The 72,089-nt window shown below is 39.2% G+C and overlaps 2 protein-coding genes across 6 annotated transcripts in view; both read right to left on the bottom strand.

Moving 5' to 3' along the window:
• Positions 1-699: 699 nt before the first annotated feature.
• On the bottom strand, positions 700-46,527 carry Exoc1 (exocyst complex component 1). Of its 5 annotated transcripts, XM_051198618.1 has the most exons (20): positions 46,423-46,527; positions 40,266-40,399; positions 37,374-37,504; positions 34,666-34,825; positions 30,498-30,685; positions 29,259-29,486; positions 28,936-29,068; positions 27,688-27,797; positions 26,908-26,961; positions 23,687-23,836; positions 16,755-16,860; positions 12,991-13,035; positions 11,359-11,522; positions 10,700-10,807; positions 8,901-8,977; positions 7,553-7,781; positions 6,517-6,700; positions 4,207-4,406; positions 2,886-3,080; positions 700-1,362 (listed from the first exon to the last, which is right to left on the bottom strand). In XM_051198618.1, the coding sequence occupies exons 2-20, from the start codon at positions 40,387-40,389 to the stop codon at positions 1,210-1,212; spliced, it is 2,739 nt and encodes a 912-aa protein (XP_051054575.1). In that variant the 5' UTR covers positions 40,390-40,399; positions 46,423-46,527; the 3' UTR covers positions 700-1,209. The 5 variants fall into 5 exon arrangements, with proteins under 5 accessions (XP_051054575.1, XP_051054577.1, XP_051054576.1 ...); XM_051198620.1 differs by lacking the exon at positions 26,908-26,961; XM_051198619.1 differs by lacking the exon at positions 12,991-13,035.
• A 9,281-nt stretch (positions 46,528-55,808) lies between these two features.
• Positions 55,809-72,089, bottom strand: part of Exoc1l (exocyst complex component 1 like) — a 20,598-nt gene continuing 4,317 nt past the window's right edge. The window contains exons 2-3 of the mRNA XM_051198224.1: positions 63,811-63,941; positions 55,809-56,217 (exon numbers count right to left, since the gene is read on the bottom strand). Coding sequence (XP_051054181.1) covers positions 55,951-56,217; positions 63,811-63,941 — 398 coding nt within the window. The 3' untranslated portion in view covers positions 55,809-55,950. The remainder of the gene's footprint in view (positions 56,218-63,810; positions 63,942-72,089) is intronic.

Genomic DNA, 72,089 nt, shown 5'->3' on the forward strand with positions numbered 1-72,089 from the left:
TGGGTACCCTCCACTCAGTTTAAGTAAAGTAACCTTACCATGAGGATCCCCCACCCCCGGTTATTTGAGAGTGTTATCTAGTTCTGGCTGGCCTGGTACTTGCTATGTAGCTCAGGCTGGCCCTGAACTTTCAGCAATCCTCCTGCCTCAACTTCTTAAGTGCTAGGGTGACAGGCAAGTGCTGTCACATGACTTTTTAACCCTCTATGCCCCTGCCAGATTCATGCTATTATAGTAGAATTTTGTAGCCATCCCTGCTTTTCCATTTGAAACCCTAAGTCACAATGGCTTAATTTGTTCTTCAATTTTTATAGTAACAGAGTCCCAGCACATACCAACAGATGTTCCTGGAGATGCCTTTTGACAACCTGATAGTATTTTCCTGGCATTTATCTACATTTTTATTCAGATCCCACTGTTTCATGTAACGAATATAGTTATATTCATCTGTTCTACTGCCAATGGACTTTTAGGTTGTTCAGTCCATAGTACATGTTTCAATAGTTAGTCCTTACTATTAAGTGTCTCTGAAGCTATTATAATGGATTTTTTTATTCTATTAACTTTTTTATTGTTAAAATTCTAAGTGTTCTTTGGTAAAAGGCCTCACAATTAATTTTGATACAAAGATTCTGAAAGCATTTGCTTTTATATGCACGATATATAAAACCTAGGAATGTTACCAAATATCAACTTTAAAAAAATGTTCTTTATTTCATATACAGAGCAACATAATCCTCAAAGCCCAGGCTGGCAACTGACCACCTCCTCGGCTCCCTCCCCATATGCATACTGGTGAGACAAGGGACCAACAATATTGTATAATGCTTTCAGAGTTCCATGATTTGTTAGCAACCAGTGAGCAGTGAGTGCTGACAACTTCTTACTGTTCCACTCAGGACAACCACGTGAAAACACAAGCAGCCAACAATTAAGGAAAATGTCCTGCCCGTTGCTGAGAAGTGCTGAAGGCATTTCATGATGAGCTAGATGCTTAAGGAAGTACAACACCTGGAGGCCAAATAACACTCATCCACAGGCTGTTTTTCTGTCCTTCAGTATCTGGAGTAGAATACTACACATTATCTGACATTCAGTAACACATAGTTGTTTAAGTCTGCTTCTTGAAGCACTTGCTTCATTTTTTTTATGTAGTGTTGGTGTACTGAAAATGTGTGTTCATTTCTTTTTTCTACTTTCAAGGCTTATTTAGTGGGACTGTGCAATGCTGGAGCAATAATCCAGAATGTCCTGAATAGTGAATTCCATTGTAACTCCAGACCCAGGATAGCAGCGAGCTATCAAACCCTCGAAGTGCTTGTACTGGCGTATAAATTCATCTTGCATGGAATGCCATACCACCTATTGCAAAACAGAAAGTGAAAGCCAGAGAACAGTGAGGGGAAATGATTACACACAGAAGGAGAACAGATTACAGGAGAGAATCTAAGAATTTGTTATAGCATGGTAGTTAAGCAATGCATTCTGAAGCCAGCACCCTCAGTCCTACTTAAAGATCTGTGACCTCAAGTATATGCCACAGGTCCTGCGGGTATCAAGCTCTTATCTTTAACAACGTGTGGACAATAACCCACTATAATTTCCCTGTTATTTCATAGACTCTAATATCCACAACAGATGAAGATCAGCATCCAGGAAGTGCGGTACTTAACACTGAAGTTCCATTTCAGACATCTAAAATTGGTATAAACATTGCTTGATACTGGGCCAGGATGATCCAGGCTCACCTCCTGAAACTACGTGATTAACGACCTTGCCATGGGGGTGAACATGCAGGTAACCATGACAGAATTCCAATTCCATACACATAATGATGCAAGGGCTTAAAATCAGTGAGGTTTATGCTCTATCAGCACTGTGCAATTTAAGTCTCCTGAGGACCAGATGAGGGTAGGAACTATGACAATATCCCAGCATGTAACACAGGGAATGTTCCTTGTGAACCTCCTAAATCCTCCATTCTTGCCAATTTAAGACCAGTCACTATCTCCCACAGTGCTTATTATACCTTTTGCTTTTCATAATAATTTAGCTCATGATACTCCTTCTACTGAGCAACACACTTGCCACTCATCAGCATGCAGTTCCACTCTGGGAAGTGAACACAAATGCAGCATCAATGGGTGAGCACTCCTATGATGCAGAAACTAGTTATTCTCCTCCATCTCTGGGTCTTTCGGCATAGTTTATAAAGAATATAGTTTCATTTTGGTCCAAATCTGGCCCCACTGCACACACATCAGGCTTGCTGCCATGTTCCTCCATCTCTTTAAGCACTCATTTCTGTTATCTATGAGTCAGCAGTGCCCATGAGAGAGGCATCAGTTCTGAAATAAGGAAATCTGAAGCTCAGAAGTCAAGTAATTTGCCCCAAATCGCAGTATCACCTGTATCCAGATTATAGATCCATTTCTAGCTCCAACTCCCACTCAGAGCCCCTGCATCACACTAAGCAATACTGCATTTATAGTCACCTGAAATCCCAAAACAGTGAAACAAAAAACCAGTCAAACAGAGAAGCAAAGTCTCACCTTAGAGAAACAAACACTAAAGCAGGAATAATTACATAAGCACTCCTTCCTCCCTTGCAATTATCACTCTGGTGAGTGCTTCACAGAATTTTCATTTGCCTTTCACTTTTGCTTTGCTTTTTTTGTGGGTATAGCTCAGGTTGTCCTTACATTCACTATGTAGCCTAGGATGTCCTTCACCTCTTGATCCTTGTGCCTCAACCTCCCAAGTGCTGGAACTTGCAGGCATGCACCACCACACTTGGCTATGGAATTCTTCTAGGCACTAAGAATAGAGCACCTGTAGCATCCATCTCAAGAAGCCTGAGCCTACAACGCAGGGGACATGCATACCTGCAGTAAGTTCTCCTCTTCACATAAATGCTTATCGACCTTCTTGTAGAGGTTATCCAGACCCTTCTTCACTTCCTTGCCAGGATACTCTTTAATAACTTTGCGAAGCTCTTGCTTGTTGAACGCAAGCTGGTAGCTCACTTCCTCCTCCCGTATGCCCTGGGCTACTCGGGCTTCAACGCCTTCAAAGAAATGCTTCAAGGAAATGAAAACAAGTAATGGCTAAGAACTCCTTATATTATCACCTGAACTTTTTAAAAATCAGGTTTAAAAGTATGTAAGTTCATGGAAGCTAAAATAACAATCATCTATTACTATAGTTAACACTTTGGATTTCCTTCTTTAATGTGAGCACATAAAACTATAATCTCATATGCTATATTTTCTATTTAATATGTTTATAGACTCAAGGTTTTCCTCTGTCTGTCTCTTTCAGTTTCCTGCAAGTTGGGATGGGTTTACAAACACAAACCATTATTCCTCACAAAACAATCATTTCTTAATTTTATCATTTACCATTTGCTCAGGGAAATGACTCAAGTCAGGAAAGAAAAGAACATACAAAATAACTGTTTTTGTTTGTTTGTTTGTTTGTTTTTTAATCTTGTGTGTGATATATGTGGGTGGGTGTGGAGGCCAGAGGTTGACATCAGGATGTCTTCCTCGATTGCTTCTCTACCTTATTTTTTTAAAGCAAGATCCTCTCACTGAGCCTGGAAGTCAACTGTTTAGGCTAAATTTGTTGGTCAGTGAGGACTTGGGATTTGCCTGTCTTCATGTCCCCAAGCTGTGGTTATAACATACTTTTATGAGGATGTGAGAAGCTCAGCAAGCACTTTACCTCCAAACCTTTTTCCCAGTCCTTTCCTCTCTTCCTTCCTTGAGATCTGTCTGCCTCTGCCTCCCAAGTGCTGGGATTAAAGGCGTTTGCCACCACGTCTGGATTAGTCATTCAAGTCTATTTTGTCTTTGTATTTGTAAAATGGGATACCAGTATCATATCATGTTCAATTTACATGTTTATTTACTGAGATGATTTCTGAGTTGCCCATGCAGGCACTGAGCATAAATAATTATCACCCTCTTGTTTCCCCTTTCCCCTTCAAGGCAGTGAGGGTTGTAGGAGTGAGTGTCTTCCACACCTGGGTGTGTCACTGTTTATATGGATTAAAAGAAACTACATATGTAGAACATCTGCTAATGTCTGGCACACTGGCAGCACCAACAACCAAGTCCTTCATGCTCAGTTGCCTGTGTCAGCGCATAGAACATCTGTATGCTATCAGATTCAAAAAGAGAGAACAAATGAAAATCCATTTACGTTTAGTTTTTCAAGAGGCTGTCCTAAAGAGGAAATGACATAAGACTGCAGGTGATCAGTGTATTTCTGCTTGGCTTCTTTTTTCTCAGCTTCTAGACATGAGATTTTCAAACGAGAGAGAGTTGCAAAAATGTGGTGAAAGTTTTCCATCATAACAACATCCCTGGGGGTCTTCTGGCTTTCATTTGCTACTTTCTCCACTAAAATCAAAGCAGAAAAAGAAAGAAAACTTGTCTGATGTGAGTCAAACAGTTTGGGACTAAATACAATATTCTGCATTGTCAGGTCCTCACAGCCTCCAGAAACAATCAGTTTCAAACAATACCATGCACACGTGGAAATTCAGGATGGAATAAGAGTGACTCTTCCAATCAGTGGAGGAATTATGAATTACAGCTGGTATGTTGGGGTAGCCAGGTGATTAGCATGTCTAGATTCGAAATGCTCAAATTACTTACATATAAAAAGCAGTAGCAGAATCATAAGCATCAAGAAAAATATATCTAGTTAAAAATCAAATTTTGTGATAGCATGGCTTTCTAAAGAATGACTCAAACACAAGAGATGAAAAAAAAAAAAGTGACACAAGAATTTGAAAGCTCCTACAAGGACACCATGAGTAAAATCACAAATTGAAATGAAATGTGTGAGATCATTTAGAACCTACTGGTATGGCAAGCGATAAAGACTGACAATAAGAGTAATATCTAGCACTTGTAGAGTATACAGAACACTAGAAACTTTCACCAAATGCACAGAGCTCTCTGCACCATAATTTAGCAAAACCTTGATGTATATATCAACTTCACCAATTTTATTTCTAGCTGGAAACAAACTAAAACATACTAAGGGCATATTCAGTAAGTAAAGAGTGTTATTTGGAAGATCACGTGGTCATTAAAACAATTATAGTTACTATAATGGTTAGTGTAGTCAGCTTAACAGAATGTAGAATGATGAGAGAGATGGGCCTTGGACATGGCTGTGGGTGATTATCCTGATTACATTAACTGGGGAGGTAAGACCTGCCCAATGTAAGTGGTACCATTCCCTAGGCAGGGGATCTTGGACTGTATATGCATAGAGAAATCAAGCACTAACACACATGCATTCATTGCTACCTTCATCTGACTGTGGATGCATGTGACCAGCTGTTTCCAGCTTTGCTGACCTAACTTCTCTGCCACAATGTATTGTACCTTGAACTGTGATGTGAATTAAATCTTCCTAAGTTGCTTTTTGGTTGGGATATTATTTTATCAAAGCAACAGGGAAAAAAAGACATAGAAATCTATATTAATGAATAAGGAAAAACAACAGGTTATGGAATTAAGCAGCTTTTAGTGTATGGAAAAGTACACTAAAAATGTCAATTACAAAACCCTATGCATAAAATATACCATATATGAGAAAGGGAGAGGGGCATGGAAAAGCTTGTAAGTAGAAACATTAATTGTTACAAATAATCCATCCCTTAATTTAAAAAAGTCTATTCTCTAGTTTTTGTGAGTGCATATGAGTGTATTTTAGAATCAGATAAAACACAATTATGTATGTGTGCGTCTGTTGTGTAGTTTTCTATAGGTAAGCGTAGTGCCTGTGTGGGCCTGAAGGGGTACAGGCAGTTGTTACGACACTGATGTGGGTTCTGGGAACTGAACTGCAAGGCACCATGCTCTGAAACACCAAGTCATTATGCCTGCTCCCAATTAAACTTTAACATTTAAACACCAAGTGCTCAATCATGAGATTCATCTATTCTTCCTCTAGGCTTCCTTTTACAAAAAAATGTTACATGCAATATGACATGATTCAATTTTTGCTTTTGAAATCGTTGAGTGTAAGCAATCAGATAATTTCAAATTAAATTACACGTTCAAAAATGTTCCCAACTTACTGGGCTTTCACATAGGCAAGCACACAGCTAATTTCCCTGTGTAACAGATAAAAAAAAAACTGAAGCCTAAGTGAACTGACTTGCAAACACTCACTACATAGACATCCTTGCCTAGCACCCAGCACCCAGAAGACCCTTATTAAAATGCAAATGAAACAAGGTCATTTCGTACATTTAAAAACCCACCTTCGATTTTGTGTAATAATAAGGCCCAGGAGCCTGGAACATGAGTGGCTCTTGATGGGAATTAGCTTACATGCTGCTTAGTTTTCACATTTAATAGATGCTCAATTTCAGAAAGCCTAAAGGACTCCAGACTACTAAACAGTGAGCACGCCCAACCCAGCTTCAGAGTTACACAGAAACAAAGAAAAGAGCCATAACGTTCTTTAAAACAAACCATAAAAATTCACCATTAACAAACACTCCTCTGATTAGTTTGGTGTACGCTTTGTCCAGATCGCCACGGCGTTCAGCATTTTTGAAGATTGATTCTGCAAGTCCAGCAAATTCTTCAAATTCAGCAACAAATGGAAGAATTCCTACTTTACTTTTCTTCGAGATCTTTACTTCTTCCATTTGCCTTATTTGGTTACTCTAAAGTTAGGCAGAAAGCAAGGAAAGAAAAAAAAAAAAAAAAAAAAAAAGGCAGGCAACTTAGAAACCACAGATGACCAAATGCACACACGGTGCCCAGAGCATTACCGATACTTCCTTAACAAGGGAAACGAAGAAAACCAATTTTCTAGATAGAAACAGTCTACACTGCATTGTATTCAGAAAATAAAAGCAAGGAGATGAATTAAACTTATTTAAAAGATGAGTCAATCAGGACTTTGAGCTTCAAGTCTGTGTTCCAATTTCAACTGTAATCAGGGTATCATTCTATTATTCATGAAGGACAGGGACAAGGCAGGTATCCACTTGGGGCAGAGCAGAGCCAAGGCTACTTTTTATGAGGGGGTTTCTGATGCTCGCTAGAATTTATTAGCAACTGGTTTCTTTGTGTAGCCCTGGCTGTCTTGGAATTCACAGTGTAGAGAAGGCTGGCCTCAAACTCAGAGATCCACCTGCCTCTGCCTCTGAGTGCCACCAAGTCCAGCTGCAACTGATCTTAAAAAAAGAAAGCAACATGTTTATTGGACTTTGTATATTATGAATTAAAACAAATTATAATAATTTAAACTATCAATTAAAATAAGTTAATTTTACTAGAATATATGGAAATAACAATACATTCAAATACCTTGCAATTGTTTCACCAGGAACCCAGGGAGTCACTCAGAAAGAAGCTGTCCCTACGCCAAACCCTCCAACGTATTCTGTTCAAATGGACTGGTGTCAACTCCCTACTTCACAGCTTTGGGGATCATGGACACTATACCCTGAACTAAATAAATTAGGCAATCTGCATAACGACTTATTCTTGAATTAATTCTTAAAACTTACAATGCATTTGTCAAAGTTCCTCTTCACGGTCACCAAAACGTTTCCCAGCGTAGTACTTAGGAAAGAGGCAGGGTCCACATTCTGTGCAGTCCACACATGATGACTCATTTTCACTAACATGTAAAGGGAGTTAAAGCTATCAATTTTGTCTCCTAATGCAATTAAGTTGTTCAGTTCGGGTTCAATGCAACGAAATATTCTGATCATCATTTGGCGAATCATATCTTTCCTATTTAGAAGGCAAGAAAAAAATAATATAATTAGCATAAGCTTCAGGTGAATCCACCTTTACTGTAACTGTAGTTTATTGTATAAAAATACAACTAAAAATTGGTACTGCAACTAAAAATACCAAACTATAATGAACTGTTTTATAGCAGTTTTGAATATAATAACAGCAAAGCTGGGCACTGAACTGTGCTTTCCTTCCTTCCTTTTTTTTTTTTTGAGGGAGAAGGCATCACAACTCTCCTTTTTTTCGTTAGATGTGCTTTTTTTTTTTTTTTTTTAAATTGTTTTATTTATTATGTAGGCAATGTTCTGCCACCATGTATGCCTGCAGAGCAGAAGAGGACACCAGATCTCCTTACAGATGGTTGTGAGCCACCATGTGGTTGCTGGGAATTGAACTCAGGTCCTCTGGAAGAGCAGCCAGCACTCTTAAACACTGAGCCATCTCTCCAGCCCAAGAAACTCTGCTTTTCTATCTCTAAGAAATGAACTACTTTCCACCAGCAAACACTAATGCTGACTATCCAGCTGTGATTACCAGACAGAAGAGCTCATGAGGCCTACAACAGGACCAATAACAAGACAGTGAGCACATGTGATGATTAGTGTTGACTGTCATCCAGGGATAAGCCTCCATGTGTGTCTGTGAAAGATTATCCATGCTAGGTTGTTTCTGGACATGTGCATGGGGATGCCCTTGATTAGGTTAGCTGAGGGGAAGATCTGCTTACTGTGGGTGACACCATGCCCTGGGCTGGCTTCTGGATTGTATAAAAGGAGAAAGTCAGCTTAACACAGGCACTTACTGTTCTCCTCTTCCTGACAAATGATGGACCATGACCACACCCTTCATCTTCCTGACAACTGATGGAGCATGACCACATGCTTCAAGTTCTTGGAGCCTTGACGTCCCCATGTGGGGCAAGATAAACCCTTGCTTTAATCAGGCCTTTTCATCATCACAGCAACAGACACACAACCAGGATAACACATGGGTCTGTGTGGGTACCAGAAAGTTACTGGGAATCATGCAAATGTTTCCAGGAGAAACACTTCATTTTGCCTCAATTCAAGTTTACTTTTTCAGAACAAACAATAGATGGTAATAAATACATACTCAGATGAAACAGGCAGCAGTGAGCTGGAACTATGCTGTCGTGTTAACGAGCCACCATCCACGTCTTCTGCTTCAGTCTGCAAAAATAATCACATACTTTGTATAATGAAAAACCAGCATAATGACAAATTTATATACCCAAAGCCTGCCATGTTTTAAAACACAAGAAAATATGGAAAAATGTAATGTTTTTAGTACTACTAAAGTAACATATAATATTATGCACTCTTTAAGAAAGTTTCATGAAATGCATTCTTAGATCTTAAAAATTAATTTGGTGTGCATGTGCAGTGTGATGGGTGTGTGTGTCGTGTGTGTCGTGTGTGTGTGTGTGTGTGTGTGTGTGTGTGTATGTGCCACGCAGGGCCATGACACATGCATGGAAGCAGAGGACAATGTGGTGGAGCCTGCACTTTCAGTTGACTCTTACGTGGGCCAAGGAATTGAACTCACGTCATGAGATTTGCTCAGCAAGCACCTTTACCTACTGACCCATTTCACCAGCCTGTTTTTAGAACCCCCCCCTGGGCCCCAAGAATTAATATGGGGTAAAAGTTAGTTATCTTTGTCTATATGTACATGTGGTATGGCTAAGAAGAGAAGAGAGAGTGTATGAGGCCAGGAGGGTACTCAGATGTAAAGGGAGTTTGGCACCAAATTAAAAAAAAAAAAAAAAAAAAAAAAAAAAAAAAAAAAGGAAATGGAAAACATCTAACAACAATCTTAAAATGAAAAGTTCAGCACTGAAAAAGATGCTGTGGAGCTTGAAGACAGCTCAACAGTTAAGAGCACTGGCTACTCTTCCAAAGGACCCAGACTGGATTGCCAGTACCCACATGACAGCTCACAACCCCCAGGAACTTCAGTTCCAGGGCATCCTACACCCTCTTCTGGCTTCCTTGAGCAATGCACATGTGTGGGACATAGACATACATGCAGAAAAAATATGCATACAAAAAACATGAATATATAAACGCAGAAATTCTTTCTGAAGCCGAGCAAGCAAATTTCCCAACATTCCTACTACAAGGAACAACAGACTTCCAACAGTAATGAATTTCTCACTCATCTTATGGTGGCTTTGTATATATCAGCTGCCTGAGGCATAACTTTTTGAGATGACTCTTATTTGAACTCTGGTTGAGTTCTTCAAAGTATTCTAGAAATTCCCTCATTTTGTCCTCTTGTACTTATGCCCTGAAGGCATGGTGAGGAGGAACTGCCACATTCACATTACAGAATGTGCTAGGGATTAGAGCACCAGCTACAGTGTCAAGCTGTTTATCTGCAAGGCCACATGACAAAATCAGGACTCAAAGCTGATGCCCCCATGTCCTCTCTGCATAGCATTATCTCTTAGGTTGTATTTTTGTTTGAGAACACTAAAATATTAACATTAGTAGGCTTTCTGGTTTTTTAGATCTTATAATCTCTGTCCCAGGCTAGCCTGGAACTCATGCGATTCTCCCACCTAAGCTTCCCAAGTGCTTATAGACATGAGCTACCACATCCTGCTTAAAATCCTTTTTTGAGTGATGTTCTCTTCAGAACAAATGCAGACATTTCCTCCCTTGTTAATTTAGAGGCTGTTGGCTTAAGACATTCTGGAATACTAGCAACCCAAACTCCAACTACTTTCCTGTTTGCAGTATTCTGTGAATAACAAGAATACTTGAAAATTGATTTATAGCAAATATTTCCTTTTCTGTCTGGATACTAAAATTGTGAACATACAATAATAGTAACAAGGTGATTATGTTACAGACTATAGATACTGTCCAAATAAATGGAAGTCATACCATTGATGCAGACATGTTTTGATGTTGCTGTAGTTTGAAAAATTTACTTATGAAGTCCTGCTCTGCCAGACACAGCGGCTCCAGTTCACTCAGTACCTGTTGAAAGATCTGAAGGACAGGCACCATGAAGGACAGACACGGAATGAGAGAGGGCTACAGAACCGCCTGCAGGCTCGCTCCAACAAACTCCAGTTTAGTTCACTCATCACCAAGGACACGGATGGAGGGATGGATAGTTTCCTAAGTCTAGAATCCCCCAATATGCCAAAGACAAACTCTACCAAGACTGATAAGATAATTAGTGTAATACTAAGGTGAAACAGATTGAAGAGAAAACTCAGTTACTTCAAATATGGTAGGAGGAAGACAAACTTTGAAACTTACTCGAGGCATCGCAGCTGACAGTGAAGCTGTTACTCCTTCTTGATTCTGTCATTCCTCAAACAACTTAGGTGTGATTTGTATGTCATATTTGTAACAAGCAAATGTTAATTAAGTTCTTATGCTACTTAACTGATCATATTTTAGTTGCCCTTTTGATTGATCCCCCATTCAAATCAGAATTGGAAGGACGTGGTAACGACTTCAAAGAGCCTGCATTTTTTAAAACACTTAATGGCAATCACAATGCTAGTGAGAAGAATCGACTGCTATTTTACCTTATCAAATTTGGTTCTGTCAGCGACATCCAGGTCAGAGGCAGACATGTTCCCCATGTCCAGCAGGGAGGATGACTGGGACCTGCGATTGCCAGAGCTCTGAACGCTCAGTTTATTCAGACTAGATGTCGATCCAGTGAGTTTCCCAGAGCTTCCATGGAGACCTAAGAAATAACAGAGCTTTGAAAGCTGTGTCTCAGTAATAAAAGACCTATGATCTGCCTCGGAGATACCTTTTAGAGTCTCATCTTCTAGGACTCAGAGTCTATCTATTATATGGTTTGTAGAACCCTTGACATTCATTAATGCTAGGTCCCACTGCAGAGAATGTTGTGAATGGAAGAACTACATCTATCTATGGACTAGGATGGAAAGGGCCTTACTGATCACATAGTCTATCTATGCCCCGCCCCACCCCATCCCAAAGGTAAAGCTGTCTAGTGCTATCTCTAAGCTAAAGTAGATGAGGCAGGAACGAAGATGGGGATCACTGAGTACTCTGCTAATGCTACAGCTGACAGAATGCTGCAATAACTCTAAAGAAAACCTATAGCCGAGCATTAACCATCTTAACTCTTAACACAAATCTGACACTCTTAACACATGCTGAACCATGTGAAATTATCAACTCCTGATAATTTTTCCCATAAGGGCCAGTCATTTATGATTAAACTTAGAATGTTCCTGACTCTAGAAATCTTGCTTTTCTGAGTAGGTGACTTGGCTAATGGCAGATTCATGAACAAAAACACCCTAAGAATCTGTTATCTTTAAAATATAACTGAAATGTGATTATCACTAGCCATATAAATAAGAGACATTTGCGCTTAGGTAGAATTTAGGAATTCATCCTGGTTCATTATTGGTTCATTCTTAGAAGAACATTTAAGTTTAGAATCAGAATATAAACAATAAAACACTTAAACCACTCTTCTTGAATAAGGCTCTGTTAACTTGTACTACTTACTAATGGGCAGGAAGAGAAAATAAAGTTCTAATAGGGTCAATTCAAGCTTTTGCTTCATTATACAAACTATTACCAGACCTCTAAGACTTTTTTCAAGGATTTATATTTATTCTTATCTTAAATTGTGTGTGTGTGTGCGCAGGTGTGCATGCATACATGTGCATGTATGTGCACTCGTGCATGTGTGCACATGTGTGCATACTCATACATGTGGGTTAAGTGCACGTTGAGTGCAGGTGACAGCAAGGCCAGAGAGGTATGGGATCCCACTGGAGCTGGAGTGGCTGTGAGTCACCTGTGGTGGGTACTTGGAACTGCACTCAGGCACTCTCAAGGGCATTATGTGCTCTAACTGCTGAGCCATCCCTCCAGGGCCCCTTTTAGTAGTTATAGCTTTTCTAAACACAGCCTGTAACAGAAGTGCAATGTTAAGGTTTTCCATAAATTTCTGACAACAAAGATTTCACCCCTGGCGTGTAACTGTAACCACGTCACTTATTTCTTGGATGTACACACAACCACCATGCTGAGTTTCTTTTTCCAATACCTGGCGATTTGTTGCAATCAACATATCTTCTATTAATGTTTTTCAAGACAGGTAACTAACATCTAGACATTAACAAACATGCACTGAGGGTGCCTACTAGCACAGTAAGCATACTCACTCTCTGTTTCCTGTTTGACAGCACTTTCTTTTCGAGGCAGTGTAGCTGTGATGGATTAGGTTGCAAGCATCAAAGACAAAGACAAGTTAATAAACGGCAATTTGCACAAACCATGCACAAGAGGCAGTTAAAGCTCTAGTTTAAAAGACACATGCAAAGAACTGTGAGCACTGACCAATGAGAGGTGCAAACACATGTATAGTTGCTCAGTGACTGTTGAGGAAGTATGAGAGCAGTTTTACTAATCCTTTCATGTAGGTTTTCTACTTATGTATTCAGGAAAAATATCAGTGTTTAAACCCTCTCCCCCAACCCTTTAAATGTATGGGATTGCTGCTGTTTGAGCATAGGAAGTTGGCACACTTACACTCAAAAGAATGAATTCACAAGGCTTTGTTTCCTGAGAAGATGAAGCCCAAGTGATTTCATAGAGTGAGGAATGAAGGGGTCACTTTGACAGTCAATCTTTTATCTCCCGCAAGCTCCTGAAGAATCTCCACCACACTAATCTTATACTTTATCTGTTAAAGATTATGTAAGGGGAGCTTTTAAGATAGCTTTAAACTTAAAATCAAATATTACACAGAATGGAAGGTTGAGAGCACCAGTGTGGAAGAGTAATGTGGAGGTAACAGACTGACTAGGAAGTCTGAACTCTGTCACGGTCACCTGGCGTTTCTTTTATTCTCAAACTCATTCCACACATTATAGATCAATGTTAGAGCCTGCACTGTAAAACATTCTGAACTCAAACTCACAGTTGAGGTGAAAGGCAAAAACCAAATCATATGGGACTAAAGAATAAACTATAACCTAAAAGCAGCTTAGAAACCTGCATGGTACCAGGCCATACAAAGCAATGGCAAAGAGGCTGACCTGGCCATTCCTATGCTACCACTGAGATGCTAGCATTGGCCACCTAAGCTCAAGGGGATGTGAAATAAGAAGTGTAGGTAGCTATTAAAGTGGCAAACACCGCAGTACAGCAAACAGTTCACTAACATGAGCGCTACTGCCCAGGGTCCTAGAGTGTCACTCTGCAGGCTCACCTTCCCAGAGCAAAGTCTATTTCATAGGTCTTTTTCAGCAGACAATCATGACCAATATTGGCTATTAAGTTATTAATTATAATTTGGAGCTTAAAACATTCTAGATTCTTTCTCAGCAGCAGATTCTCACATAAAGTCATAAGAATCTTTAAGTAACCTCCAGTAGATGATAAACACACTAAGAGCAATGAGTAAGGGCCTCTATTCACCGCTTTCTTTCCAGTGTGGAACTGTGTTTACTTCTATAACAGACATCTGTAAACATTTACAGAATTACTCTTCCACTAAGTGTTCAACTATCTTTGGAATAAAAAATACTACTTAGTTTAACTGAGAAATAATGATAATAAGATGATCTCAGACACCATTGCACAGATTTTATAATATTAGACTCGCACTATAATCATGTACATATATATATATATATATATATATATATATATATGAACTAAAGTGTCATGTACATTTTACAAATTTTATATATCTTATATGCCACACCCAACAGCTAAAGCCCAAGTGTAAGCACTACCTTGTCCCCCAGTGACACATCTGTCTTTAAAGTATGCATCTTAAGTGAGGCAGGAAAAGCCAGTAAAAATGGCAACCAAAGAATAATCACTGTTTCCTTTGCCTCTACCTCATTAAGTACATTTGGAGAAGAGGAGTGGAAGCATCCATCAAAGTATCAATCCCAGGAGGAAAATCCTATGCCCCTGAGGATATTGAGGTAAATTATTCATCAAAAGAGGGAATGATTTATACAGAGATCTTATCTTGGCATCTTTAGCCTATTTTGAATTTCTTGAAATAAGGGATGTTAAAGATAAAGTTAAATTTTCAAGAAGGAAGAGGCACCCTCATTCTGATGATGTCCATTAGCTCATGTTCTTCCCTTATTTGTAAGGTAAACTCTTAGCCACGTCTGTGGCAAAGGATTGACAGAGTACATACAAAACAGAAGCTTATATTTAAAATGATCAACTTGGTGTCACTAAAAAGCTAACTTTCCAAATCTGAGGGTTTCTATTTTAATTATAATTACTACTAAATTTATTTAAACATTATCTGGATCATTGAAAAAAAATCCCTTGGGAAAAATTTCCATTCTGCTCGATTCAGAATTTCCTTGAGTTTTGTGTTTAGCTTGAATTTTACTTTTACAATGTTAAGTCAAATGTTGAGAGAGCAACAAACTGCTGTTTAGTTTTTTTCCTCTTGTATTTGCTAACAAAATAAGAGATACTGAAATTTTATGTGATGAATTATTACAAATCACTCTCCTCTCATCAATATTTACTAAGTAAATATAGATTTATTCTTTTGTTATGACATTGTTTTAAAATTCTAAAACGGCATTTTAAACCTATATTATGCAAATTAAAATATTTTAACAAGATAATTTAAGAATTTGGGGTAGGAAAAGAAAAGGCTTAAGCTTTAGGATAATGTGATGATAATGTAAAGGATACCATTGTATTATATTTAAGTTGTATTTTTATATAATTTATCTTAATGTATATTCAACTTGTTTTCATATACCAAAGAGATTTCTCAGCATAAAATGACACACTAACAAGTAATGACAAATATACTTAATGAAAACATTAAACATGTAACTGCATTAATAATATGCTCTTTGCCCAAAAAAAGGCATAACATAGCCACAGTGAAACATCAACAAGGATATAAACACACTGCTGTTTAAGAACAAGTAGCCTTTAGGATGAGTTAGCATTTCTGTTTTCAAAAGCCTACTGTCCCAAGAGAGTGTTTTACAAAGTGTAGCATATTAACAGACAAATCCAAAGCACTTCAAATTCGGAACCACAGTAAACAGAGCAAAATTAGTGACATCTAAGAGCGGTCTTCTCTGTCCCAAAGAACAGATGGCAGCAGGATCCAGCAATATTCAATGCTGCTGTCTGCTTCCTGCCTTGCTTAGGGCACAGGCTCATTTCAACAGTCAATGCTAAACTCAGTGTTCTAAAGGGACTCCACAGACACCGATGTAGCCCTTTAAGGCCAGGTTTGGACTTGAATAGGCACAGAACTCCATCCAAAGAGAACTCCAGAGAGATGGGTACATGCAAGAGCAGAACGTGGCCTCAGCACATCCTTTCTTAGCTTGATACTTTCACTGGCTATTCTTTCAAATAGTGTTTGTCCCTTTAAACAGTAGGGAACAGAAGAGCAATATAAAGCTCCAAATACATTGCATTAGAAAAATAAGGTACAACCACAAGGGAGATGCTGGTGACATAAACACCTTTTCTAAATTCAAAGCAGCCAGTGAGAAGTAAGAAGCCAGGAATGACTTAGTTCTTTCTCTGTGGAGGGCAATGACTTGCCCCTGCCTGCAAATGTGTTTGGGGATCAGCAGCAGTCTCCTGTCTGTCCCTTCTCTACCAGGACACACCTCACTTTCTCACCTGTGCTTTGCTAGCAACAGTGACCTCTTATCACAGCACCAAGGTCAGCCACTGCTGGACTGATACACTATGTAATTTTATATAAATATAAAAAATACACTGACAGATACTTTATTTCTTTTCAAATACACTTTCTTTGAAACACCTGTAAATCAAATATATCTGCTAGTGCTGCACTTTCTTTAATTCTAGCGTGTTTCTCCCACCTTGTTTAAATGCCTTGGAGTTACTATTCTGTAAGTGAGATTCCTTCAAAAGGAGACACTGGGCCCAGGGCTAGGCTTACCAAACTTCTTGCTTTCTTTAGTGGTGCCGGTCATCTTGATCTTTGCAACTTCAAAGAAATCTTTGATTTCTCTTTCATATAGTCGGGATAAATAATCCATGTAATTCTTAAAATAAATGGAATATGCAATTATTAGTAAACTAACAATTTTCTTCTTAATCTTACCCTTAAGTCCTTCATGCTTATAAAACTTTAATGTATTTCAGAGAATGTCAAAAGTTAGTCTATTTTCTCTCTTGAAAGTGAAACAAAACAGAACAAATAGGTAGCATATCATTACAATTTACGGAAATGACAAGTCAAACAATCACATGTAGATTTCCACTTTTACGAGTTACCTTGGTACATTTTCACTGTGATTGTAACCACTCTGGCCTGGACACGTGAGCCAGAGCAGCTGAGCTTCTGCTGCACTGTAATGGTGGCTCAGTGTTCTAGTGTGGGCACACCACAATCCAGCAATCGAGGTGCCTAACAAAGGACACTGAAGCCATTTCAGTGTTGTTATGACAGTATTCCAGTGAGATTTTTGGCTCCTTGGAAATTTCCTAGAGGAGGATTACAGAGTTGAAGAGTACAGGAATCCTTACACCTCTCCCCTCCACACGGGCATGTAGCCTGGCAGTGCCAATAGCAATGGAGGAGATATGTTTTCACTGACCCTTCACAGCTTGGGTATAATCCCTAAGGTCAGAATTTGTTTAGTATACATGCAACACAATCTTCAAAATAATTTTTCTGAAAACAGATTTGACTAATTGAGCCATAAAGAAAACATCTATTGTTTAGCACAAAGACTAATTTTTTAATCACATCTGTCTATCCTTACATGAAATACTCTTAAGTCCCTGTAAGTTCTCTTTAGTAGTAGACATCATGTATTTCTCCAGGTCCCAAGTTAAATGGCATTAGAAAGTTTAGCTAAATATAATCCACAGTAGAATAATTATTCCCAGTATTCATCTAAACTTAGGACATAATTTTAGCTTCAAGATTCTTTATCTCAAACTAATCTATCATTTTATATAGAGCAGGCTCTATAACAAAGTTGGATCAAACATACTTTAGAGTCTGCCCCTTTTCAATGGATAGACTATATTTGTAAAAAGAGTCACTCAATTGAGCAGTTATTTCCTATGATCTTGTATTAACTCAAAAGCACATACAAATTAAAATACACTACAAAATTAATTCCTTTTAACATCTGACTGGAAATTTATCTTGTGTTTAAATACTGTTTTCCCAGGCAGTCTTTTTAGTTTTGCTTTGTGCTAAATATAAGTTGTCTTCCAGAGACCTCTTATGTTTGTTTTTAACACAACCAGGCACATGCCTCAAATGTGAAACTAAGATTGATAATACTCTGATCACCACAGTGTGGGCTCTGCCTATCCAAGAGTATGGGAGGATTTTCCGTCATAAAAATATGGAATGCTTCATAAATATGCACCTATGCATGCACTGGGTCTTGCCAATCTGTGTTGTTCAGATTGTAGTATATGTCTGAGAAATCTACAAGACTGTCAGTGTCAGCTTGGTACTGCAGAGGAAAGCTCAGATGTTCCCAATCACGAGGGAAGCACCTCATATTTGCACAACCCAGAAACACAGACAGATGCTGCATCCCTGGGAGAGATGGAGTCCAAGCAGATGATGACAGGACCAAATCCCCTGTCTTCCATAGGCTCTAACTATGTAAACAAAAAATAAGGTCTAGAGTCAGCCTGAGTACGGCCAGGCCAGATGCCGAAGGATGACTTCTCATCGTGCAAGGATCTGGAATAGGCGTTTCCTATTCGCTCTACCAAGTGTGCACTGTGCACACCCAACCAAGTGCTAAAACAAAGGGGCTTGCTTTATCTGGGTTCTTTCTGCTGTTGTTTTGATGTCATGTTTTTCCTTTTTTACAATATTTCAGCAACTAAATTGACCATATAAAGTAGGTGTGTGTGTGTGTGTGTGTGTGTGTGTATGTGTGTGTATGTACGTATGTATATACATGTTTGCTAAAAGCTCAAATCTAAGGACCAAGTAACATTCCTGGGAAACAAGTCAATTTCATTTAAAAACTTCATTAGCAATGTCATTCAAAGTCTTGTAGGGAAAAAAAAAAAAAAAAAAAAAAAAAAAAACCTCTGAGCAGAGAATGAGCCAAAGTCACCACTAGGTTGGCACTCATATTATTTCTTCACTTTAAATTACATTCATGAATACTGCATAATATGTAAAGACAAGATAATAATACTCTGAGAACACAATTAGGCAAAAAGCTTATCGATTACTTATTTCAATAGTCACTAGGGAACAAAGTATTTGTTGGCATGGAACTCTTAAGAAGATGTATTCAATTATTTAAAATATTAATCTCCTAAAACTTCAAAAGGATAAGAATTTGAGTACTATAAATATTTTCACTTAACACACCTCCAAATCAGAATTCTGTTAGATGAAATAAAACAGAATAACATAGAACTGCAAAACATTAAAAAAGTCATTCTGAGGAGCAAAAACAATCCTATCTACACTCGCAAGCCAGATCAGATGCACGTAAGATACTTCAGGGCTAAAAATTTGCTTTGAAAGTATTTTCAAAATTTTTGTGCACTCACAATGTGTGCATGTTTATATGGTTGAAAGTGGGAGAGCTGGTGGAAATCAGAAGACAACTTGTGAGAGCTGGTTTTCTCCTTCCACCATGTGAGTCCTGAGAATTGAACTCAGGCTATTGGGATCAGGCAGTAGGCAACCCTTACTAGCTGAACTGTCTCACCAGCCCTTGAAAAGCATTTTTAATTATGGTTTGAAAATACAGCCAGGCAGTGGTGGCACACACCTCTAGTCCCAGCACTTGGTAGGCAGAGGCAGACGGATCTCTGTGAGTTTGAGGCCAGCCTGGTCTACAAAGCTACACAGAGAATCCCTGTCTCCAAAAAGAAAATTATAAAAAAAAATACATTTAGCCAGATTTATCTTCCCATTTTAAAAATCTCAGTTTATGATTGTAAGGCCCTGCTGCTGAGGACAACACTTACATTATCTCACTGAACATGGTTAAGTACAGCTGATACCTATCTAGAGCCTTCACACCTACTGGCATATCATTGAAAAATACTCTGCACACTCCCAGAGGAGAAAGGCAAACACAACCCAGCTACAAACCCTGCAATCTACAATGGTGACTGCCTGCATGACATACTGGTGCAATAATGGCACAAATATTGTGGGCGTCAACAATCACTTTCTGCTTGGATTTAAGGCCCATTCCAAGAGATGGTGCATGCTTGGCCCATGGGTGGCCAAGAATCTGAGACTACACAGGTCATGGACTTACAGGAAAACCAAATGCTATTGTTCTACCAGAGGAACACAGCAAATAAAATGACTCCAATGACATTCTACTTTGTTCAGCCCTTACCAGAGAAGCTTCCTCTTGTAGTAGAGCAGAACTAACATAGAGACACACAAGTGAATAACGTACATAGAATGAGTGACCATGAAACACTCAATCCAAAATGGGATGTCTTCATCAGACCCCTCCCTCAGGGATGAAGGGAGCTACACAGGAGAGGAGGAGGAAAGATTTTAAGAGCCACAGACAATGGCTGACTCTAAGGAAACAAGGCCTTCTATACACAACAGGACCACCACAGAAATAAATTCAGAGACTGTGGCAGTCTGCACAGGGCCCACACAGGTCCAAGCCAGATGGGGTCCGAGCTGAAAGGGGGAAGTGGTTGCTGTTTCCCCTTCCCCAAGTCTTCCCAAATCTCCCCATCTACCCACCCATCCCCCTCCATGCTCTTCCTTTCTCCCTTTGGAAAAAAACAGGAAGAAAGAAAACAAAAACCCAGAATTTTCAAGAAAAGTAAAAGCATACACATACACACACATACATATGTATACACATACATACATACACACACAGATATACATCATACATATACAGACATACATACATACACACATAGAAAGAAACACACACACACACACACACACACACACACACACACACACATTAAAATGGCTCTTAGGTTCAGATGAGCTGAAACAAGAAACTTAAGCAGACTCCATTTAATTATATGCCTTTTCTCCAGCAAAACCCAGCCAGTTATACTAACTGTAAAAAGACAAAACAAAGCCAAATAAACAAGCAAACAACAACAAACAAAAAGCAAAAACCTAGAAACTATAATAGAAAACCAAAGGAAGAGGAAAGATCTGATAAGAGCACACAGGGTGGGGTGGAGTGGGGATTAACAACCCAGTGTATGCTAGTTCCTGAGGGAAGTAAAATAGGAGGAATCTGAACTAATTTAAAACCAGAAAGAAACCTACAAGGAAAAAGATGTGAGAAGTAAATTGGGAGGGGAAAAAAGTGAGCAGACAAACAAACAACAACCCCCCCAACAACAAAAACCAAAACAACAAAAAGACTCACCTTAGTTTAGAAACAAAGGGTGTTGTAATAAAAAAAAAAACAAAAAAACAAAAAAACAAAAAAACAAAAAAAAAAAAAAAAAAAAAAAAAACCTGTTCCCTGTTCCCTGGAAAGAAAGACATCTTGCAACAGAGTTCAAGTGGAGAGGCTTTTATTAAGGGAAAAAGGGAAAGAGACTGGCCCCTGGAGACAGGAACAATGGGAGAAGAGAGAAAGGCAGAGATTGGGAGGGAGACAGAGAGGGAAAGGAGGAGGTAGGCAAGGCTCATTTAAAAGGGAGGGTAGTGAATGGGCACAGGCAGTGCTCTTAGTGGCAGCAGATGAGTGGGTATCCTGTCATAACTCCAAAGGCAGGGCAGTAAAGATGCCTGAATACTAACAGAGGGGTCCAGATTTTACTTTAAATGGGCAAAGGTACTTCAAAGAGAAGATATGTGGACCGATACTAAAGAATGTGCTGCCATCAAGTATTAACCTCAACACATGGCTACAAACACAACCCACCTCTTTCTTGGCATCTCTACCTATCTCTCTGCCTCCCCTAAAGCACAAACGTATGGCAGCTGCAAGAAGTTGCTTTTTTCAATGAAAGATTTCAATATTCTTACTCCACAAAGACAAAACCCCTCTCTTATTTCAATTCCAGGATATCTTTTAGTGCTCTACTATACACAAAATTATTAAAATTACCAAAACAATTTAATGTATTATTACAATATTTTATTTTTCAGCTCTCAATTCACAAAATCTTAAAGATAAAACAATTTAAACATTTCTCATAATTTAAACTGAGCTTTCAGTTGTGTCTATCCAGAATACTATTAGCTATTTAATATGTCTGAGTTAGGTGGTGACAGTTCTGTCTTTTTTTAAATGGACACTAATGTCCAATTTCTAAAGGTGATGCATAAATGCTATGAAGTTCAAGGTAGATTGCATCATTCTATTCCTTAACACCCACTCGTCTCCCGTCTCTAGTGTTCCATGTCACACACAGTAAGACCAGCCCATCCTGATGGTTTAAAATCTCAACACCTGCCAGCCCACACAGATTCCAGTTCACAGTGCTGCAATCACTTTGGCCTCCTGGCTCATTCTCAAGAACACTGGGCACGCTCTGCTTCAGGAGCCTGTGTTGTGACAGGAGATGCTCATTGCTCACCCCTCACTTACTAAACCAGGGCTCCAACATTGCCTTCTCATACTCGGCCTCTCCACTGTATTTGCAATTAGACCCCTCTGCAAAAACTGGTATCTCCTGAATTTTCTCCAGGGCACTCATGGTACTTATTCCATGTGTAGTTAACTTGTTTAGTTTTTTTCTCAAGATATGTCCTCTGACACAGCAAGTGCTTGCCTGTTCCCTTTACTGCCAAACCTCCAACACTCAACAGTGTTAGCACAGAATATATGGACTACATTGAATCAATGATTCAGACACCTGGATTGTGGTCACTAGTCATGTTACTGTTCTAGTGACCAACCCTGGCAAGTTCAGTATCATCCTAGTACTTCTGCCCCGGGATCCACTCTTTACTTAGATTCCCACCACCACCTTCCCGAGTCAAGACTTCATCTGAATTATTACATTAGATCCATAAGAAGTTTTCCCATCTTTTATTTAGTGTGTGGGTGTCAGGAAGCTCAAATGAAGGTTCCTATTATCATTATTAAATTTTTTGAGACAAGTGTCTCTGGTGTAGCCGTAGGTGGCCTGGAACTCAGAGAAACCTGCCCTTGTCTGTCTCCTGAGTGCTGGGACTAACGGTGTGAGCCACCACAGCTGGCCACCTCCATCTAATCCTTGCTTGAGGACTGCTGCTGAGTACAGTGACTCATCGAGTTCAATCCAAGTTCTCATTGCTCTCCAGCCTGAAAGTCCTACTCTGGTCTTGCCATCACATGACCTTTGTCTGCACATCTTGTTCCTATACCTCTGTATGCACTTCCTCTTAATTCTGGCTTAACTAATCCTAATACATATTTATTAAAAGAAAAAACCACAGGTTATTAAGTCCACTGTTCATTATTTAAAACTCAAGCCCAATATCTCCCATGAAGTCACCCCCGTGGCTCCAGGACCTGGATTTCCTTTCTTCAAACTGCCATATATTAAATCACTTCCATCTTGGTACTTGGATTTTGCTAAGTATTTAATATAGCTCTTCCCATCATTCTTAAAATTCTTTAGAATTAGAGATTTGCTTGTTACACTCCAGGTGCCCAGGATAGTAAAATGTTTGCTTAATAAACTGATGCTGTGTTCTTTTATTAAAAACAGATGTATTTATTTAAGTTATTTTTCCTATATTCGTGTTTGTGCATCATGTGCATGCCTGGTTCCTTTTTATCCAAGTAAAAAACTGAGCACTTAGAAATTCAATTATCTTTTGCTTTCTCAAAAACATACTTCAGTATTTCAAACTTTAGGAACTAAACATACAATCTAAGACTATACTGTAGACCCAGTGAGTGAGTGACATCAAATCCATACCTTTGTTAGCCCCTCATATTTTCCATAATCTGTACTCTTTAACCACTCCATCAGCTTGGCATATCGGAGCAAGTCTCTATGAAATGGGTGATGATTGGGTAGAGTCAGTTCAACAGAATGCTGAGCAAGAGTTGAACTCTGGTCATGACCCTGGAGTGAGTAAATAAGTAAATAAATATGGTAGAAAATTCAAAAGAACATTGTTACAATAGATAATTCTAGATAATAACCAAGTATAATCACGTAATAACAAGAAAATACAGAAAAATGAAAACCAAGTACTTACTTGTCTATTTTTGTCATCCTGTGCACCCATGGAATACTACCACCATTAATATTCACAAGAATGCATAGGTGGCACTGTGACAAAGTGTCACATCATCTTTCAAATGAGAGAGCCGTGTACTGCTTTCCTCTCTAAATCATTTTACAATGTCTTAAGCAAATTAACTTCTTGATACAAACTGTATTAAGAAACATACCAAAGGGAAGTCATCCAAAGCAAACTGTCCACTTTAATGAGATTCCCATAAGGAGCTATATTTTTTCAACAGATAAAAATGTGTAAGATATGAAACTTTACTGTTAGTAAGGTAAATAAATTTCCATGAAAATCCCTAGTAGCCATGTTAATTCTGATTTTTCCATTAAAGTGATGATTATTTTAAACCTTGACAATTTCATTTAAATAAATTAATAATAAAAAGTTAGATCAAGTGTCTTGACTTTTGCTTTAGAAAAAAATATAGACTGCTATATTATTGGCTTATTAACCCTATTTTTAGAAGAACCCAAGACTCAGGGCATAAAGTGACTCTCTTGGGTCATATAGGAGGAAAGCCATAATTGGAATCTTGGTAACCAAGTCTAGCTTCTGTCTTCCTTTAAGAACATTCAAACAAAAGCATTTAACCAGAATCCAAACCTTCAACTGCTGTCTAGCCGTTCACGTGTGGAGATGAGTATAACACCTCTTGTTGGTCAATCTAGCTCTTTCTCAGTATTTAGTCAACATCTGTGATAAAGCTTAAAGGCAGTGCCCAAGAGATGAGGAAGTTGCAAGATCAGATTGCCCTTGAAACAGAATTTTCTATCTAGACAGGAAAGGCCAACACAAGCCACATTTACTTGAAGTCATTTTAATCCACTTGAGAATTGCCTAGTAAGAGACTGTTTCATTATTTTATGGAAACCATTAAATTTACAAAAGCTGCTGAATCAGGGAGAGGAGTTGGATAATTCATTTCTTGGTAAAGTCACCTAAATGTATATAATAATAGTTGAAATACAATAGTTTGATATACAACTTGAGTTTAAAAAATTAAAATTATTTTAATTTGAAAGATTTATCACTTCAAATTTACATGCTTTATTATGTATATCATTGTTCGGTCTCGACCTCTACAGTTTTCAAGGTTAATATAGTATTACAATACAGAACAGTTCTACAGAATTGCACATGGAAAACAAAGGATGCTACACTTTCAGGTTCAGCAACAACTCCTGGTGCCTCTTACCCATTGTGCTGATAGAGAAGAGTGTCTCCTGCTTCACAAATGTTCCTAACAATGGGCTAATGAGCATTGTGGCATATGCTTTCATGACCCAAAATAGTATTCTCCATGACTCAAGACACAAAATAGTTTTCAACTATTTACTCAGTCTATTACATTCGAAGGTACGTTATTTCAGGTTGAGACTTTTGAGTCATTAAAAAAAATCTCTTCTGGAAAGTGTGGAGGGCCTTGAAGTTTACAAAGCTTTTTGCATATGTTATTATGGTAAGTTTTTGCAAAATTTCCATGTACAAACACTTGAGAAACTGGCATTTCACATATCAGCTATCATTCCTTTAATTATTATTGTTAAGATAGACTAAATATTACTAAAAGATTTCATTTTAGGTAAAATGACTCCAGAGTAAGGATAGGAAATTGTAAAAAGTTGCTTAATTCAATCAGTATTATAAAAATTATAACATGTAAAACACTAAATCTAAAGAAATTTGTTCTTCATATGCTTAAAAGCATTAAACTTTTTTTTTTTAAGACAGGGTTTCTGTGTATTACTTTGGAGCTTGTCCTGGAACTCGCTCTGTAGACCAGGCTGCCTTTGAACCCACAGATCTGCTGGGATTAAAGGTGTGTGCCACTACATCCAGCTAGATACTAGAATTTTTAATAAAAGGTAACATGGTGTACTTTATTAGAGCCAAACATTAGTCTAAGTGAAGCAGATACTTTTATTACCTCTGCTATTAAATGAGTCAATTAAAATGGGAAGTGGCAGAGGTGTACCATCACATGCTAGTCAAAACCTCCCAAGTATTTTGTTCTCTTGTCTGGACTAGAAATCTCCATGTTCTTTAGCCCTTTTAGCAGTGACCTGATGACCAAGCTCAACACAGAGACAATCTCTTTTTTGCATTTGAGACATCCTTTACCACCTTTGGCAACACATCACAGGCTATTGCAACATTCTGTTTTTTAACATGCATCACTCACATGTTAACTGTACATGTTAGATTTTCAGAAATGGGAAGCATTCATTTTAAATGAAGCCATTAGTTTACAAGGCAAAGAAGCAAACAGAATGAATAACTGCACATTTTAGTCAATAGCTAAGGACTCAAAAAGACCATTCTTTGTTGACTGACATTTTTGATGTCATCCACATATGTGGATAACATCATTGCCAATAGCATTAAACATAATAAGCCAAGAAAACTGGTAGTTCCTATGTGACTTTTCAGTAGATTTCCTCTTTGACACTTTCCAGGTCCAGTGACATGCTGAGGGCATCTGTCCTGATTTCCCCCTCTCATGTTCAGTGAGGAGGTCTTCTTTTATGTTCACACAGCGCCACCATCAAAGCTGACATCCCCAAGGGTATTTGTTTCCCTTCCCTAGAATTTGAGCTTCTCACAGACAGAATGAGAAGCATTTGATTCAAAGCAATGTCTAATGGGCACCTCAACCACCAATCAGCAATTACTCAAAAATCAAGGTAATGAGAAACAGAAAGGCAAGCAGAATGAGGTTAAGTGCCTTTGTGGCAAATTGGGACATTTAAAAACTATTACAAATACAGTTAATGGGTAACTTAATCAGTAAGTTAAGCTGTAAGCATAAAAATTCTGCTGCTAACTTTAGCAAATGTCATATAAATACCAAAAAAAAAGAAAAAAATCACAGAAGCTTGAGCCAGTTTGATGTACTCACAGGAACCGAAAGAAAGTAGGACCTGGTATAGAGCTGAAGGAGGGCCTGAGTAAACTAGGTGGGAATAAAATACAATAAAAACAATTGTTTTACAATATCGCAAAGAGAAGCCAATGTTCTCAGCACGTATTGATTACTAAGATTTCTTGTTTTTTTCTGTTCAATATGTCTAATAAAGTAAAAGGCAAAAGAACCCCAGAAGTACCTAAGTATATTAATTATTAAAATACCTTCTGTTCAAATCCCTGTAAGGTGCTCTTGGCATTTTAAAATAGTGTTGCCATATTGTTAATTATAACATCTCTTTCCATAAAAAAGATAAAAGTCTGTAACACAGAGACTGAGTCAACCAAAATTGACAGCTGAGCTAGTTGTTCCCTTACAAGTACACAATGTACTCGACCACACAGAACCTATGAGACATTGAAAACAATGTGTCAGGTCTGATTGTCACCTCTACACCCTGGAAAACACAAGAGTCTCAACAGTAAACACAGATCTGCCAACTGTATATGTAATTAATGAATGTAGCTATCTATTTGAGTCCTACAATCAGTTTCAGCCAAAAGGAACTTGATGTCTGTGTAAAGGGTTACCTGGAGTCTAAAGTACCTCTCTGAGGAACTATGCACAGATTTCAAAATCTTAAAATCATAGAAATGCATGAAGGAATATATTATAGCCCCAAATGAATACATTAAAAGTTTGTGGGAATTTAGGATCAGAGCAACATACAAATGACCTATGAAAACATGTCAGCGACTAGTAAGTTAAAATTACCTGTTGAACAAAAACATTGTTGAGATGACTGGCCAGTCTCCGGGCAAAGTGCTCCCTCAAGTCACTGAAGCGCTGCTGCTGCTGCTTGACAGCCAAGAGCATGTCGTGGCCTGCATCAGAACAACAGTCCTCACCAACTCAATAAGGGCAGGCAGAGATTCCCTCCACACTTAACAAGAAATGCCACGCCACAGTGTGCACAGAGGTCAGAGGACAATTCTGTGGAGTCCATTCTCAGCCTTCACCTGTACGTGAGCTCCAGTAACCCATCAGGTCACCAAGTTGTGCAGCAAACACCTTTTCTTGATGGGCCACCTTGCTGGCCAGCCTTCCCTCCATGCTTAGTAAGTGGATTTTCTTCCCTACTCCCCGAGACCCAGCGCATGTTAGGCAAACAGTCTCCTACTGAGTTGTACCAAACCTATACTATTTCATGATATCCACACTTAAGTCTTGAAGAATCCAAATCTTTAATGACTTTTTTATTTGCTTTATAAAATTTGAGGAGGAAAAAAAAAAAAAACTAATACAATACACTATTTCTTCTTCAGTATCACCTGGCAACCACTAGAAATGTGAATTTCAGGACCTCAGCCCCTCCTACCAAATGTGGGGATATGCTTGGTAACGTCTTAATAAGACTTCTAGCTGATCTGAATACACATTAAAGTTTTAGAACTACTGCCTAGAAAAACTGTATCATCTCTGGCATAGCTTAATGGTACTTGTGCTTGTGTCTAATAAGAAAGATCCAAAGATCACAGTAGGGCAACGAGATGGATCTTCAGAAACAGATGCTTGCCACATAAACCAGGTGAGCTGAGGTCAACCCCCAGAACACCTGGAAAGGTGGGAGAGGAGAATCTACAAAGATGTCCTCTGACCTCTAACCCTAACATGCATACATGATTACAGTGAGAGCATGGCATGGTGGAGCCTGCCTGTATTCTCGGCACTTGGGAAACAGGGGGACTGTGGGTTTGAGGCCAGCCTAGGCTATGTAGTGAGATGTTAATACCCAAACTAAACAAAACAAAAACTAGACAGATCATAATTCTAAACTTGTGAAGGTAAAGATATTAGAGTCAATAAAGTTCAATTAGAAGGAACTGAAATGAAAAGGTTCTTAGTATTAACAGAAATTTATTGGGGAATCTGTGAAACTAATTTGTATAGCCAGTAAAGTACTCTAAACCACCTGGCCCAAGTTACTACTACCGGGTTGCAGATCATGGCTACTGAACACACCTGGTCGAAGGGCGACATTCATGCACTGCAGAAGGGCATCGGCAGCATTGGTGCAGGCCTCGATGCCTCTGGAGGAAGCAAGATCTCCTTCCTGAAGGGCCTTTATGTGACCTTTGGCCAAGTCCATGTGGTTCTGGAATACATTCAAACATACCACTTGCACATGTAATTGTGGGGAAAAATACAGGCAGGGTGCCATTCAACCCTAGCACCCACTTTGTAATGTCTCTAAATCCTGGTCCCACAGGTTTATAAGTGAGTCTCACACACACCATGACTCGTCTTCCTGCGTTTGCTCTGCTGGTAACCTACGAAATGCTCACCACAAGGAACTCGATCTCAGACAGCAGCTTCACATTATTTGTGTTGCTGAGGTGAATCAGGTGGTTGCTTTCAGAGATCTGATCCATTTGCTCTTTCACACTTTGGAGCATTTCCTCGTAACTGCTCAGTTTCTGTTCAATCTGATCCACCTCCTTTAGGGCCTCATCCAGCAACTGCATCAGGATGTTCACTTGTTTCTCAGAGGCCATGATTGACTGAATGTTAGCCTGCAATGTGAAAGGAACATGTAACGGTGTGTGTTGTTTAAATGGGGAAAAGAAGTACAATGGTGAACTGGGGCCAGATCTCCGCATCCAGTCAATCAGCTTCCACTTCCTTTTCTGCATAGCACCTGCGAAGGCACACTTGCCTCTGGATTAAGGTTTGAGACCATGCCTCAGAAACTGCAGGAAGTCAGAGGGTTCTGTTCTAAAGCCCTTTGGCGGCAAGCCCTAAATCCTCCCCCCTTCCCACCACACTGACTCGGCTCTCCTTGGTAAATGCCTCACTTATTTCAGGTGCATTTCTCTTATTGTAATAGGTCCTTACTGGTTTTTGCTGTTATTGTTTGTTTGTTTATTTATTTACAAACAATGAAAATGCTACTCTTTGGTAATGAATTATTCAGAGGCTAGGGGAATTAATCCCTAAGATGGTATCTGGATGTCTACTTTTTTCTTCTACCACTGCATATTAAGAACATCCCAAAATCTAAAACCTTGGCCAAATGTCTTCACTGGAAATGGTTTTTATCATGTGCATATGTGTGTATATGTGATATGTGAAAACACATTTGCATGTGTGTGAGTGATGTATGAACACCAAATGTAGAGTGTCTTCCTTAATCGCTCTCTCCCTTATTATTGAGACAAGGTCTCTCACCTGAATTGAGTGCTCCTAGTCAGCTTTCCCCAGGAACCCCCTTCTCTGACTTACAAGCATTGCGACCACAGAAGAGTTACTATGCCCACCAAGTCTTTACTTAGGTTCTGGGGAATCTGAACTCTGATCCTTAAGCTTGCGTGCCAAATGCTTTATTACTGAGCTATCATCTCCTTAGCACCTAGCTCTATCTTTTGAACAAGAAGAGTAGGGAATGGTGACAGCTTACAACAAGCTTATAAATACAGCAGTAGTCCCACTGTAAAAGCTAAAGTGCTGACGCAGAAAGCACAAGCATCGCCAGCCTTTGCGATCTACCACACGCCACTCATTTGTAGCTCACAAGGGCTTCTTACCCCATCTAACACCTGCAGCTCTCTGGACAACTTCTCTGCAAAGGCTTCCGCATTAGAAATCGCACACTCGCAGCCTTCCATCATGATTTCGATGTCCTGCTCTTCTCTTGCATTTAACTCCTGGTACTCATCTACCGCTTCTTCATCCGCTCCTGTCACACTCTGACTTTCTCCACTTGGAACGGATTCTTAAAGAAGGTAAGAATGTAAGGAAAGAAAATCGTCATAAAATGGGAGGAACTTTAACATGGTACTTAAAGAGAAAGCTAGCTCTTTAAGAGATTATAAGCACAGGACACATTTAGTGGTTGAAGGTCAGAAAAGAATCATTCAGAAAATATGAAAAGGGTCATAAAATGTTACTTAAGTGAGGTCCTAGGAGCAACAGAAAGCATGCAGTCTAGTATGCTCGCAGCTTTGCAAGGGTTAAACTGGGCTTTAGTCGAAATCTCTCAAAGCATAAATCCACTAAAATGGATACCCAACCAGAGATGGCTGCTGCCCTAACAAAACAGTGATGATGAACTATGAATATGGAAAACAGTTTCTTCCTTTCTTCTGGGTAGCATTTCCCCTTGTTTTTACTATTTGCAGCTTTATCACACCACACACACACACACCTACCTTTCAAATAATTTTGAAGTGAGAGACATGTGTATTATCCACAAAAAATTGTGAATATTCAAAATATTAACTGCATTTTCCATTTTTGTTACTGTTTAAAAGCTTCACATGCATAGCTAAAACAGCTAAAGCAATTTCCTTAGTAACTCCAATAAGAGAACAACAATGCGATTTGAAATTATAGAAATACATAGTTTCCATGCTTCCAGACAAATGTCAAGAGACCGAGTCTGAAGTGCTATCTAGATCTACATCTCTCACTTTGGGGAAAGGAACACACATAGTGTGTGAGCATTTTGCACAGAGTCTGAGTTTGAGCGAGGTAAAATGAAAAACCACTGTTAGCCCTAACTACAGCTCTAAAGAAAGCTACTGATTTTCTAGCCTGACTGGGACAGGAATTAAATCACAAGGTCTGGGTGTTCTTAGTGTTTGTTATTTTACATGAAAATGAAAACTTTCATTCAGCACTGAAATCTATTTGTCTCAGAACAAAACCCTGCTAACTCCAAGTGAGATAGCACCGACTCTGAAGAAGACTTGAAGTTAGGCAGATTTAGTTATATCCCAGGGGAGTGGGGCTAAAATTTTTGGCACATGCAATTGACAGATTACACTACCGATGTTTCTAGAGAGGCACTGCCATACCGTGTTCCTTGTCTTTTCAGTGAGGTCACCTCATTCCTTGTGTGAACGCAGAACTATCAGATATGACTCCCTGTTAACCACTAGAGGGCAGGGACCACCTAAATCACCCATTTGAAATGTCAGTTTTAAGTCATCAAAAACTTTGGTAGAATTTTCTTCTCCTGCAACAGTCCTTCAGGAGTTAATAATGAATAGTACTATTACTTTTATTACTCTATGGATTTTGTAATAAATTTATCCTTGTACACAACTCCATAAAAGATGCAACCAATGGTATACTACAGGGGCAAGTAACATATACACATGGAATAGAGTAAGAAGAACAGGGTTACGCACCTTCTGTAACTTTAGGCAGTTCTGGAGAGTAAAAGATACAAGAAAAGCAGAGGAAAGTAAGCAGAGAATATTAGCTGGGTAGAAAAAGGTGTACAGATTTAAAACTTTTAACTACTACCCATATCTCATTTGAGCTTCATGCTGACCATGGCTTCTCAGGGCATCAGCAAAACCAGCCACAGTGGGCAGATCCCTAAGAAGTTTAACTTCATGCTTGCTTTTCTCCTCTTCATTGCCTAAAAGTGTCTTTGCATATTCCCTCTCAGTCTCAGAAACAGTACTGACTAGTCCTTGGAGAAGAAAACTGGGAAACGAAATCATTTCCTGGGGAGTATTTTTAAGTCAGTTGTGACTCATGCATTTAGTGTAGTTATTTTCACTCCAGGCCCAAAGCTTTCCAGGACACTCCTTCACAAAGGATTAGTCACAAAACACTGTTTCAAAGAATACGACTGAGGCAAGAAACAAACACAGGAGACACAATGCAAGCAGGCATTCAAAGACTCCAGTGAAAGATCATTTAACAATCTAGCTGCAAGTCAAAGGAAGAAAAAAAAGTTCCCTCTCCATCTCTAAAACTCCAATGTTCAATTGTCATTTATTAGAAACTATGAAAGTTGCTGCTGCTGCTACATGAACAATTACAATAGTATCAACTTACTTGGATGATTATTTAGCTCCTGAGATGAGGTGGTAATGAGGACCCTCCCACACATTATCCAAAGCCTAGAGACATTTACTAATTAAATAAATCAGTTTAAAATATATATTAGGAATAAATAACATCTTGAAATGCAAAATATTTGAAAACAAAAAGGCAAGCTTTTCAATGAGTGACTGGTAAGACACACAAAACAAAAATCTCTAAAGTCATTAAAAGAAAATGAATCCGTAATTAAAGGGAAGAAAAACTTCTAGGGAGTCATTTCCTTAACACATCCTGCAGTCAGACACTAGTGACATGCTGTGCCTTGATGCTCCTGACCTAAGCGAGTGTCTTGATGGGGAGAGGTTGGGGGTCGGGGCCTGCTCAGGATCTGCCACATATGAGTATCTGCCATTTCTAAGCACCAGGGTAGAGAGTAGAACTGCTGGGAAAGAATCATCTACTTGAAAGGAGAAAGGTCCATAGCCAAATAAAACAAAAGAGGCAAGTGGCTAGAAAAATGGTTTGCTTCAAACTACATCATAAATTAAGCTTGATGGTTATAGATGCTTGCCTGGCGACCTGAATTCAATCACATAAAGATGGAAGGGAGAACTCTGCAACACTGTCCTCTGACCTCCACACAGGTGCCATAAGATGCACATGTTCTCCTCCCAATAAACACATGAATGAAGCTTTAAGGTGGACACAGTGGCTCACTGGAAGGTTAGGCAGGAGGACTGCCATGGGTTCAAAGTCAGCCTGGAATTCACTTTACTGTGAATCTCAAGATAGCCTGGGCTTCATAGCGAGACCCTGTCTCAAAACAATGAAAGAACAGTTTCTTTTGAGATGGAGAGCACTATACTAACTGCATCCACAGAGGATTTAGAACCATTTCCATACACTGCTTACACCCTTAGGAAAGAAACCCTCTCTGAACATTCTAATAATTCTGAGATGAGGTTGTCCTGATACACAGAACAGCCCATAGGAACATTTGCAACAGCAGACAACTCACAAATACCCTCATAAACCTCTTGTCTAAGGATTCCAAGCTGCTAAGAAGAAATGAGATTTACGGAGCACTTACTATAAACCTGGAATATTTATGATAACGGTAGGCAGGGGAACTGCCAGAATTTAAACTTGGGCAGTATAAGGTCAGAACTGTGTTAGTTATTACTATGTCCACTGCTAGGCATGAAAGTACTGCTGTGGAGACATTTATCCCACAGCTGTTTAAAATAAGAAAGGGCAGGAATCTTAATAAACCCATAATGGTATAGCCAGACAATGGAATACTCTGATACTAATGAAAGTCTGCAGTAGGTATTTAGTAACATAATAAATGTTTGGGCTGAACTCATATGAGAAAAGAACGCTAGGAAAAAAAATTCTCTATTTAAGAAAATTAAGTATTCATAAAAAAAAAAGCCTAAAAGAATATATGCCAAAATTTTAACAGCAGTCATCTCCTAGTGATATCTTTATAAGTGGGTATTTTTTAAGTAATGAGATTGGATCCAGTGTTCTTGCACATGCCAGGCAAGTGCTCTACCAGAGCTGTATCTTTGGCCATTAGACAGGGTCTCACTAATTTGCCCAAGAGCCTCACTCTAAACTGAGGCAGGTCTTGAACTTGTAATCCTTCTGCCTTAACCTCCCAAGCAGCTGGGCTTACTGGCCTGTGTCACTGAGTCCAGGTTTATGAGTGACTTTACTTTTTAAATTTAATATACTAATATCCTATAATGCACACAAATAATGTCTTCACTAAGAAAACTTAACTTTGAATTTTTTTATGACATATTATGAACTAAATTCAGTATCCTAATTACTTTAAATAACACCAAATTATATATTCATTGAGGATACTCTTGACCACGCATATAAACTTGCATTTACTTTTACCTTCCAAAAGCTGTGAGCTGACATTGACGAAATCGATTTTCTTGCGGAGATAGCGCTGGTTCAGTTTCCAAATACATGAGATGAATGCATGCTTTTCAGAAGTGCTGCTGGCCACCCACTTATAGATTTTTTCAAAGTGTAAATCAAATTCAGGGTTTTCCTAGAACAGAAAAAATGTAGACATTCATTGATTTTGATCCTATCACTTTTCATTGTTAATATAAAATCTACTTAAAATTAAAAATGGAAGCTATTCTTGGGGGACAAAAAAAAAAAGACCATTAAAAACTTCATGTAAATGGCTAGGGATGTAGCTTGCCTCCCATATCCAAGAGCTAGGCTTTGATTATTATACACAAACATCAACCGAATGACAAGCAACAGCATCCCACAGTGGACACTTTCTCTCTGTGTCCTTAAAGTCTAGGAGAGAAAGGAAGGACAGGCTCTACTCGTAAGGCTTTGTATTCAGCTTCCCATGGTGACATGACAAATGGTGGACAGCTTTAACATGGCTCTTGTTTTCTCTTTTTAAGTTCCTTATGAAGTTTTGGTTACATAATTTCTTTGCCAATGTGTGATTATTCATAGCTGTGGTTTGACACTAACTCCCTATTAAAGAATACAGCCAATTAAAACACGAGAAAATTTTAATCTAAACCCTCATGTATTTTCTCAAGGTGAGAAACAGGAGCTGCACTGTTTTCTGTTTCTGAAAATGTAGAATTATTATAATCATCTCCAAAGGCAAAAATGCTGACACATTAAAGATGTTTTAAGAAACAAACATGCCAGGTATGGCACATGTGTACCCCCCCAACACATACACAAATAAATGTAATAAACTAATTTCAACTGAAAACCTGTATTTATGATTAAAAGTAATTACTACTTATAAACGTCTCTAAGAGTATAGGCAACTAACATGAATTTGATGGGAAAGATCACTTCCCATAACACCAATAACGAAGCTGAGTGCTCCAGTGGAGACAGCTGTACAAATCAATGTATGACACTAAATGGCTACTGCCAGGCTAAGTAAACAAAAAAAAAAAAAAAAAAAAAAAAAATTCATGTTTATGTCCACATATAGTAAACACACACCAAGGTGCCTACATAAAATGAAACAAGAAAAACCCATTAAGCAATTCAGCATGGTGGAGTCTGAGAAAACACAGGGCAGGGTCATGGAGGGAAAGCAGCTGCAGGAGGAAGGCTATGCAGGAGGTGTATTTGTGAAATGCTGCCAGCGTATTTCCTCTTGAAACTTTCCAAAAGGGTTCCTCCTCTTGCCCCACCCCCACTGTCAGAAAGTATTAAGTGAAACTAAGAAACAAAACAAAACTTCTATTTTTTCTTTCCAAATACTCCTCTTCTGGGCCCCATCTCTTCTCAAACCACTTTCCACAGTTTCCTAAAACCTGGGTGCTTCTTAGAAATAAAGAGCAAGTCTGGATTCTAAAACACTTAAAGAAATGGTCTCTCTCTCTCTCTCTCTCTCTCTCTCTCTCTCTCTCTCTCTCTCTCTCTCTCTCTGTCTTTCCTTCCTCTCCCCTCTCCCCTAATCCTCCCTGCTCCTCTCCTCTTGCGTATGTGTGTCATTTAGGAGAAATCTGACAAGACTGACAAGGATCTCTTAAAATCACTTTTGTTTTGCCTTTAGCACATGCTTCAATTACCTTTCATTTTATTTATCTTTCTAACGCCTAGATTTTCAGCCAGGCCTGATGGTGCATGCCTGTCACCCCAACATTCGGGAGACAGAGACAAAAAGAACAGAAGTTTAGAGACGGCCTCAGCTACCACAGTAAGTGTGAGGCCATCATGGGTTACATGAGACCGTTTTAAAGTAACAAACAAATCCTGGAGTTTTATCTTATCAGGTCAATTTACAAATGTCTATGCAAGCCTTGGTCTGAGTGGCATCAGCAGGGCGGTGGGTGTGCTGCAGTGCTCTGCTGTGCACCTGTGGGCTGCAGACAGAGGGCTCAGAGCTAGCCAGGAGGGGAGGTGGAGGAATAGCTCATTAACTAAGAGGAAGGGAGTGCCACTTACTTTGACAGTGCAATACTGAGAACAGCCTTGAACTGCTGAGACTACAGACGGTTCTTTAATGTGACTACTGAATTATTACTCTATGTCTTTGAAGTCTAAGCACATTCAAACATGGTATAAAATTTATACCCTTAAAATTTTATTTAATCACCTCAAAATAAGGCGTGTAACCCATCCCCCATCACTTCATTTAATTGAACCACAAATGTCAACTGCCCAGATTGGCTGTCTTGGGTGGTAAGCCTTCATTTTACTCAGGAGTAAAGGAAGCTCCTTTATGAACCAAATCTTATCAAAACAATGAATATTTTTAAGAAAGTTAACTCACACAACATATTACTTTAAAATCCATACTAATTTGTAGAATTTTCTACTAAGCATAGTATTAAGATTATTTTGCTCTAATTTATGTAGCTTGAACAAAAATGTAATTGTAGTTTTAGCAAATAAAAACTGAACCACACATGTGTATGTAGTTATTTTAAATAGTTTAGCACTGGGGGCGGGTAAAGAGGTGGAGAGTCATGTATTTTAGACCAACAATGGCAGGCCTATAGTCAGAGAACAGGCTCAGATCATCCCAGGGCACACAATGCTATGTATATATGAAAGAACATTTTCTGAACCCAGTCCAAGGACCATGGAAAACATACTTTGACGGCATCTTTGGCATCTACCACAGCCAGGTCTCGAAGGGCCCAAGCAATCTGCCTTTTGTAGAAATCTCCCTTATCAGATTTCTTGACTTTGACCACCTTCACTTGCACGGGGCGTTCAGTTGTCACTGTTGAACAAGATACACATGACTGTTAGCAATTTTAGTCATCTGCTCATTCTTCATTCACTCACTGTAAATGTGACTCTCAGGTGCCTGGTAGGGTGTCACTAAAATAAGTATAATATTTTGTAATAAGTCAACTGAGGAATTCACAGAATCCTAAAGGGAGCATCTAAATCAGACTAGAAGGTTGAAGGCAGACAGATGCCTTGAGAGGTAAAGCTCAGGACCTGTGTTAGAGGACATAGTAGGGGAAATCTAATGATCAATGTATAAGTGTGGAGTCCTGAAAGAGCCTAGTGCCATCACAAAGAACAACAGGAAGTGATCCAATACGGGCAGCACAGTGTAATAGAAGGTGGATGGAAATGAAGTTACCACAAAAGATGGGTGCTCAGCTCTTCAAGGGCTTCATCTGAGGTAGTGAGGGCTGCTATTAGAGAAGCAGCATGCTCTAGTTTCTAGTTTCAAAACATGGTTCTGACAACAAATGCAGTTTGGATTTGGAATGAATGGTGATTACATTTTTGGTTTCCCAAACAATAACAATGAAAAAACAACAAGAAACACCCAAATACTCTTAAAAATCTTAAATACCAAATGAACTAAAGCAATGGTTCTCAACCTGGGGTCGAACAACCCTTTCACAGAGGTTGCATATCATACATCCTGCATATCAGATATTTACATTATGATTCATAACAGCAGCAAAATTATAGTAATAAAGTAGCTATAAAATAATTTTATGGTTGGGGGTTACCACAACATGAGGAAGTGTATTAAAGGGTTGCAGCATTAGAAAGGATGAGAACCACTAAGGAATATTTGGAAAAAAAACCTACTAAGCAGAAATTTGCCATCATCCCCACTCCTCCAAACTAGTCTAGCAGTTCTATTTGCTTCTCCTGCCAAGTTTTCAGGAAAAAAAAAAATAACTTCAAATACAACTATTCCAATGAGAAAACAAAGCATGTGCCCGATTTATTTAACAACTATGGTTTAAAAGTCAAGGTAGCAAGAGGAAAATTACACATAGAGAATGAACATGTATGCAAAATCTTAAAAACAAACAGTATACTGGCAAGCACGGTCTTTTTAAAAGATACCATCACTTCCTTTTATCAAGTCTCACATTATCAGACTGGTATCAGCACACAGATCTAAGGAAGAATACCTCGTAACAAATATGACAACATGCAAAACTTAGAGAAAACAGCAAAGCTTATGAAAACAAAAAATCATCATGTTCACAGACATAAACATGTCACTAAAAAATGCAAGTTCCCTACAACTTGAACGATAGGTTGTAAACAATCCTAATCAAGACCCCAACAAAATCTGGAAGGAACTTAAGAAGTTGATTCTAAAATTAAGGTGAAAGAGTAAAGAACAAAATAAAATGAAAATGAGACATAAGAGAAAACCCTGAAATACAAGCATGAATTCATGCACTTAGACAAACAGACATGCACATATACACCACACTTTCTAACACACAAGTAAATCAAAACCTTTACAAACTAATGCAGTAGAAGCCATAATGCATAACATTAATTTTATTTAATGACAATTATAAATTTCATTAAGAGGAATCATAAAAAATGCAATAAACCAGAAAGCATACAACCACATAATAGAAATATCTATGCAAGTAACAGATCTTACAATATCTACTCAGATAATTTTTAAAAACTGTACAAATTTATATAAGGACAACCAACACAATAGGAAAATGAGCAAAAGTCTTATGTGGTAAATTTCATAAGTAAAGTAAATGACTAATAAATTCATGAGAAGATACTCAACCTCATCACTAATTAGTAAAGTGCATTTTGAAACCACAATGTGATACTTTGACACTCCTGCCATCCTGGCAACAATTAGTCTGTCAGAAGTAACTGTTGACTAAAGCATAGAGAACACAAAAGAACTACCTGCAGTGGGAGTGAAAAGGAGAATCCCTTTTGAAATAATTGTGTATTAGAGCAGAATCCACATCTAAGTATCTGCTTTAAAAGAATTTCAGTGTGTGTAGCAGAAGACAAGCACAAACATTCACAGATGAGCTGTCTAAACAGCAAAGCCTAGAAACAAGCCTACTGTGCACCCCTGGTAGGACAGGTACGGTGATGATGGGACACTCCCGGTGGAACCTATCCCAGCAGTGACTATGGGGGTGATTAGAGCCTTGCGAAAGAAAAACCAAATTTATGGGAGCAAGTTGCAGAGGTAGGTGGATGTCTGAGCTCCAGGCTAGTCCAGTCTATGTAGCAAGCTCCAGGCTAGCCAGGGCAACATAGAGAGACCCTGTTTCAAAAGGTAAAAGCAATAAAAAACTCCAAAACAAAATTCTCATGAGGTATGAATGGGAGGGGGCCACAAAGAATTATAATTCAATTAATTCAAAGTCTAAAGACAAGCAAAACTAAGTAATGTATAGTTGGAAATCATACATGAGAACATGGAAGATTCAGGAGACAGACCCCTGCTGCTGTAGAGCAGAATGGGGTTAAGGAAGATGATGACACTTCAAGGATAAAGGAGCTGTCATCTTACACTACATGCCTTGTACCTTAAATACAAGTCATAAGATTTTTCTTACACCCACTCAATATTCAATAAAAACAAACAAAACAATTAATAGTTAATTTGTCAGTTCAATAATTTTCTACAGTTACAGGAACAATGAAAATATTTTTTGAAGAAAGAGGTGACCCTAAGGAATGAAGGAATACCAAGTACATATTTTTGCTTAACAAATGCCCACCTGTGGCACACAGAAAACAGTTCTTTTTCTTTTTGCCTGCTTTGCAGACATTCACAATGCTTAGCAGCCGCTCATCACTCGGTGTGAAGATATCTCTCTGTAAGGCATGCTTGATCGCTGTCATCTTTTCTCAGCTGAAAAAAATGTAGAATACAGGTACTGAGCTCATTGTCAAAATCACTGCCTTCCCTCATTAACTGATCCATTTATAACTCAAATGATACTAATATATGAACATCATAAAAGCATGAGACTACAAGTTTTTTCGGAAATGAAAACAGAAAAAAAAAAAAAACAATATTGTCAAAGTAAAAAAAAAAAAAAAAAACTTCCCAAGTGCTCAACAACACTTACATATACACAGACACAGACACAGACATATAATCATGTATGGGCTCATCTCCATACACATACATATGTACATATATGCACACATATACACATACAACACATACAAATAGCCAACAAACACACAAAGAAAATGTTCAGTATTGGACTGGGGTGATAGCTCTGTTGGTAAAGTGCTTCCTCGCAACTATGAGGACACAGGCCAATCTTGTTTGATCTCTAGAGCTCACACAACAAGCAGTGTATGGTGAGTTCTGCTTTTAACCTAGTGCTGGGAAGGCAGAGTCAAGCAGATCCCTGGGGTTCACTGACCAGATAGCCTCACCTATTCATGGAGTGCTAGTCTAGTGAGAGATCATGTCTAAAAAAGAGAGATGGAAAGTGCCTTCAGGAAAACTGTGTGGAGCAAGATGCCCTTTGGCTTTTGCCACACTCATACAGGTAACCAAAACCATTTCATATCATATACCACCTGGGAAACACCAATGAAATCCCAGTGAGATACCTACTACTTTTTTTTTCTTTTTTTTACGTGTTAGGAAGTTAAAAATCAAAGGGACACACAACAGCAAGTACTGATGAAGGAGCCTCTCCCACACACCTGGTGGGATTGCTTCAGAGTCTGGCAGGGTCTTCAAAGTTATGCACACAGCTCCCTAAAGAAATGAAAAGATCTTCACAGAAAAACTCCCATGTGAGTGTTCACAAAACATGATAACCAACCTCTGGGTATGTGGGGAGGCACCAGCTCCAGGGTCCCCTGTAGATACTAAAACCTACAGATGTAGAAGGCCCCTACATAGAATGCTAGGATATAATTAACACACTTGTTTCATCTCTAGAGTATTTATAATCCAAACTGTAACGCAAATGCTATATAAACTTGTTATTCTGTATTGCTTAAAGATATTTAAAAACCAAAACCAAAAAAAAAAAAAAAAAAAAAAAAGCAAAACTCCATACATGCTCAGTACAAAAACCATTTTTCCCAAAATATCTTCAGTTGGTAGCTGGTTGAATGAATGGATTTGGGACTTGCAGACACAGAAACTACATTTTGCAGTAGCCAAAAAGTAGGAACAAGTCAAGCATTCATCAATGGACAGATAATGAAAATGTGACACATTTAGGTTGTGAAAAATAAAAATGAAATGCTGTCATGGGCACAATAAATCATAAAAACGCTGTGCTAAGCAAAAGAAACCAGGTACAAAAGAACATATACGATAGGGCTACACTTATAACAAATGCTTATGACGGGGAAAAAAATTCATGAAGACAGAAAGATGAGCAGTTGCTAGGAGACAGATGAAAAGTGGAAACAGCTGCTAATGAGGAGAGGAAAATGTTCTTCACTTAGTTTGATGGTGTAAAAACTTGTGAATATACCAAACAATGAAGGGACACTTCAAGTGGGGAAATCTTTTAAGTGAATTACATATAAAATTATTGTAAAAGTAGCTTTCCATTTTCTTTCCTTCTCATCTAATTCAGTCTTTCTTCACACATTGAATTAATTTTTAAAAATCTTCCTAACTCCCATCTGACAAATGGAGAACCTGCATAAGACTAAACTAAACTCCCTTCATATAGGTGACAATGGTGTGACTGGGACAATATATGAGGCCACTGATAGTGGGTCCAACACCTAACACTAATGCACAAACTGACTTAGTGGAGCCCATTCTACATGGAGAGATATCTTGCCCAGCCTAGACACAGGGGTGTGGGGATGGACGTGCCTCAACTAGATGATGGGACAGAGTTAGTAGACTTCCTAGGAGAGGCCTCACCCTCTCCATGGAGCAGATGGGAGGTGGGGAAGGAGAGGGGTGAACAGGGGGAGAGGAGGAAGGGAAAACTGGGATTGGAATGTAAAAATTAATAAAAAAAAATTTTAAACCTAAAAATTGAATAAAATACAGCATAGTTGTATATTATTTTTTAAAAAAAAAACCTATCAGAAGTGTCCCACATGCAATGAAATGAATGAAGGAAAAGGCAAATGGAGAATATAAGCACAGTAGAACATTTTACATTTACTATTAATGTTCAGAACTTTTTTCTCCGGAAATTTTGATACTGTATACTCCCACCTAGACTTAAATAATAGAGTAGTTTTACTTTAAAAAAAAAATCTTCAATTTTAATGGGAATAATTTAAGTGGTTTTCTCTTTATGTATCTATTACTATTTTTCAGTGCAATGTGCCTATGGAATTAATTTCTCCCAATACCATTTCTTTCCATGGGAAAAGGAAGAAAACATGAGCTTAAATAAGTACATTTTTATAGGGCAATGACTTCTTTATAGAAATTCTATTCTTCTACATTTTACTCTGTGAAGATTCTATCTGTACTCTAACTGCAAAACTTTTTCTCATATAACCCACACCTTCCATTTCCATCCTTCATTTATTCATCTTGAACCTTAGTTGTCTAACCTCTTTCCCAAGCTAGGCTGGAGGTGGTCCTCATTTCCCTATACCCACAGTAGCTATCCCTTTTGATCATTTTACCACACCTGCAGACCATTTTATCCTCGCTTATCAATCTCCATTAACTGGGTTTGTTCTTTACCTCTCTAAGGCCACTAGCCAGTAGAAAAAGCTGTGATTGTCACATCATTGCCAATATCTAAACCCAATCCAAGCTGAGGTTTCAAGACACACACACACACACACACACACACTTTAAATTAGAAACAATCTTATTTTACATATCAATCCTAGTTCCCTCTCCTTCCCATCCTCCTATGCTCCCTACTAACAACCCCCCCATCCCACCCACTTCCCAGGAAGGGTGAGGCCTTCCATGGGGGGAGCATCAAAGTCTGTCACTTCATTTGGGGCAGGGCCTAGGCCCTCCCCTATGTATCTAGGCTAAGGGAGTATCCCTCCATCAATGGGCTCCCAAAGTCCATTCATGCACTAGAGATAAATACTGGTTCCACTGCCAGAGGCCCCATAGTCTGCCCAGGCCTCCTAACTGACACCCATACTTAGGAAGTCTGGGTTGGGCCTATGCTGGTTCCCCAACTATCAGGCTGAATTCTATGAGCTTCCACTTGTTCAGGTCAGCTGCTTCTGTGGGTTTCCCCAGCAGGGTCTCGACCCCTTTGTTCACACTCCTCCCTCTCTAAAACTGGATTCCAGGAGTTTGGCTCAGTGTTTATCTGTGGGTGTCCGCTTCTGCTTCCATCAGCTACTGACTGGATGAAGGCTCTAGGGTGGCATTTAAAGTAGTCATCAATGCCATTACCAAGAAAGGTCATTTAAGGCAGCCTCTCCACTATGGCTTACATTGTTAGTTGCCACCCTGCAATTCTTTACCACCACCTCTGATGAATTCCTTTCCCAATTCTATCACTCTTGCTGTAAATTCTTACTACTCTCCTATCCTCAACTCTAGTCTCCTCCTTCCATAGAAATGGTCGCCCTGCCACAGAGAGAGTGAACCAGGAATTAAGATTCTCCCTAGTGCTTTCTTCTCCAGCTCTGCACATTCTCCTACCCTAACCTCCACCCTATTATGGAGTGTCCATGCTACCAACCCCTTGTCCTAGTTAGTGTTACTATTGCTGTGATGAACACCATGACCAAAGCAACTTGGGAAGGAAACGGTTACTACACTTCCACATCACAGTTCATCATCAAAAGAAGCCAGACACATCTCAAACAGGGCAGGACCCTGGAGGCAAGAATTAATGCAGAGGTGCTGCTTACTGGCTTGCTCAGCCATTTTTTCTTATAGATCCCATGATCACTAGCACAGGGATGGCACCACTCACAATCAATCACTAATTAAGAAAATACCTTACAGTCCAATCTTAATGGAGACATTTTCTAAATTGAGGTTCCCTCCTTTCAGATGACTCTAGTTTATGTCAATGTTGACATAAAACTAGCCAGCTCACCCCTTAATATGCGCCTAATCCATTTTATCCTCAAACCACCCTGGACACCATCCAATTTGCTGTTCTGCCTCTGAGTTTTTGTTCACTTTTCCCTTTTTCTGAAATTCTTTCCACTATATCAAATTTCAACTCACTCCCTCCACCCCAAAGATTCCCATAAGACGTTTTCTCTTCTTCAAAGCAAAACTTCCTTTTCCACTGTTTGGCATTTCACCGATACTCTGACAACAGCCCTTCCAAACAGCATTTTCTAGCTGATGCACTCTTACTCCTGATAAAAGTAGTCCTCTGTTGGCAAGGACCTATTCAGCTCTACACTCCTAGCAGTTGGCAAGAGGCACACAGTAGGTGCTTAGTAAGCATGTAAGAGACCTGACACCGTAGCACTCAATAACAGTTTCCTCAAAGTTTTTGCTTTCCAGCTTTCATATCTGTAAGCAAATACGAAGGCTCAAAATCTGTCATAATTATCACTTCCTCCATGTTAACATGAAACCTGTTAGCATGTGACCTCTCCATCTACATACAACTTATTCTTCCTCTTTGCTGCCAACATGTTGACCAAGACTTATTACCTTTGTGTCATAGTACCTTTACCTTTTTTCTTTTGGTTTCTACAAGCCCCAAAAAACAAGCTAATCACTTTAAGAGCTTTCCTTACACCACACACCTGCCCAATCTTAGCCTAATGTTCTCAAAGCAAGCCTTTCATTCCAAGCCTTCTGTTCACTGCTGGCTTGCAATCTTTGCTTGAGCATATCCCCATGCAAGACATATTACATTTCTGGGTTTGTTTGAAGTTGATTCAATAAAGATCTTAATCCACACTGACCTTTCATTTAAATGCCTACAGTACTTACTGCATTTACTAGACACGTGCTTGCTATCTATCTAGTTGGGACACAAATGTCATCACTTGGACCTCCACAGCCATCTCTGAAAGAAGAGGTCCTATCACAGGTTTGTGTGTTAGCTACATAACAAAAACCTCTTGATGTAACCTGTTTCACTTGCAACAGTAAAAACTGGTCAGAAGAACAATTAATAATGGCCAGTGCTTACCATGCCAAAGACTGTGAGTGATAAATGGTAAAACAGGAGAGAGTTGGTCATAACTCATAAAGGAATTAGACACAATTCAACAAGTACTGTTATTTGCTAAGTGCCAGGCAGCACTCTGGGGCACAGCGGAGAATCTAACAGACGTGAACAGTATGGCGTAGCTATGTGACAGGCAGTCTTTGAGACTCGTAATGAACTATCCAGTGTTTACAGGACCTTTCAGTGTGTCAGCAAGTAAATTAATAGTGGCCTTTACAGCTTTTTCCGAAGTCTAAAACCCATGCCCACACTCTGGGTTCTCTTTAGACCTTTGCTTTCTAAAACCCCAAGTCCGCACGGAACTGAAACAGCTAACCACCACTCATCTTGAGTCTTGTTTCCTTCAGCTCAGTGGGGCCATCGTTATACTGTGTGTCAGTGCAAATGCCTGAGACATCTCAACACGAGGGCTGTCATCCAGAAGAGCCACCCTGGTCCCTCCCTCCACGGTTCTGCCCATCCCGGACAGATTTGTTTGTTATTTTTTTTTTTTTTTTTTTTGTTTTATTCCTCCAAACTGGCGTGGCTTGGGAGAGGAGGACGTGACAACGGCTTCCACAGGTTCAAATCAACACGTTCTTATAAATCTCTTCAATGCATTGCCCGGTCTCTGAGCAGTTTTCTCTTCTGGATGACAGAAAGGGGTGAGGACGCAGCCCGAGATCCGCGTCCCTGGAGGGGAGCAGGGTAGCCCAGGTCACCTGGGAGCGGCGGCGGACCGAAGCGGACTGAACCCCGCCTCCACTTAGGCCACACCACCAGGACCCCGCGCGGTCCCCGAAGGGAAGCTTACCGCGAGGCCGGCCCGGCGGAGGCGCGGGCTCCGAGACCGACACTGGGAGGGCACCAGCAGCGACAGCTGACACGAACCGCTTCTCAATGAGCAGAGAGGAGCGGCCAGAACCCGCCACTTCCCGTATCCTGTCACATGAACGCTCCGAACCGGAAGTTGAACCTGTGAAACGGAAGTGTAGTTGCCAGGACCAGCCAATGGACGGGGAGGAGACGGGACGTCAGGCCGTGTTGTGGGCGTGGCTTAGTCCAGTAGTTCTCAACCTGAGGGTCAAGACCCCTGAATGGGTCATCAGACTCTTTCACAGGTCCGCATATCAGATATCCTGCATATCAGATATTTATATTATGATTCATAACAGTAGCAAAATTAGTTACGAAGTAGCAATGGAAATAATTTGATGTATGGGGGGTCATCACAACATGAGGAACTATATTAAAGGGTCGCAGAGAACCCCTGGAACAGGTCAACTGGAGGCGTTGACAGTTGACAGGTGGCATTTCCTTTTCTCTATAAGTACCCACTCTGGTACTTGTGGCAATTCATTTGAGAGCTCATTAACTGTTTTCACCTTTGCATTTGTAAAACCCTGTTCTCTTTAGAATCTTGGGATCAGAGTGTGGGAGCAAGCACTTCTGAGCTAACTCAGATTCTATGAAAATGGAACCTAAACATAATTAGTTCCTTCATTTCTTCTCACTTAATTTCCATAAGGTCTAGAACCATGGAACTTAGGAACTTCATATTCTAACTAGATTGTGCAGACCTGCTGCTTGGATGCTTCCCAGTCTCACATAGGATACTGAACCAGAATCTTCACTTTAAGATAATATTTGTTTCAGAGCAAGATTTCAACATTGGTTAATCAGCTAGGAAGTTGGGAGTGATTTCACTACCGTACAGTGAGGAATTGACTGAATTTGAAGCTTTGTATTTTTTGTTTTTTTATAGAAATGAATCAGCTTGCAAAGAAAGGAGTTAAACTGTTGACGGTAATCAGTTAATTGTGATGAGCAAAAGAATCCAGGATCACTGTTACACAACACCAGAATGGAGGGAACAGAAATGAAAACAACTAATGGGGGTGGGGGTACCCAGGGAAAAAAAGCTCACGAGGCAATTATAACAGCTGTAGCCCAACCAGGACAAGGAAAATACAGTCTGAGACTGTATGTTACCTTACTACAGAAACAACCTAGATCAGCTAATGCGCTAGTCAAGGAAGAGCAGTGTGGGAGGTAGGTGATGAACACCAGCATGGTCTTAATGTAAGTGCACCAGTGAGAACTGAAATTTATTTCTCTAACCCCCTTTTACTAATTTCTTGCAGATTTTGCAGCTGGTCATAATTTTGAAGAGACATGAATGAAGCCAGGATCTCAGGCTGTAAGACAAGAGCTTGAGTGTAGGACAAGGGTTGCGTGTCTGGAACTTTGATTCCAGGTTAAAAAAAAAAAAAAAAGGCCATTTAGACATAAATGATATCTAAAGAGGATAACATACTCTACCAGGATGAGTCTGTTAAGAAAATGGCAGGTGGGCGCACGCCTTTAGTCCCAGCACTCGGGAGGCAGAGGCAGGTGAATCTCTGTATGAGTCCAGCCTGGTCTACAGTTAGTTTCAGAACAGGCTCCAAAACAATACAGAGAACCTTGCCTCAAAAAAAACAAAGAAAGAAAGAAAAACAAAGAGCAAGAAAATGCCAGATGAGCTATGCAGTGTCTTTCAACATTTATCCAGAAAGGAATTTTGGAAAAATTGGGAGAAATAATAAACGGGGACCTGTTTGGTCTTGAGATGAATATCTTCCAGTCAAGGCTACTTGGGATGATTTTCACAGGATCTAGTTGTATATTTGGGGCAAATGGTCTGGTATTAGGGCAGCTTGTATGACATCCCTTCTGGGTAGTATAGGAAAGTGGTGAGGACTATAATTTTGTGTTACATTCATTCCAGTATCATTCCTTCTGGGAAACAGTTTAGTCACTCTTCTTCACTCTTCACAGAGTAAATTCATTCTGACATTCCTGCTTCCCTTCTAACTCTCAGCACCTGTCAGCACTGTCCTAACATATTTACCTCATTTGTCATAGTTGATCGTGAGGCTCTGGAAGCACAAAGGCTGTGTTAGACCTTACACCACCTGTCCCTGCCATCGATTTTCCTCTGTCCAGCCTCACCACTGTATTCGCTCTTCTGACCTGAAGATCTGCATATTTATTCTCACTTGTTCCCATTGGTGCATAGTAGCCCCCCATTTTTGCAGTGTCTTTTGATTTAGCATAGTTTTGTGGCCCTCACCCAGATGATTGATTTTTTTTTTTTTTAATTCCCTGGGGGACATTTGATGTTTGAAACTTTTATCATTACTGAAAGGGATCTGCTGACATCTAGTGGGTAGAAGGCAGAAATGTATTAAATGACCTATAACACTAAGAATAGCCCTGCTCAACAAAGAGCTATCTATCCCCAAATGACTCAATTGTCCAAAGTGAGAAACCTTTGCCATTGTTTTTTCTAGAGCAGAAATTGCAAGTTCTCGCAGAGGCTTGTGGTGGGCTAGCTTGGTTTTGAAGTTGAGACAATGGAAAACAGACAGAAAGGAAAGAAAGTTATATTATGAAGCAACTTTCTTTGCAACATGTCCAGACATGGGGAGAGTGCTCTTCATTCTCAGGAGGGAAGAGACTGTTGTCACTGAGAGTGAAAACAATCTGAGGGTTTAAGAATGTGAAGTACACACAGTGTCCCCATTCTAGAGTTCAAAGACCAGTTCCTTTTCCATCAGGGCGCTGGCTTTGACATAGATGATTTTCCCAGGCTATGCATTTAGGTTTTCTTGAGCTCCTATTTCTTTTATGCTTAAATGCTAGGGCTGGGTTTCAGCATAGTCCGTGGAGTGCCCCCACTGCTCCCTCTGGCTTTTCTAGGGAGCTCTGATTTTGTGGTACTTTCTGAGAATCTTAGAGATGTGACTTACAGTTCTACACAAGTGAAAAAAGAGAAGTGTTTATCTGTTAGCTTCCCCTGCCACTGGTCACTGTTTCACCACATGTGACTGGTGGGCTGAATCATACAGATATTTCCAAGCCACGGTGGCATTGTCTACAATATGGCATGCCAAGGAGTGAGAGAAGCAAGATGTTGTGATATCATCCCCAAGAGATGACATGGCATCATCTAGCTAGCTGATGCCTATAATTGGCCACTGCAGGAAATACCTAGACTCACAGATGGAGCTAGAAGGGTGTTGAGTGCTACACAAGGAAACAGAACAGCTGGTTCCTCAGCTGTCTCTTTGAGGTAATGGTTTCTCCAAGTTTTCAGCTGCTTGAATCAGGCCTCAATTCCTCATTAGCACTCATGTTCTACATCTGGTGATCCCAGAAATCTTGTTCTGCCTCCAGGATGTATGCTGAATCTAACCGCACCTCAGCCTTTTCACATCTCTTCCGTACTGGAGTCTACTGTGACCTATCCCTCTTGAATTACTGCACATCCCACTTCAGTCACAGTCGGATCAAACACAGGGTGCAGCAAATCTAACCTGCACATGGGACAATCGGGAACGATGCCATTGGCAAACCCAGTCTTGCCCCCTAGAGATGTAAGCAAGCCAACATAAATATGACCGAATCTGTGCATTTGCCATATTAATTTTTATTGAAAATCAGATTTCATGTTAAGTATGCTAAATGTTTTAAGCTTTTATATTCCTATGTTATCCCAAGAGGTATTAAATTATGATTTGATTGTGTATTATTCAGGTGAAGAATGTGTTTTCACATTTCCTAAACTCAGTGACCCACATTTAAAGAATAGAAAGTACTTTTCTAGAAAGTAGCATTTAAATTATACAAAGATAGACCATTCTTAACTGGTGACAGGTAGTGGACAAAAGTAGAAGAAACCCCGTGGTTGGTGAAATCACACAGATGTGAGTTCAGATATGGTTTCAATATTTAATGAGTCAGCAGCCACCAGGGAAGTTACTTGACCCTTCTGATCCTCATTTTCCTCATCTGAAAATTTAAAATAATAGGCTCCATTTGTGTGTCTCTATCCACTCAGATGGAGAGTTATGTGTTATTACTGCCTTAATATTCTTTTTTCTTTTTGTTTCTCCTCCTCCTCCTTCTCCTCCTCCTGCTTCTGTTTTGTTGTTTGTTTCTCCGTGTAGCTTTGGAGCCTATCCTGGCACTTGCTCTGTAGACCAGGCTAGCTTCAAACTTACAGAGATCCACCTGCCTCTACCTCCTGAGTGCTGGGAGTAAAGACAAACATAACTACCCTGACCTCATTTTAGTACCATTATGCCTAGAGTTTGGTGGTGCTTTTAAGTACACATATTATGCACAGAAGCACAAATCTGTAATCCCAGCACTCAGGAGGTGGAGGCAGACAGATCTCTGTGACTTCAAGGCCAGGAAAAGATTACAGTGAGACTCTATCTTGAGAAAAAAGTACAAGGATATAATTTTTAACATTGTGGAACGTTACCATCACCCACTTCAGAACTGTCCTGACATTGCAAAACTGAAACTCTGAATTCAAGAAACAATAATTTCCCTTATCCTTCTTTCCCCAAGCTGATAGCCACACTTTACAGTCATGTTCTCTCTCCTTCTCCCTGAAATATTTTAGCATATATGGTATTTCCTTTCAATAGAATTTTGGAGGTAGAAAATTTTATAAATATTGTTATGTATATTTATTGTTGTGGATATTTAATTATGCAGCCCTATAATATCTGGGAAGTAATTGTGTTAGCTATTAATTGACTAGCTCAAATTTTGCCCAAGAAAGCAAAGATGTTTGCTCACTGTCTTGGTTCGACCCTCCTGTAAGTGGGGCCTACTTCCCCCATTGAGACTTTCGGTTAGACTTGCTTGTTTTGGCCAATGGGCTTTTCCTTTTGTCTTTGGCCACATGTATGTACTTGGATCTAATACTACTAAAAATCCATTTGCCACCATTTTAATATTTGGACATTAGTGAATAAAGGAAAGGTATGAGTAAATGTTATATTTCTCTCTTCTGATAGTAGCTCTATTTCAGATGACAGCATCTTTGGGGGAAAATCCCAAAGAATAAACGGAGAAGGAAGACAGAGCCAGAAAACAAAACCAAGTTTAGGACCACTTGGAACATCTCTCTTATGAAGAGACCAGAGGGCTGGGGAACAGCTGGAAGGAAGAAATATTTCATGAGCCTAGATAACCATAGCACTAGATGATGAAGAAGTGGTCCAAAATCCCAAACCCAGATATATAAATATTTGTAAGAATTAACACTGTAGTGTGGTTTTGGCTTTATTTGAAGAGTGTGATATACAAACAATATACCAAATATTAATGTCACTAAGAACTGAGGAAAAGAGAGAGAATATAATCACATAAAATCAAAGAAGTAGAAACCGCATACTTTTAAATTTTACCTGTAAATATTAATATAATCTCACTAGCATGACTTCTGTTTTCATAAGCAGCCATGCATTTCCTAGATCTATTATCTGTAAGCAGAGCATGTGTGATAAGCATCCTTACCTGCTAGATTTCTTCAAGAGAACCACATGTATGGAGTGGACCTCATGCAGGGAGTGGTGTCTACAGTCTACCCCACATGGTGTGATGCATATTCAATATTATCAATCAACCTGCTTTCTTCAAGGTATCAGTGAACACCTCTAGGTAATATACCCTTCTTTCAAAAAACTTTTATATTTTTATTGTGTCTCTGTCTTAGTTACTGTTCTCTGCTGTAAACAGAAACATGGCCAATACATTTAAAAGAAAAAATTTAATTTGTGGTTTAATATCAAAGAGTTAGTCCATGACAGGCACTGGATCAATAGCTGAGAGCTTACACCTGATCTATAAGATGGAGGCAGAGAGAAAAAGAGAGAGAGAGAGGGAGGGATAGAGGGAAAGGGAGAGGGAACAGATATATATATATATATATATATATATGTGTGTGTGTGTGTGTGTGTGTGTATGTAGAGAGAGAGAGAGAGAGAGAGAGAGATTGGGTCTGGTGTGTGCTTTTGAAACCTCTCCAAGAAGGCCACACCTCCTCCAAGGCCCCACCTCTTCCAATAAGTTTGGGGACCAAGAATCCAAACACGTGAGCCTAAGAGGACCATTCTTACTCAAGCCACAATATCTGAGTATGGCTTCAGGTTTGCTGGATTGACAGCGTACACTGGTGTAACTACCACCACAATTAAAGTATGTCAGAGTATTCAAAGAGTGATCAGATTATATGCAAAAACAGAACTCTGATTTACAACTGCATCAAGCAGCCTGAGAACCAACACGGTACATACAGTAACTAGTCCATGAAGTTACCCATGTGTAACATGTAGTTCAGGCACCCAGCCAAAAACCCCTGGAGCAATGAGCCCCAAATGCCCAAAACTTATTAATTAATGGCTTTCCTATTTATTAATTTTTCCTTAAAACTTAGGACCAAACTGAAGAACCCAAATACATATTCCTAAGAAACCACATAAGATCTCCTACTTCTAATCATCTACCCCCACCCCAATCAGGGTGTGCTGAAGCCTTCCCTATTTTCCCCTTGTACTGTTTCATTTTATATATAATAGTTTATTCTATTTCTTTTCAATATTGAATACTTGAGCTCATCTAAACATTTTGCAAACAACACATGCCTATGCGAATGTCATTTTGTAGCTTCTCCAATCTATTATTGGGATCACCACATTTAAGAATACACACACACACACACACACACACACACACACACACACACACACACTTTGAAAAGGAATCTCAACTCTCTCATGCAGTAATAAACAGAAGGACTAATTTATTTTTCATGTCAATGAAATACTATCAATATTTTGAGCTTTTCCCTATAAGACAGGAATTGAGCTCATCCCACAGATAGAATGCCAGTTTCTCTTCTGGACAAGGTGAACATTTCTTGAAGCTTTCCAGTGTAGTTTGCATTTCCTTTCCTGTGAACTGTCTGCTCATGTATTTTCTAATTGGTTGCTGAACTTTTCTAAACTTCTCAACTTTAGGAGTACATATATGCAGGCTTTTACACAAGTTGCAATTTTTCCCAGCTTGAAATTTGTTTTGGGGTTTGTCTGTAGGTTTTATTTATTTATATGCATTTTATATAGTTAATATTATTTTTACCATGTTTCTGGATTTTGTGTGATAGCAATTAATGTTTCCCTTGGTCTTAGTTTGTATGTTTCCCTTGGTCTTAGTTTGTAAAGAGTTCACATATTTTCCTTCTAGTAGACTCAAGGATATCCTGCTTTTCCTTTTATATGTCAATTATTGTATAATTCATTTATCATATAACCTATCCATTTAAAGTATGTAGTATATGCTGTTTATTTCTCCTGTTATTTTACTTATGTTCAATATATAACATTATATTGACTATTTTAACCATTTTCAATATACAAAAAGGTAGTATTAGTCACATTCACCATTTTGCACAGTGATTTTCATTTCTAAAACTTGTTCATCACAGAAACTGTGTAACTATTAAGAAATGCCTTTTCCTCTCCTCCAGTCTCTCTGTATTCAGTCTCTGAATTTAATCTACTCCAAATATTTCATAAGGTCAAACCATACAATAACTGTCCTTTCATTTGTGAATTATTTAACTTAGCATAATGTTTTCAAAGTTTACTTACATTGTAGCATGCATCAAAACTTCTAGCTCTTTAAGGCTGAATAATATTCCATTACTTGGCTATACCATATTTTTGTCAATTCCTTAATCTTTTGATGGACACATGATGTTTTCTTCTTTTGGTATTACAAAGAATGCTGCAAACATAATTATAAACCAACACAATAGATTATACATTGGTGTACAACTATTTATTCAAGTCACTGTTTTGAATTTGCTTGGGTCTGCATCTTGGAAGGAAATGCTGAGTCATTTGGTAACTTTGCTTCTTAGGAACTGCCTGTACAGAATGCTGAATTGCACATTCTCTGGCTACCCTTGACCATCACTACTCAGTTTCTTTCCTTGCTTCCCAGAAAGTTAAAATAAACAAATTATTAGAGTGATGTGTGTTTTACAATATTTGAGTGATGTGTGTTTCACAACTGACACCAGAATGATGAGGCCACCAATACCAGTACTTTAAGGGACACGTTAGTACTAGTGTCCCTTCTAGACATTCTAGATTAATTGAATTCACTTTTGTCCTCACCCAAATTGCAAGGATCCAAATGGTATCCTGTCCACCAAGACCTACATTTCTGCTAGTAAGTCTCCAGTAAGTTGTACTCTGTGCAATCTGGATCTGTCAGCATTTTTTCTTTGGTCCCATGACTCCCTGGGAGTATGTTGATCCAGGGCATCATCAACCCATTTCTTACATGGCCATGACATCTACATCCCCACTAGCAATGGAAGAAGGCTCCAGTCACTCCACACCCTCAATAACTTTTATCCTTTTCATTTCATAAGACATAATCATCCTAGTAGATGTGAAGGCAGATTGGACTTGACTCTTGGCCTTTGATATACATTTTCCCGATGACTAGTGAACATCTTTCTCATGCTTGTTGGTTATATGTATATTTGAGAGATGCCTGTCAATGTCCTTTGCTCATTTTTAAACCTGGTTGTTTTATGTCACTGAGTCTCTGTGTGTCTGGATTTAAAGTCTTTTTCAGACAGATGATTTGAAGATAGGTTCTTTCCTCCAAGGATTTTTTTCAATTTCTTGATAATGTTCTTTAATGCAAAAAGATCTTTATATGAAGCCTAGTCTAGTTAATTTTCTTTTGACATTACAAGAATCCAGTGTCAATCCCAAAGTCCTTAACATTTACCCTTATATTTCATTCTAATCATTTATGGAATTAGTTACTATGTTTAGGTTAATGATTCATTTACATTTTTATAGATGATGTGAGGTATGTGTCTAACTCAGTTGAAGATATTATTCCTTTTCACTCAGTATCTTTGTGTTCTGGGACTATCCTTATGCTAGAACCACCCTGTTTTAATTTTAATAGTTTTGTTTTGAGATTCAAAAGCAGAAAGCATGAGTCTTCCAACATTGTTCTTATTTTTCAAGGTTTTGTTTGTTGTTGATACCAGGAATCTTTTGTGGTTCTATACAAATTTTGAAGATTTTCTTTACATTTCTACAATACAGGTCATTGAGAGTTTAGAGTAATTATCTTAGATCTGACGAATGTGTTGAACAATACTGATAACTTCAAAAGATATAAATCTTATTTATAAACCCAGGCTCTCTTTTCAAGTTTTTCTTGATCTAACTTAGCCCAAGCTAGGCAACACCTTCCAAAGTTACTGTGGAACACAACTGACCCAACGTGTTCCAACTGTTGAACAGTTGCATTAAAACACATTTCACTGCAATTCACAAAGCCTCATTTTATTTTACTGTTAATAATAGCCATTGAGGAAAAGGCAAAACAAACTTTTGATTATCAGTATTCAGTTGGAGAGACATTTTCTTCAGACACTGAAGAAGGACTTCAGCCTACATCTTTAAAGTGGCAGGGGACACAGGGACAAGCACACAAGATTGAAAGCATAAAAGCATATTCTCATGAGGACCAGGCAGTCCTTGTTGTTGGAGGACCAAATGGAGTCATCGTTAATGTAAGTCGAATCAAAATTCACGATGTGTAAATCCTTCTTAAGATACACATGGTTCAGCCTGTTCACCGTTCGAGCAAAGGAGTACTTAGAGGCACAGCTATAGGCCTCCAAGCTGTACACTTTCTTGAAGTGCAGATCAAAAAATGGATTGTCCTAGAAGAGAGAGAGAAAGAGAGAGAGAGAGAGAGACCCGGTTACTTTTTATTCAGAGTCATTTCCTGAATTCCCATGGTCTGCTGGCTGGTGCCTATCGATTGTAAAGTATCAGTACCAGACATATTTCTAAAATCTACAGATCAGCTTTCCAAAGTTAGGAGAGCCAAATGGAATCACTTCCTGAAAGCCAACAGTACACTCTTATCTTTATCCCAGCCCCCAACTCCAGCAGCCATTCCCTGGGAACCCACAAGCTACTCTGGCCAGAGAAGAAGGGAGCCTAGCTGCAGCTCTCCACCACTGCCTCCTCTTCTCCAAATCTAATCCCCCAGTCTCACACCATCTCAGCAGAAGACCACCTGCTTTGGCCAACTCCACTTCTCTGCCCCCATCTCCAGTGGATCACACAGACTTTCTCCTCCAACCTTCCTCCTCACTCAGCTGTGGTCCCAGCTCACAAGTCCAGCAGGCTTTCCATGGGAACCTGTCAGCCAAGTCTGCCAGAGAAGCAAATAGGCCAGGAAAGATGGCAGGCAAGCTTTAGATCTTCACTCCCCCCTGCTCTCCTCCATATCCACTTTCCTAGCTCTGTAGAAAACTAGCTGTTTTGGCATCTCCTTACATTCTGCCACCATTCCCAGGGGAACAAGCAGACCCTGGTAGAACACTGTGGATTACAATCCCAGAGACACAAAGGTAGTTCAGTATAACATGACTCAGTGTTGGTTCAAACATTGACATCAATTCATTTATTTTAGGCATATATAAACACAGCGTAATTTGGTAAAAAGTTTCCATTTGATAACTCAATCCCACAACTACAACAAAGCTTGAGACATGACTACATTGAAACGATTTGTAAAGTACAGGTGATATCTTTCATAAAGACAGGTTCTACAGATTGAGAAACCAAACTTAAGCTAAGGGTCTGGAGGAGGACCTGGTATGGTCTTGGCCCACACAGACAGCACAAAAGTCATCAGGCTATTAACAGGTAGGAAGAAGGTCATACACTTCTCCCTTTGAAGCATGTTTAATATTCCTGGTTCCCCTAATGCTTATCTGTGAGCACAAGGACCTTCATGCCTCCAATAGAACACCCTGCTTTCCTCCCTACTATGGACACCCTTCAATCTTCCCTAGCCCATTCTCTTTCCTAAGTGTCAATTCCAAATACCTAAGAACACATTTTACCTAGAAACTGCAATGGTCACACCTATCAGGAGTCTAGAAGAACTTCCTACCAGGCAACCCATAACCACCACACTCTACTGAGAACCAGAGAGGACAACAAGAAACCAAAGAACAAGATACCCACCCAACAAAGACAAGACTGGATTTCAGCAACTAGAATTAATATCTCCCCAAACTTGGATGCCTAGATGCTAGCATAAAAAACACAATGATAATAGCCAGGAACACAAGTCTCCACTAGAGCCTAGCAACCCTACCACAGCAGACCCTGAGTGTTGCCACATAGCTGAAGCATAAGAAAAAATACCTTAAAACAGCTTTTATGAATATGTTAGAAGTTCTTAAAGAGGAAATTAATAAATCCCTTGAAGAAATCTATAAAAATGAATAAAACAGTTCAAGACCTGAAAGGAAATAGAATCAATAAAGAAAACACAACCTGAGGAATATCTGGGAATAAAAAAATATGAACTTGAACGGGAACATTAGAGGCAAACCTCACCAACAGAATACAAGAGATGGAAGATAGAATCTCAGGCATTAAAGACATGATAGATGAAGTGGATCCCTCAGTCAAGAAAAATGTCGAATCTAAAAACCTCCTGGCACAGAACATCCAGGAAACCTGAGGTCATCTAGGAAACAGCCAAGAAATGCAGGTCAAAGACACAAAAATATTTTTAACAAAATCATAGAGGAAATTTCCTTAACCCTTAGAAGGAGCTGCCTATCAAGGTAGAGGAAGCATATTGAATACCAAATATACTGGGCCCAAAAAGAAATGCCCCTGAGCACAGAATAGTTAAAACACTAAATGTACAAAACAAATGAAGACTATTAAAGGCTGAAAGGGAGAAAAGATCAAGAAACATAAATGCAGACTTATTAGAATCACATTTGACTTGTTAGTGGAGACTCTAAAAGCCAGAAGAGTTTGAACAGATGTTCTACAGACTCTAAGAGACCACAGATGCCAGCTCAGACTACTTACCCAGTGAATCGGTCACTCAATAAATGGAGAAAATAAGACATTCCAGGATAAAGCCAAATTTAACCAGTATCTATAAATCCATCCTCATAGAAGGTGCTAGAAGGAAAATTCCAACTAAAGTGGTTAACTATACTCAAGAAAACACAAAGAATAAATAATCCCAGACAAGCAAATCAAAAGATGGGAAATACACAGACACACAGACACAGACATACATGGACACACAAAGACACATACACACACACATACACACATACACACACCTATGTTTGTTTTCTAGTGAGAGAAAGAAAGGGGTGAGTTCAGATGGGAGGGGAAGAGGAAAGGAGCTGGGAGGAGTCGAGAGAAGGGAAACCATAATCAAGACATAGTAAATGAGGAAAAAAAAATCCATTTTCAATAAAAGGAAAAGAAAAAGCAAACAGTAGCACAGACTATTTGGAACATCCATGTCTTTTAGGTTGTATAAATAAAATGGCATATAATGTGTAGTTATCAAGCCTTTCCAGTGAATTTTAGAGGAGGAGTAAGAATGGAAGAAGAGAACAAACCCTCTTATAGATTTCTGGAGGAAGCCATAGGTTTCTCCCCATGAGTATGAACAAATTGGTCCTTCATACTATTTTGGAAGCAGATGGGACACACTGAACATCTATGCTTGGACATTGTTCAGTTTACCAACTTGATAACTTTAAAGTGAACAATGTGGAATAAGCTTTAGCAGAACAGTGAGAGCCACAAAGTCTTTTGTCCAATATAGACAAGTAACCCAATATTAACATAGCTCTTGCTGTTTCTCGCATTTTTTTTTTTTAGTCATGTGTTAAAATCATGACAATCCCTGCTGCTATTAATAGGAAAGGCAATGCTTTGCGATAGTGTTCAAAATGCATTTCTATTCACAAAATACATTATCTGCCCAGCTTCTAACTAGCCTGGAGGGCAAAGAGTTTAAATGATTTGTTTTGCATTCCTAGTATTTATCTGTTGCAACTACTAAGTTCTCATCAAATGTGTGCTGGGCTGATGTGAAGTGCATCCATGGAAGGAGAGATAGAGTTAACCATTGCCCTAAATAACAAACAGACTGGTAGGGTCCAAACCACACAAGAACACTAATGATCACTTAAGTTCCTGTTATAACCATGCACAAATTATATCTGAATTGACTCTCCCCTTTAGACCAGTGGGTCTCAGCCTTCCTAATGCTACAACCCTTTAATATTGTTCTTCATGTTGTGGTGACCCCCACAGCCATAAAATTATTTCCCCTGCTACTTCATAACTAATGTTGCTATTGTTATGAGTCATAATGTAAATATATACATTTTCTCATGGTCTTAGGTGACTCTTGTGAAAGGGTTGTTGGACCCTTTAAAGGAATCACAACCCACATCTTGAGAACCGCTGCTTTAGATGGGATTGTAATCTTATGTAACTGTGATATGTTTGTATATAAGATCAGTTATATAAGCTGCTAGTATATAACTTAATAAACAGAAAATCTCTCAGATCTGCACAGCCTTTGATAATTAATATTAAAATACTTCCTTAGTTTATTAATTAATATAGAAACAAAAACAAAAAACATGCTCTAGACTAGAGGCTGGAGAGATGGCTTACTGGGTAAGTGCTTGCTCTACAAGCATGAGTATCTGAGTTCAAATCTCCAAGACACTCATGTAAAAAGCTAGGCATGTCGGCATGTACTCATAACCCTAGTGCTGGGGAGCAGAAAGCAAACAGAGATAGGTGGATTCCAAATGCTCAATAGTCAGGGATTACTGGTACTATATTAGCTAGTCTAGACAAAAATAGCAATAGCTGAGAGACTTTGCCTCAAAGAAAAAGCAGGGAGCAGACAGGAGGTGGCAGTACACACCTTTAATCCCAGCACTTGGGAGGCAGAGACAGGCAGATCTCTGAGTCAAGGCCAGCCTGGTCTACAGAATGAGTTCTAGGACACAGAGAAACCCTGTCTCAGAAAACAAAAATAAAAACAAAGACACATACAAAAAAGCGAGGAGCAATTGAGAAAGATATGTGAAGGTTACCACCAACCTCACATACACATAGGCAAGCATACTCACACACATAACTGCAAACAGGCACCCTTCTACACACACACACACACACACACACACACACACACACACACACACACACACACACACACAAACACAAATGCTTAAAAGAAGTAATATACGGGTTGGCCATAGTAGTACATGTCTATATTCCTAGCACTTGGGAGGCTGATACAGGAAGATATTCGTGATTTTGAGGCTAGTATGAGATGTATAATGAGTTCCAGGATAGCCTGAGCTACATAGTAAGACTGTTTACAAAATAAAAATATATAAGGGTGCAATGATTTCAAAGCCAGCCCTCTGCTGGTCACACAAGTATTTTCTACCTGTCAATATGCAGTTGAATGACAATTACAGAGGATTTTGACCAAAGAAAATCATACTGATTGTGCCTCCTGGTAGTTTTCTCTCCCAACACTTGCCCCTCATTATATGAGAAAAAAAATCTTTCGTGTCTTTGAGATACTTGGAAAAGATAGAGATTTTCCTTTAGCCTTTAGGCTGAGCAAGCATATACATAGAATACAGTCCCTTCTTCCTTTTCTCCCTCTTTCCCACCCTCCTCTCCTTCTCTGCTAAAATTCTAGAGCTGAGAAGGGAACTCATGGATTGCAGTAACCGTCTGAATAATTGGGGCAATAGTTTTCAAAGAAATGACATTTAGGTGACTCATGTAGTTACTGGCAGAGCCAGGACAATAACTGAGACCCCAGTCAGCCCAACCCACCTTTGGTTCATGAGCCTGTCTCCTGTTACACACCAGTCAGTCTCCAAATCCAAAATTATTTTTGCTTCTGCTTTACAAATTGAATTTAACTTCAGCTCTTTCCACTTTAAAGTTGGCAACTGGCTTGAAAGTGCTCTATTTACCACTGGGTTGTTACCATCAACAAAAATCACTGTATTGTTGCTATTGACAAAAATGAATAAGCACTTACTCCTGAGAATTCAATCCCAAGAGAAAGGTGGAAATTCCCAGAGGAGGCAGGAAGAAAAGTCTTTCAGAAAAGATAATTTGGGCAACATAGTGTTTCTCCTAGAAGTTTACCATTTATTGAAGGTCCGTAAGTAATGAGAGAAGCAGAAAGGGCAAGCTTTCCTTTTTTATCTGGTTCACTTTCAAAGACCATGATCTTCAAATTGAAAAAGGAAGAACCAATAATTTTGCGACGGAATTAGAGGCCAAAAAAATGTAGGGAAGAAATAGGACACAGTTAACTGCTTCAAATGTATCAAAATTGACAGGTTTCATGTATATGTCACCAGGCACTGGCCAAACTCAGTAGAAATAATTACTACACAAGTAATATTTGAGCATGAGAGGAGGGAAGACAAATGGGCTAAAAATGAATGAGGATGGCTAATTTCTAAACCATGAATTGGTAAACATGCTATTTCTCATAAGAGTCAAGAAATATAAAAAAATTGGTAAGCACCAAAAGTAGAAGGAAGAAAATAACTCAAAATTTGTAGCACTACCATTCAAGGAATTATCATTAAAATTTGTTTGTGGTGATATATTGTTTATGATCTAATAAAGCTTGCTTGAAGATCAGAATGCAAAGCAAACCACAACCTATAGAGGCCAGGCCGTGGTGGTACATACCTTTAATCCCAGAAATTACACTAGTTATCTATACATGCTGGTGGTGGTGGTGCATGCCTTTAATCCCAGAACTCAGGGGACAGAAGCAGATGGATCTTTGTGAATTCAAGGCCACTCAGGGCTACATGAGAGTGAATCAGTCTAAAAGAGAAACAGAGTTCATGCCTTTAATCCCAGCACTACAGAGGTATATAAGACAGGAGCAGGATCTCAGAATTGTCATCCATCCAGTCTTAGGCAATTAGTCTCCATCCACATTGAGGCTAGGATCTCCCATCCTTGGTAGAGGTGAAAGACCAAAAAAAAAAAAAAAAAAAAAAAAAAAAAAAAAAAATAAAATAAAAAAAAAAAAAAAAAATAATAATAATAAAATAAAATAAAATAAAGAAAATGAAAGATGTCTGACCCGGAAAGCTAACCAATATCTGTTCCTTGGAATTTGCTAACTTCCTCTCACAAGGCCCTGAGATAACAAGAATTCACACTGCTCCTCCTTTCCTGTGAGTCAGCAGGTGGTGAATAGGGTCCTTAGGAAACAAAGAGATAGCTGCAACTCCGGTTTGCCCAAAGAAAATTAATTAGCATACCCTGAGGCCCTAAGGTCTGTTGATCCTAATAGCAGACCATCTGCCTCCAAGGGTCACATACTCAATGGATAGAGGGTCCCACCCCCTCCCTAAGCTTGTGGGTTTCCCTTTAAAAACACCTGGGCCTGGGGGAGGGGGCTTCTCTCTAGCCTGCGTGCTGGAGGAGCCCATTTGCGCAAATGTTTCCTGTTCATTAAAGCCTCTTGCATGTTGCAGCAACTGGACTGGACATTGAGTTCTTGGGGTATTGACCGAAACTGGAAGACTCATTCTGAGGGTCTTACAGAGGTAAGTGATCTCTAGTGGTTGGCTGCTTTGCTTTTCTTCAGCTTGAACTCTAATATCTGTCTCTGGACTTTTATTATTTGTGTTACATTTGTTTTATATATAAATGCACATACACATATGTATACTTAAGTGTAAAATCTAAGGTTTAACATTTTGTATTGGGTGCAAACTAATCTAACTTGTAGACATGCTTAATCAGTTTCAAAATCTTCAACTTTTAGGTAAAATATATTTTCAGAAAATCTGAGTACTTAGGACACAAAACAATGACATATTTCAATCCTTTGACCAAGAGTCTTGTCAAATACACTCACTTTTGAAAGGGGTGTTTCTAGGTGTGACCCAAAAAGTAATAACAGAATACACAATGGTTCAGAAAATGACAAAGTTCAGAAATTTTGACTGGAACAGTCAGTTGATGGCAACATCAAATGCTTATGGCCAAGAGAAGGAAAGAATCCCCAAAACTTAACCAAAACAAACAAACAACCAACCAACCAAACAAACAAAAAAACCTAGGTTTGAAAGGGTGGCCTTGGAAACGTCATCTGTTGGGGAAAAGTTGTAGGACTGACTGGTGGATGGTGTTTAACCTGTTAAGAAGAGCTTAGGAAAGATGCTTTTAGATTTTATAAACAAAATTCAGATTCTAACTCATAAAGGCAAACCATAAAAGCCAGTATAGATCATCCCAGGAAATTAATTCATACCACTTAAGAACAATCTAATGTCATCTTAACACTTTCTACATGCCAAGAATCTATAAAGTAGGACATCGAATCTAATGATGTCCAGTATACCAATCCTGGACTACCTTTATAGAATGCTAACACTTACGGTATCAGCTTCTTTGCCATCGATCATCTGCAGATCATCCAAAGACCACTTCTTTGTTACTTCGTACTTCTCATCCAGACCTACTCTGTAGTGCTTCACCATGATTATTTTTACTTCATCAGTTTTGGTCACTGTAGGACAGGAAAAATTACTTGGTTTATACAGACTCTTCCTTTAGACATTCTCCAACTCCCAATGTAAGTCCTGGAGTGACTGGACTTTTGTCACCATGCCCCCAGATTTATTCCGTGGCAGTTGTCTGTCAGGACACCGAGCGATACACTTTGAACTCTGAATTTTGTGGTGAGGCAGAAAACAAAAGGTGGGTCATAAGCAGACAGTGGAGGACAAGGCATTCATCTGAGCAAGTCAGGACCTTACTGGGTGACCATGTAAGAAAGTAAGGTACGAATAGCAAACAGCTCTGCTTGCACAGCAACTCAGAACTGAAGGGTGGCCACACAAAATGGTGACACTTCCTTCTGAAATTGCTGTGAGACATTGAATGCAGACTTGCCCGTGACACAGCTTTCACTGACTTGTTTGGTAATGTTTGAGATTGTCACACATGTCTCTTCAACTCTAGTGTTAAAAGTGTGTCACCAGCCCAGACAGCTTTAACATTCCACTCTGAAAGGCACAGGGGGAATCCTTCCATATTTAATGTGGACATAATGAGAATAATAATCTCCTGGTCCTGAAATCATTTGTCTCTGGTCTCACTGAAATATTGCATTGTTCTGTTAAAATTATCAATGAGTCAATAATTACTCAGTATTTAGTGAGTGCTTGCTATTTGCTGAATAGATTATAAATGTCACAGGGAGACAAGAGACCTGGTTTTTACCCTGAAACTCAGGATTTCAGTAAGACAAGACTATCCATGGGTCATATCTAGGTTATGGAAAGAAGATAGCAGAGGGGATAAGATGCCTAAAAGTTTGTTTTCAGATGGTCAATGTCACCTGGAGACTTGTGTTTTCTCAGAGTGTGACTCGAATTTATTTTAGGAAAAGATTACTTTGGATCTGGGAGGTTTCCTTTGGCATGCTAATGTTATTCAAATGGGTTCCCTAAGTTCTTGTGCTGGAAACTTCATCTACATTGTAGTCATGTTGAGAGGCAAGGTCCTTAAGAGAGTAGATCAGGCTGGAGTAATGGTTCAGTGGTTAAGCTGTTGTCTCAGAGGACCCGGGTTCAATCCTTAGCACCCACATGGCAGCTCACAACTGTTTGTAACTCTAAGATCTGACACTCTCACACAGAAATGCAGGCAAAAACAGAAAGGCACATAAAATAAAGGTAAATAATTTAAAAAGAGAGATTAGGTCATGAGGTCAGAGCCCTGATGAATGGATCAATGGTGCTATTGCAGGGGTGAGGTAGCTATTGAGGGAGTATGTTACCAATAAATGGATGTCGGGCATAATGTCTGCATCTTGTTTTTCCTCTCATTCTCACTCTCGCACTCTTTCTTTCTCTCTGCCATCTACCTCAGACGATGTAACAAGGCTCTCACCAGATGTGAGCCTCTCTATCTTGGCTATCTCATCTCCCCTTAGAACTCTGAGAAATAAATATATTATTTATAAATTACTAAGTCACAAGTAGTTCGTTACAGTAGCACAAAACACACTAAGATATGTGACCTTCTAGCTATGTAGATATAAAGCAATACATTACAATGTACTCATAGTCATAGATGAGTGACAAGAGCAGACTGCCCCATGTGAAAATAGAGGATCATTGTGTGGGCACTTCTAGGAGAGGGACAGTATGAGGGACCTGACAATGAAAGCTAAATTTTGCCAGGTAAAAGAAGGAGAGTGGACTGTATAGATTGGTTGGTATTTAGATATGATGAACAATAAGATTAGTTAGGTTTGGAAAGTTGTTAAAATGCTTTGAATGACCTTGAACTTCAAAAGAGGCAGAAACCACTCTGGAGTTGTGATATTTATGTTCATCCCTTGCAGAATCCAAAACTGGGGACTTCTGAGGCGACCAGTGATCTCAGAGTTGTCCAGGCTCCTAGATAAGGGAGTCTGAGCCCGTTGACAAGTCCAACAGGAGGGCATTGTGTCAGGTGCTCCATGCAAGCTCAGGGTACCACCTAGTCAATAGCCCCCCCTCATTTTGTGAGCCAGGGTTTAATAACACGGTGTTGTGTGCAAGAATTTCTCTGGCAGCACAATGCACAGGACTCCTTAGAGAAGAGTGTGGAGCTAGAGGACATTGGGAGCCAATGCTCCCAGTGGGCTCAGTGGGCTGTGCAATGTTCCAGAGTGAAATCCTGACACCACTGCAGTGTGGCTTACAAGGGATAAGTAATCTCTAGACAACAAATGTCACTTACTAGTGTCAGAAAGGGGACACGGGAGTAAAATGGACTTATATGGACAAATTAAAGCACACGAATGACTCAGAATAGTGCCCAGTAGACATTCATTGTTGAAGACTATTATTTAGTTTGGTAAGGGCTGTTAGCAGCCTGTGAATGGGGTGTGAGTAATAAACAAACAGACAGTTTGAAGTAAAGTTTAGGTGATGTTTTGATGACTCTGGATTAGGATGCCACATGGTGGAAACGAAACAACAGTAGTAAATCGGGACACGGCATGGTCCTGATGGTGGGATAAATTTGATGTACAAGTCAGGTGTCTGTAAATTACCTCAGAAGGGATTGAGATGGACATTTTATAGTCTTGGAATGATTTGAGACTTGTGTCCGTGGAACTGTTTTCAAAGTTAGACTCAAGAGGATTTTTTTTAAGGGGGAAGAAGTGAGAGAGTAGAGAGGAAAGATGACAGCTAAGAGGTTGGTGGAGAATGGAAGAGGCAGGCCCAATGGCATAATGCCATGGAAATCAGATAATAAGAATATCTCAGAGTTTGAGGACAATCCTATGGATTCACCTAAGTGAGACAGAGAGGCATGGGTCTGAATCCCACTTGAGGAAGGCCATTATTCCTGTCCTGAAGGCTGTTTCTCTGTGGTGACTGGAGAAGGTGGATTGCAGAGGATTCCATGCCCTAATACAGATAGCATGTATGCTATATGCAGGCCACTGGCCAGGTAAGATTTTAAAAGCAGGAAGAGAGGCTAAAGGGTATGACATACACCACATGTTCTAGGGATTTTGAAGAGAAGAGATGTCACATTCAGGGACAGAGGGAAGTCATTGAATGCATGTCGGGGGAAGACATCAATTATAGGTCTTATCCTGGAGTGAATGAAGGCTGAGACTCTGAGATCTTCCCAACATTGTGAGAAGTTGGTGTTTCTGCACTTCCATATTTCTCTAGCCCCAAAGGAGATCCATGCACATGGGCCTAGATGTTAGCCTTGGGAAGATGAAAGACAAGAGTACAAGGAGTACGCTGGTGGGCTGAAGTGGGGGCACTGAAGGTTTTGTAGCTTCCCAAGGAGGCAGGTGTGTCTGTCTAGTTAGAACTCAGACTCTGTTATTGCCCCAGTTTGCTGTCTCACTAGCAGCAGAGGGGCCGAGAGAGAATTGGGGTAAAGAGATTTGGAGAGATAATTGGACACTGTATGAAAGTATGAATGTATGATTTTCAGGGAATAAATCCCATGGCATAGTCTACAAGTTATGAAAGCCTGCTGATCGACTGTGGAACCACTCATCCATTTCATTAAGCCGATAAATATTTAAATGTCCCTTGTGAATCAAGCACAATGCTAGGAATTGAAAAAAAAAATCCAATGAATTCCCATAAGACACCATTCCTGCTCTCTGCAGAGAATGGAGGCTTCAGAAGAAAATACCCTAAAGGGGCAAGCAGTGCTATGACAGACACTGTTGGACAAGTCAAGTCCAAGACAATAGAGGAGGGTGTGGCTATCTACCTGACTGCAGGAGGGAAGACTCCAAGAGAGGGAGGGATCTGAATTGTTAAGGGCAACAGAACTTACTAGAATGAAGAATGAGATAAAGGCATTTTTAGCAATGCCTGGGTTCAAAGGCACCAAACACTCAGCTTTTGAGTGGTGGCAAGTATTAAGTATTGTTGGCATGAAGCAAGATGGTGGATGGGTGGTAGGAAGAAAGTTAGGGAGGGGTTAGTTCCTGAGAGGACTAGAGTAGGTTTGGACATTATTCTGAAAACTGTGTACACGTGGGGGCTTTCTAAGTAAATGGAGAGACATGATTTACATTTTAGAACATTCTCTTTTCTTGAATCAACACACACACACACACACACACATATATATTCTTTAGACTTTATTCAGAAGTTTCTATATATCCAAACTTGGGTACCAGTCCTGCTCAGCCTCTCTTTTTGAGACAAGGTTTCTCACCAGCATGGTGCTCACTGGGTGGGTGAGACCGACTGACCGGGAGTCCCAGGTTATCTGCCTCTCTTCACCTAGTGCTGATATAGCAAGCAAAGCTTATATTGATTACATATATGATATGCACAGATAATTTGTTAATTAAATATATTTACATCATGATATTATCTTATATTCTGCATATTTATTTTTGTCAGTTTCATACACATGCACAATGTATGTGATCATGTTCATTCCCATCACCCTGTGCTATCCTCCTTCCACTCCTGATAACTTCCTTCCTCTCCCTGACTAGCTCTACCCCCCTACTATCTTGGTGTGTGTGTGTGTGTGTGTGTGTGTGTGTGTGTGTATTGTGCAGGTAGCCTCAGCTATGGCATGCACATGAATGCTGCAGCTGTGTTAAAATTCAGAAGAATTTCACAGCATGCCTCCCTATCTTTTGGCTCTTATAATTTTTCCTGCCTGCCGCCCTTCCTGCTGTTCCCTGGCTTTGAAAGGGGTGTACCCGTGTCCTGTTTAGGACTGAGCATTCAACAGTCTCTTATTCTTAGCACTTTGAACAGCTACGAAAACATTAAAACATTCTTTTGGGAAGTTCCATAAAGGATGGATTGGAGGTAGGGAGAGGACAAAAGATATTAAGAAGGTAATTCCTACCAGTCATCAAATTTCCTTACAATAATTGTCATTATCTCCTTCATGCTAGACTCGGAAAACATAAGGATGTGTGTGACAGTTAACTTGTCCATGGTGATGTGCTGCAGATGTAGAACAGCTTCCTTCATTTGACAAAACAGCCTGCTTTAGAGCTAAGGACTTTCCAAGAGCTCCCTTTAGCCATGAGCCAAAGGAGTCTGCTGAGGCTGGAGTTGACCCAATCCCTAATTCCCACACTTGAGCTTGGCTGCCAGCTGGAATTAAGTGGCTGTCTCCACATTAACACAGTTGGAAAGTGGAAACTTGTCACATTGTCTTAAGAACCCAAATGTGTTTTATAAAGTGTAAATGTTAGAGAGTTGTTTTCTCTTACTTAGAGGATCTGGTTTGTAACTATGGTTTAGCAGTGATATCTCTGGTTTGGGGTGACATCTGTGATTAAGGTGTGATATTTATGGTTTAAGTGTGATATCTATGGTTTAGGGGTGATGTATATGGCTTAGGTGTGACATCAATGGTTCAGGGGTGATATCTATGGCTTAGGGGTGGTATCTACAGTTTAGAGGTGATATATACAGTCCTGGGGAGCTTCAGAAGCAACCTATTTTGTATCTGAGATTTTATTCTATTTTTTCCAGGTTTTATTTTTCAGTAGATATTTTCAGAATTCCAATCTTTGTAGTCATCACAATTTTAATTTTATAGTAAGCTTTGTCATTAAAAAATTTTACCATCACCTTTAAAAGAGCTACCACTATTTAAGAGGCTAATGAAAAGAGAACTGGCCAATTGATTTAAAATAATTAGTCAGAATCGAGGAAACTCGAAATTCACAATTAAGTCTCCCAGAAATGCATTAAATAGATGTTTTTGTTGTTTTATAATCTGGTGTTATGTAATGGTTTTGATCATTTAAATTAAATAACAGAAGAAATTATCATGAAATACTTTTAAAAGCCTCAGTGAAATGTCACACTGTGTTGCTAATGCCTTGTGTTTGAGAAGGCTAAGGCAGATTTCATCAAAATCATATTTTCAAATAATATTTTTCTAGAAATATCTTTATAAAATTCATTTCAGGCTACACTGTGAGTCTTCAAAATAGTAAAATGATTGGATTTAAGCAAGTTAGGGCTTGTGTTATTGGTAAACTTAGAGAAATACAAGATGTGGAAAAGAAAGAAACTGATTTTGTAGGAACAGAAATATAAAAGAAACAAAACTATCCATCCAGTGGGTTTATTCCAGCTTTGTTTAATCAGCTCCATTCTAGAATATCCTTAGTGTACCTACTGAAAGCAATGAACCATAGATGAACCTGGCCTTCTAGCTTCCATTGTCTACCGGTTGGTGATCTTGTCAACTGTGGTTTGGCTTTATTGTCTATGAGAAGTGACAAATAACCAACACATATGATGTCCCTGCAGTGTCTTCACACAGGTGCTAAGAGGTGCAGCTATTCTTATCAGAATTGTAATCAAGTGGAAAGAAGTTTTGGGTTTGGAATTAGAGTATCTGTCACCTCAGGTTAATTACTTCTTGTGATTGTTGCTCCATCTGCAAGACATCTAATCTGATTGGAGATGAAAAGAAAGAATTTATGGAAATGGCATTAAGTCAGGCATTAACTTGTGCCTGACTCTGAGTAGGCACACCTCACAGCTCTTCCGTTTATCTCATCCACAATGCTTCATCCTAATAATGAAAATGATTAAGTAGTTTTCCTTCTTTAAAATTTTGAAGTTTCTATATGTACGTGGCTTGGACTAGAAGATTGTTTTGATTCCCACTTTTATGTCTCAAAGTGCTAAATTTGCCATTTGAAAAATCTGTCTCATGTAATTAATTGGTGAGAATATGTTGTGTATTGTTGATTTTATTTATTTGTTTAGTGTGTGTATGTGTACTTCTTTGTACTGTGTATACACAGTTATGAGTGTGGTGTGTGTTTGTGTGTGTGTGTGTGTGTGAGAGAGAGAGAGACAGAGAGAGAGAGAGAGAAAGTACTTTGGTGGTCAAAATTTCACATATCACAATTTTGATTGTAACCAAGTTATGTGATAACTTTTGTGTCATATGCAATTTTAGTACATTTACTTCATAGATTAACTCTAAATCCCCTCTTTTAAACAATAGATAATGAGAGGGCATTCCAAGTATAATTTCTCCAAGTATTCTCTTTGGGGCCAAAGATTTCTATACTGTTGCAGAATCAAGTGTGTTCATAGTTCTATTACAGAATAAAGATAGACAGACATGCTGGCTGTGTTCAATTCCATGCTCAGAAGGTATTCATGGCAGCATAGATATATCATGGCCCAAGTCTTGTTACATTGCCATGATGATAACAATTCTTAAGAATATGAAAACTTTTCAAAACACTATCCCAGACTTTCATTCTCACAAATCATCATCAATCAGCAGTACTGTTTTCAGTTTGCTATTGAAAAGTTTCAACTATTCAGAGAAATTGAAACTTTTAAACATCTTTCAGATTTGTGCTCTCTGTGAATAAGATCCTGGGAAGGCACAAACTTACCCAGGGGTTCTGAACAAAGCCCTGGAGAGGCTTCCAAGCAGCTTCCTATGCATATTATTTTATGCAATACTCACAGTATAATTAATGTGAATAAATTGTTCTTTGCTTTGGGTCATGGAGGAAAAAGTTCTGGGTGGCATCAAAACCTAATGAGTAGAAAAAATTAGGCTCACTGTCTTCATAACTCTGACAAGCATCACTTATTTTCAAATTAATACTTACGAGTGTCTATGTTATAGATTAGGGTCCACATGAGGGAGAGCATGCAGGGTTTTTTTTTTTTTTCCAATTTGAGATTGGATGACATCACAATATTAGACATTTTAAATACATCTAAGTAAACAACTGCAAACATGGGTACAACATGATATTTAGAAAAGGGACCAGGAAAGGGTAATATTAGGTCATAAGGAAGGACACAGTGCAGACAAAAGACACCCGAGACATGAAAGACGATATGAAGCTAAATGGTTTTCTAGTTTCAACTCACTCGCTGTTTTTCTTTTTTTCGTAGTGGGTAAGTACATAAAGATGTAATGACAGTGAAAATGTAAAACTCTAAGTGAAGCTCCATGGCTTCAGAATGACCACTCCTACTGTACTGAAGTTCTCTAATATGCATAGTTGCACAGAGACTGTGGCAGCATGTACAGGACCCACACGGGTTCAAGCTAGGTGGGGTCCCAGCATTGAGAGAGGAAGCAGACAAGGGTCACAACCCTAACCAAGGAGCTATTTGCAATTGCTACCTACTGGCAAATGGAA

This window comes from Phodopus roborovskii, unplaced genomic scaffold (assembly GCF_943737965.1).
Source record: "Phodopus roborovskii unplaced genomic scaffold, PHOROB, whole genome shotgun sequence".
Lineage (NCBI taxonomy): Eukaryota > Metazoa > Chordata > Mammalia > Rodentia > Cricetidae > Phodopus > Phodopus roborovskii.

Excerpts from the sequence above, each read along its gene's own strand:
- Exoc1 (XM_051198618.1), bottom strand. The coding sequence starts at position 40,389 with ATGACAGCGATCAAGCATGCCTTACAGAGAGATATCTTCACACCGAGT. Across the intron at positions 8,978-10,699 it reads AAAACATGTCTGCATCAATG|ACTGAAGCAGAAGACGTGGA; the intron begins GTATGACTTCCA and ends TTATTTTTGCAG. Across the intron at positions 6,701-7,552 it reads GGAACTTTGACAAATGCATT|AGTAACCAAATAAGGCAAAT; the intron begins GTAAGTTTTAAG and ends GCCTAACTTTAG.